Raw genomic sequence first — 67,588 nt, 5'->3', positions numbered from 1 at the left:
GGGGCATTATGGTCATTTTACCCCAAATTCTTGGTTTTGCTACTTAACGAGTTCCAATAGCTTTCAAACTTTACCACCCCATAAATCATCATAAAATAAGATCTTCTGTAGAGTTTCATAACATTTGGAGATCATCTAGGTCATGAACCGTAGGTAAATATCCTTAAGGGCATTATGGTAATTTTGCCCCATTTCTTGGTTTACGTACTTATCCTTATCTATTGACCACCAAATTTCACATATAACCTAAACATGCTATAATATGCTCATCATTAAAATTTCATAGCCATCCGGGCTCATTTAGTGAGTTATTTTAACATTCCTTAAATCTCGAGCAATTTGGTCGATTCAGGGCCTTATCTTACGGTTCTTTGAGTTTTTCTTTCATATATCCTTGTGTCATACTTGGTTTAGGGTTCATATGAAAATCCAATCGATTCCTACAAGTATTTCTTAAGAAAAGTCCAAGGTGGCTACTTACCTCATCATCGACGTTTGGGACCTCCGTTCTTGAGCTTCTAGTATCCAAACTACTTCACATTTCCTTCAATAGACTCCTTATTGTGTCTAGCTTTTGGAACCATAAGGCTTGTCATGAGAATCAGTCTAGAAGGGGGTTAAAATTTGTTGGGTTTTATGTCCTACAACTCATAGTTTGTAAACAAAAACATATTCTATTTTCAATAAAGTTATTATTGTTGTTTATTCAGTAAAGATTGTTATTGAATAAAGTGAACTTTACGATCATTAATCTAAATCCAATAAACTAAGAACACTCTGGCCATAGTATGATTACTTGAACTATATGTAGAGATATAAGAGTGGATCAAGTTCAAGTATATAGTCAAAATGATCTATAGTATAAGGATAAGGCTGAGTACCTTATTCTGGGGACACTATGGATGCGGCCCACTTTTGTATATGATATAAACAATGTGATCACTAAATTGTACATGTGAAGACATGTGAGTGGGGGCGTCCAATGCAATGAGTATTGCATAAGATCGGACCATGAAGAAAACCACTCTCACTTTATAGTGTCGTTTACTGTTGAGCCTGATTTTTTTTCAATCGATAACCTAGGTAACTCGGTTTTAATCCTGAGCTAACCATGAACTCCTGTTTATTCGAAATTATCCTTAAATTTGCATGGGTGAGAGTGGCTCTAGTTCGCCGACACAATAGGCCTCCCATTTCAGGGGTAAGACTGGGTGAATGGCTGGGGACATGGGGTGCAAGATGGAATTCACTCCTACCCACTTTTAGGGATAGAAGAGAGGTAGTTCCCTTAAGCACTGACTCCAGGTCTTGAACAAGGGGCCCCACCCTCTCATTGGCCTGAGAGGGATTCGGTTTACTGGTTGGACCACAAACCAATTGTTTATTAGAGGATCAGTGAGACATAAGAAACAAGAAGTAACTTCAGGGGTAAAACGGTAAATTGACCCAGCTCTAGTTACGAACAACCTGTGAAGGATCGACTTACTAATCATGGTTATATCAAATGGACAGAAATATATCTATAGTGAGGGGAGTGCAACTACTAGGCTATAGTGGAGTGTCCTAGTAGTTAACGAATGTTGGTTAACAAGGTTAATGAGTTTAAACGATTAATCTTGGATCGTTGGAGCCCATGATCTATAGGTCCATTAGGTCCCTCTGCTAGCTCATATCGGACTAAACCATAGAACAGTGTGACGAGTGAGTTCGAAGTGTTCGAATTCAAATTAGGGAATATGCGCTACATATATATGATATATTTAACCGCATTTTTGTTTTACTTACGAATTAAACAAAAGGAGAGAATCTAAGATATTTAAATAAGATTTAAATATCTTAATCAATTATGTGTCGGAATTGATTGGGATTGGCATTTGAATTAATATTAAATATTAATTAAATAGTTTAATTAATCATTTAATGTTACTCTAATTTGAAATTCATTATTCAAATTAATTGTTGAATTAAAATGAAGAAAGACAAAATGTTGACTTCATTTAATGGAAAAATCCATGTTAGTGAAATTTTGAGGTGTCAAAATTTGGTTTAACCAAACTTGCATACTCAAATAAACCCCACAAGTTTGAGTGAAATTTTGAGTGTCAAAATTTGGTTAACTCAAACATGCATGCTTGCCACATAATCCCAAACATTTGAGTGGAATTTTAAGTGTCAAAATTTGGTGATCTCAAATTTGCATGAACATGCAAACATGACTCTTTAAATAGAGTGATCATGGTACACGGAAGGTCTTCTTCTTCTTGGTGAAAAACCTTGAGAAAAACCTCTCACAAACACTCTCTTCACATATACAAAATCCCTCCTAAGTTTAGTCACTCACCGGATTCCACAATCCCGTTCTAAGGCCGGAGGATAGTGAGAAGACACTAGTGGTGGTTCGAAACCGGTTCGTGAGAAAAAAGGAGTTTGAACTACAAAAGGTTAGTATTTAAACTCAATAAGTTTTAATACTTATGAACATGCTAGTTATTTACTATAATCGATGTTCTAAAAGTGCCTAAGATCCAAATTGCTTCCGCATGTGTTATATTAACACTAACAAAATTGAGAAACACTGAGGGAAGGTCATATTTTGGGCTGACTTGGCCGGTTCAACTTAACCGGCCACGTCATCGTTGTCTTCCTCTGGACAGGAAGAAGACGCGCACGTCCTTTGCACTGCCATCTGAAAGTGGCCTTCCATAGCCCCGATATCTTCGTTTCTACCCTCGATTTCTTCATGAAACTTAAAGATGGTATTATAAGGAAGAGCTTGGGATTGATTTCTTACCTTTTCGTGTATCGTAGCCTACGATATTTCCCTCTAAATTTCGTCCAAAATCATTTTCCTCGCCAGAGCTAAAATAGGAGATCTTGTTGGGCAGCATTATAGGGGTTTTCAAGATTCTATTTTTTCATGTAACCTCTTTCATATCCTTACCCCAAGCTATAGGAATTGGTTTGGAGGAACGTCTTTGAGTGTGGGACCTTAATTTCCAGAAATCGTTTTCGGTATGTAACTCACTCGAAACGCCAAATTTTCGATCTCTTGGGTAGCTTATTCTACTTTGTTTCGGCTCTCAATTCCTTCATAGAACTTGTGGGTAATCTTGTTTAAAAACTATAGGAATAAGTTTGAGAGGAAATGGTGGAGAATGGCTCTCGAATTTGGAAAAAACCTAAGAGTAGGAGACCTAGAAACTAAACGCTCATAACTCTCGAATGGGTTCTCGACCTTGCTCGAGTCTTCTTCCATACTGTTGCCCCTACTTCAGACTTTATAGGTGGAGCTTAAACCGACATTGAAAGCTCCAGAATCGTTGTGAATTAGTGGTTGGATTTTCTTGATGATCCGTCGAAAATATCTACTCCGATCAGAGGCTCACCAACTATCGTTTTGCATAATAGCCGTTGGATGTGATGATCTATCCATCTTCTAGATCATATCCAATTTTGGAAAAGATCCAACGGCTGATATTTGAGTTTCATGAGATATTTCTTATATGGTCACTGATGCTTTGATTCTGATCAAAGGGGCATTTTCGTAACTTTACATTCTTCTAGGGGTATTTTGGTCATTTGCCACTTTCTAAATATTTTAATATTATTTTTCCTGAACAATCCATAATTTTTCTAGATATTCTTCATCCCTTCTTGGTCCTTTTTCTGTTCTTAACATCTTAAAATTCTTTGTAAATAAGGAACTAAAAATCCAAGAAAATCATTGATAATTGGAAAAATGACTTTTTCATCCTTTTCGCTTCCTTTTTCCTTTCCAATCCTTTTTCCAAAGGTCTAACTCCTTAAGATTACTTGTTAGGATATAGGAGTGACTTCTTAAGATCCAAGTCCTTGCTTAATCCTCTTAATGCGGCCCACTTTTGTACATGACATAAACAATGTGATCACTAAATTGTATATGAAGAGACATGTGAGTGGGGGTGTCCTATGTAATGAGTATTGCATAAGATCGGACCATGAAGAAAATCACTCTCACTTTATAATGTCTTTTACTGTTGAGCCTGATTTTTTTTCATTCGATGACCTAGGTACTCGATCTTAATCCTGAGCTAACCATGAATTGCTATTTATTCGGAATTATCCTTAGATTTACATGGGTGAGAGTGGCTCAAGTTCGCCGACTCAATAGGCCTCCCATTTCAGGAGTAAGACTGGGAGAATGGCTGGGGACGTGGGGTGCAAGATGGAACTCACTCCTATCAACTTTTAGGGATAGAAGAGAGGTAGTTCCCTTAAATACTGACTCCAGGTTTTGAACAAGCGGCCCCACCCTCTCATTGGCCTGAAGGGATTCGGTTTACTGGTTGAACCACAAGCCAATTGTTCATTAGAGGATCAGTGGGACATAAGGAACAAGAAGTAACTTCAGGGGTAAAACGATAAATTGACCCAGCTCTAGTTACGAACAACCTGTGAAGGATCGACTTACTAATCATGGTTATATCAAATGGACAGAAATATATCTATAGTGAGGGGAGTGCAACTACTAGGCTATAGTGGAGTGTCCTAGTAGTTAACGAATGTTGGTTAACAATGTTAATGAGTTTAGCCGGTTAATCTTGGATCGTTGGAGCCCATGATCTATAGGTCCATTAGGTCCCTCTGCTAGCTCATATCGGACTAAACCATAGAACAGTGTGACGAGTGAGTTCGAAGTGTTCGAATTCAAATTAGGGAATATGCGCTACATATATACGATATATTTAACCGCATTTTTGTTTTACTTACGAATTAAACAAAAGGAGAGAATCTAAGATATTTAAATAAGATTTAAATATCTTAATCAATTATGTGTCGGAATTGATTGGGATTGGCATTTGAATTAATATTAAATATTAATTAAATAGTTTAATTAATCATTTAATGTTACTTTAATTTGAAATTCATTATTCAAATTAATTGTTCAATTAAAATGAAGAAAGACAAAATGTTGACTTCATTTAATGGAAAAATTCATGTTAGTGAAATTTTGAGGTGTCAAAATTTGGTTTAACCAAACTTGCATGCTTGCCAAATAAACCCCACAAGTTTGAGTGGAATTTTGAGTGTCAAAATTTGGTTAACTCAAACATGCATGCTTGCCACATAATCCCAAACATTTGAGTGGAATTTTAAGTGTCAAAATTTGGTGATCTCAAATTTGCATGAACATGCAAACATGACTCTTTAAATAGAGTGATCATGGTACACGGAAGGTCTTCTTCTTCTTGGTGAAAAACCTTGAGAAAAACCTCTCACAAACACTCTTCACATATACAAAATCCCTCCCAAGTTTAGTCACTCACCGGATTCCACAATCCCGTTCTAAGGCCGGAGGATAGTGGAGAAGACACTAGTGATGGTTCGAAACCGGTTCGTGAGGAAAAAGGAGTTCGAACTACAGAAGGTTAATATTCAAACTCATTAAGTTTTAATACCTATGAACATGCTAGTTATTTACTATAATTGATGTTCTAAGAGTGCCTAAGATCCAAATTGCTTCCGTATGTGTTATATTAACACCGTCAGAAAGTTCATATTCTTCCATCATTGATAAACAATTTGTTGGACAATATTCAACATAGTTACCACAAAATATACAGATCTCGAAATCAATACTGTAATTAAGCAATCGTCTCTTTCGAATATCCGTTTCAAATTTCCAATCAACAACGGGGAGATCTATAGGACATACATGAACACATACTTCACAAGCAATGCATTTATCAAATTCAAAATGGATTCGACCGCGAAAACGCTCTGATGCGATTAATTTTTTGTAAAGATATTAAATAGTTACAAGCAAATGATTTGCACGGGATAAAGTAATCATGAAACTCTAACCAATGTACCTTGCAACTAGTACTGTATGTTGACCATAATTCATGAACCCAGTTACCATAGGGAACATATTGTAATAGAATTGAAGGGGAATATACCGTAGGGAACATATTGTAACAGAATTCTACCTCAGACCAAACCCACCCAAATCAATTCACGGTGGAGTACCTCGGACCAAAACCCACCCAAATCAATTCATAGTGGAGTACCTCAGACCAAAACCCACCAAATCAATTCATGGTGGAGTACCTCGGACCAAAACCCACCCTCGTCATCGAGCGAGCACCAAAACCAGTGAAATTTACAACATCACATACTGCAGATTGCAAAGAAGACCTCGTGCTGGTTGAAGGCAATGTAGGAAGTGATATGGCGTCCATCACTGAGAAAAAGACGTGGAGTCTGGAGGACATGCCGCCGGGACACCGAGCCCATAGGGCTCAAATGGGTGTTCAAACTGAAGCGTGACGAAGATGGAGAAGTTGTGAAGCACAAACACAAGGTCCGTCTAGTGGAGAAGGGCTACGTCTAGAAGCAAGGGGTGGAGTTCGATTTTTTTTTTTTTTTTTAATATGGATGAGGGAAGAACTTATTAAATAAGAATATTTTTTAATGTTAAATTTGTTTCAAAAAACCCTTCTCTCAACTCTATTCAAATATGACGAAAATGAGCTAAAAATAATAGTAGAATAATTGTACACGTGATCTAAAAAATAATTGACTTAATTTGTTGAAACCCCATCAAATACAAAATTGAAAACGAGGACACATTAGTCATTTTCAAAGTTTAGAGATCTATAAACAACAAATTTGGAAGTATATGAAGATACTATTTATTTTTTAAAGTTTTTACACACAAATCTTATCATTGTATGTGGTCTTGTGGTTTAGTGGTTGGGACATTGGACTCTGAATCTAGTAACTTGAGTTCAAATCTCTTCAACGACAACCTCTGAGCATGGCATGTACACGCACGGCCACAGCAAGCAACGATTGATCGTGGGAGTGTATGTTGGCGACCTCATAATCACGGGAGGCGACATGAAAGTTCTTGGAAGATTCAAAAGGGAGATGTCAAAGAACTTAACTTCAAGATGAGCGATCTCGGCGTGCTCAGCTACTACCTCGGCATCGAAGTGTAACAAAGTACTGCCGGCATCACCATCTGTCAAGGTTCGTACACGAATAAGCTACTGGACACAGTTGGGCTAGCGGATAGTAACCCTACAAGGATGCCAATGGAGGCTCAACTCCAACTAAGGAAGGTCGACACTACGACAGCAGTCGACGCCAGCATTGTCGAGAGTTTGTGCTATCTGGTAAACACACACACCCTAACCTCGCTTATTTCGTTGGATATGAGATACTGTGCAGGGAGAGGGCTTATTTCGTTGGATATGTGAGTAGGTTTATGGAAGCACCTAGGGAGGAGCATCTCGTGGCTATCAAAATCCCCTACGCTATGTGGCCAGAACCAGAGGCTGGGAGAAATCAAATTCCACTACATTTGGGAATGTGCAAATCGGGGGCTCATCAAGATTGATTTCATCCGAACAAAGGAACAACTTGGAGACATCGCTCGAAAATCAGAGTTCAAACAATAAGTATACCATAGGGCTTTATGAGGAGATTGTTAGAGGTGTTTTTAAGTTAAAGGCATCCCTATTTTTAGTTCCTCGATTCTTCAGCAAAATCTAAAATACGTCTATCTCTCTCTTGTGTTTTTCCTGTTTTTTTTTTTTCTTCCTCCAACAATCGGCTGTTTTTCCTGCAACAATTTCCACACGGCAAATTGCTCAGTCATCAAGATCAACTTCGAGTTCAAAGAACAAGAATGAAAAACTGGTATGAAAATACTATGGACCAGTTAAAGTTATCTACAAGGTTAAGAAGACATCATATAGGATCTAATTTCTCCTATGTATGTGGACTAACCCTATTTTCAATGTTAGTAACTTGAAACGTTACTATCCCAACCAAGAAGACATCAAGTAGAAGCAGGTGGTACAACATCATGCAAAGAAGAAAAAATTTCAAGCGAGGAAAGTAGGAAACACATCAACAAAGAAGACATGAAGAGTCAACAAACCGAGAAGTGGTTTTCAAAAGTTCCTAGTAGATTGGAGGAGACTCCTCAATATTCAGATCAACTAAAAGTGCGTCGAGAGACCTGAAGTCAACCTCATCCTACAACCCTGCGTTTGTGAAGAGTCGTTTGACAGAGATGTCAACCAAGTGGGGATAGATGTCACGGTCATGATTGCCCAAGACATGTTGTCTGTGGTTGCATGTCGGATGTCTAAGTCATGCTTGTCAATGGTTTGTTGTCCATAGCCGCATGCTCATTCGAAACCCCTTTTACTTGCTTTCATGTTAGGTAGGTTTTTACTATTATTGTTGTGTCAATACCGGGGTGTATGACCAGTCACCAAAATCATATCTACACCCATCATGACTAAAATATCTAAGTTATACTATAGGGGTGTAGCGCCCGAGTTTTTTTTTTTTTTTTAAAAAAAAGGGTCACAATAGGGGCAAACTAGTCATTTTGCCCTATTATTACATGAGGGGTCTGATTTGATTGGGTCATAATCTGAAAAGAGAAAGAAGAGGGGAAAGAAGGAGGAGGAAAAGAAAGAAGATGAGGGTTTTTAAAGTAGGAGGAAGAGATCAGATTAGAACCGACGCCGGAGATCTGATTCTCCAATCTAAACCATCAACAGTCCGAGGCAAGGTGCTCTCACGAATCGCACCTTCCTATCTCGTCAAAACGTCCAAGAACTTCAGGTTAGTCCACGAATGTCTAGATCGAGAAGTCATCAAGGTTTTTGTGTATTAGCAACGTTTTGTGTTGATCCTTGGATTTTTACCCTCAACAGCGTTATCTGGTTAAGTTTCAGAGTGAAGGCGGCCAAGATTGGCGTTCGAATCGGAGTTTCAAGAAAACGTGATTTTCGGTAAGAACTCGTATTTTTCTCCGAATTCAAACTCAAATATTAAGATCTGTGATTATCATAAAAATATAAGAAAATTGTTTCGAAGGAGTAGGATATGAGATCTACAAGGTTCGTGAAGAAAATTTGTTGCATCGGATTACAGATTGAAAGATAAAAAAATCGGAAGAAAATAGATCGAAACGTGAAAGAGGCCTGAAAATTTGAAAAAAAATGCAGGAGAGAGGGAGGAGACGCCGGCATGCGTCGGTCAGCGTGTGGAGGAGCGTGGCGAAGCCGGTGATCGACATGTGTCGATCACCAAAGGGTGAGGCGCGACCTCACCCGACAGCAGACACGTGTCAGGCACTCGAATCCGGCCGGCCCGACCCGGCACCGCACACAAACCGCCCCGACCCAGCACCTCTAACCCGCGTCTACCTGGGGAGCTGCGCGTGGGCACACGCGCATAGGATCTGTGCGTAGAAACCTCCAGGGTGTGTGTAGGCATGCGTAGGCGCGTGAATCACTATTTTTCTTTCCGTTCGGTCTCTGTTTGCTTGTTTTCTGACCCAATTTTGATACTGACCCTATTATTATGTGAATTAGAACCTGTCAAGGAAATTCCATAATGTTTGGAATTCTTTCCGACAAGAAAACTCGAACTCGAGAAGGCACGCGTCAACCAAGTAAGTAGCCATTTGGATTCCCACGAGCAGTACTTGTAGGAACCGCTAGGAACAAGCATGCATGCTACCACCCATTAACTTAGCTAGCTGGACCTAGTATATTAGTATGGAATGATTAAGGAAAGCTAGATATGAAATGTTTATTAAATCTGTTTGATTGAGATTCTGATAAAGTATGTATGCATGAGGAGGATGAGAAATTTGTGAAATCTGCGCTCCGGGTAAAGATGGATGTTATCTTCCCGTTGAGCATGTTTATTAATATTGCATGAACTGCTGCGTATGAACTCTTATGCATGATGATTGCTGCGAAATTATGAGCTTAGATTAGGGTGCTTGTGACTAAGTAGGCTAGATGAGACCTTAGATTGGGGGACCTCTAGAATACCGTGCAATTAGACCCGCGAAATGGTTACGGCGGATCCAGAGCCCAGAATTCCAAACCCGATAGGTTTATAAGACCAGGCACAAGAATCCTAGAGATACATGAATCCAAGTCTAAGCCACCAAGTTCCACCCTAGAAAGAATAATAGGTCACCACGGTAACTGTAGGTAGCCCGCTAGAGTTGAGCAGTGTAGATAGTGTCATCAAAACCTCCACTTCCCTCTCTCCTTCGATACCATACCGTCGAGACAGAGCTCCGGTACAGAGATCATTGAGCTTGACAGATCTGGATAGGGAAGTGTGACAGGTTCCCAGACCTAGTGGTGATAGCAAAGGGGTCTTCTGAACAGGACTCCTGGGTCGTAGAAACCCGTCCCTGAGCGAGGGACTTGGAGCCACACAGGATGACTCAATAGCTGACCGGCACACAGGGGGTCGCACCTCGAATTTAGTGGATGTATGGTCCCGTGTGAGGGTCGTTAGCTAACCTCCACGGATGATGTTCAGAGAGAGTCACGTATTCATATCCAGCCATACGATCCCCTCAGATTTACTTATGAGGTCGCGCCTCACCTCAGGACACTGATTATTTCAGTGCTTAAGATGGGCAAGCCTCCTAAGATACAGAAAAAAGAGTTGCAGCTTAGATCACTCTCTTTAGAAACCTGAGAAAAACCGTGGATACCTACCAAGATAAGGATGCGAAAAGAGCCTACAAGTAGGCTACTTACTGAGTACTTTTATACTCATTCCTTTCTACTCTTTTTTCCAGGTGAGTGATGCCATGGATCGAGGCGGGAATGCATGCTGAATCTTAGTGCCATAGAGGAGTGTCCCGGGGCATCTAGGAGTCTGTGCATATTTTTGTTTAGATCTATCATGCATTGTTTTGTAAACCGTTTACATACTTTTCATACTTGAACACCTTGTTTCGAATTTCAAACCTTCTACATAATTGCTAAAGTTTTTGTAATCTCGTCTTCTCTATTTGCTTTTACACGATTTCATTGCATAGTCTGTTGGTCCAGCTCTTGATTTTGAGATTCAAATTTTGGGCTGTGACAAGGGGAATGCGACTAGTGGTTAATTCTTCCTACCTGGGTTATATGCTATCAAAGTTGTTGTTGTTGCTTACTCGCTTTTAGCTTATAACACTGCTTTATTTGATATTGTTTTCAATATATTTTCTCACTCACGTTTTCTAAAAAATTTCTCTCAAACGTGACTCGAGCATACGTTGCAATTGTTCGAGCAATCCAAATTTTGCACGATTGACTTGTTTGCTGGGTTAGAACAAAGGTTGCACAATCGTTGTCCCACTGTTGCAAGAGTACGATTGTGACACTTGGCATGCGGCTGCAAGTGGGAGTGGCGTAGCTGGGAGTTCTAGGTCGAAGTTCACATCACGAATCAATGCACGGGTCATGGCTTCCATCAGGTTGTGGGCAACATCTTTTGGGTAAGCTGGGCTAGGAGCATGCGTGTAGGTTGAAAAAACACTGGCTGGATGCATACTGCGAATCTCAAATTTGAGTTCAAACATACCTAAAATTGAACCTACTCGTTCATTCTTCCTTACACGACTTATTGAAAATTTTAGTGTCCTTCTCACTCTTATTCTCCATTCCACTTCTTTTTCCTCTCTGACACTTCTTCGATGGCTATTCTTCATCGGTTACTTGGGCGCTTCTTCTCTAAAAGAATTGTGGCGACAAATGACCTATGTAAAACTACTATTGGGAGATCATAGCAATAGAGAATTAGTGTCCCCTTTCCTAAAACCTTCCGCAGACGACATAATAAAGAGTTCCTAGAAAGAATATCATAGAACAATTTTTGTAACGCCACAATTTTTTATGTTATGGAATAATTTGAAAGTGGAAGGTTCTTTGTTCGATGTTTTTCTAAAAAAAGAAACACATTTCAAATCCTATTATCTTGATTTCTTGCATTTGATATTTCATGGGGGCACTTCGAGAATCAAACTCGAGACCTCTCTCACCCGAAGCGAGAATCATATCACTAGACCAAATACCCTTACAGTGGATCTATTATTTTTTGTTGCTAGCCTATGTGTTTTTTCCTTCTCAAGATTTTAAATTTATCCACCTATTTTGTGCTTTAGAACCTACTATTATTGTCACATTAATTTCACATTGTCCATCACAGAGTAAAATTTGTTCTTCAAATCAATTGGATGTACTTTCATTAATAATAAAATATTGACATTAATAAAGCCCATATCCTATAATTCCTATTTTGTACGTGTGTAGAACCTTTAAGAATGACCAAACTCAGTGTGTAGAACCTTTAAGAATGACCAAACTCAAATTATTTTGGTTGAAGTTGCATGGTCAATAATGCATATCTTTGGGATAGATGAGTGGTTAGTCCCATTAATAACTATTTTTTGTTTTTTTGTTTAAAATCTTTCCATAAAATTGTTTTTTTTTTTTTTCAAAACATAGCTTATAGTATTTATAAGCTTAATTTTCAAATAAATTTAGAATCAAAGGATTATTAATGAGGTGTTAGCTATATTTTGATTCATTCTACTATTATGATAATTCTGAAGAAGTAGAAAGAGAATTAAATGTATAGAATTGAAGACATTAGGCACTCTTTTTGAAAAATAAGGTTTTGAGAATTGAATAGAGGACTTCGGCATTCAGAGCAGTAATCATATCACTACGTCAAATACTCAAGTCAGGTGTGTTATTTGAGTTCTAACATTCTTCGAGATGAATTTTCAATTTCTTTGTCTTTTAAGAATACTAATTAAGTGATCCCCTATTAGGGTTATGATACAAGAACATGTGAATGCATAGACGAAACCTATCAATATAGTCTGTTTTCTTACGATACTATTCTAACGGGCAGCTTGGATGTGTACTTTATACTCTACTCATGACACATACGTGTGAGTATGGACCCATCAGTCAGTTCGCGCATTGCTGGGTTCTTTTCTTTGTCGGGCGAGCATTCTCCTAGTAGCTCTCTATGCCAAACACCCGTTAGAAGTAGTAGTCTGAGAATATGTCGGACACCTGTTAGAAGTAGTAGCCTGGGAATGTAGTTCTCTATCACGGTCATACACTCCTTACCCGTGGTGGAACCATAGTTCCATTAACATAACCCAGCATGTCTTGACTCTCAACGAGAGAGAGAAGTTGGATTTTTCAAATAAGATAATTGGAGGAACAACGTTTGATGGTGATCATATGGATTAGAGTATTGAAAGGAAGAAGATGATTAGAGGATTCGGAAACCATAGACAAAAAGGATCAGCGTTGTTAGACCGAAGGAGCTCTAATACCATGGAAATATTTGCTAAATCCACCGCACCTAAATGGTGGTGAAAGTTTTCTATTTATAATCATTTACATAATACATCATTATCGTAAATTACAAATGATATGGGAAGAACAATAAAAGCATACAAGATATTTGCATATAATAAACGGTCAATTATAATACGGTAAATCGTAATTCAATGCTAAATATCCTTAATAGCCATCACGGCAGCATTATGTAAAACGTATTGGTTGTTCTCCTGCCTAGTGGTGTACGCATCCATACCCTCGTGATGAAATAGGAGTATCTTCCAATGCATGAGGTCCTAATATTTTTTCATTTTCAACATTATTAAATATAACCCCCACTATCATATTTTTAATATCATTCCATTTCTCATATCAAGCATCATATCGTTCATGCTTGTATCGCTTGTACCGGGGTTAAATTTCATGTTATTTATCGTTCTTCATATCATTTATACCATGCTATACATGCAATTCACATGACATAAAATGTTTTCATGCTTCCAACATAACAATTCATCACTTTCAAATCATATCGTACATATCATCACGATCATATAAATGCAATATGAGCGAAACATAATATGCATCATAATCATATCAATTCATCAAAGACTGCATAATGTTCACCTTGCATAACATTTACCTATTAAATCATAATGGTCTAAACATACAATTTATGACACGTGCGAAACCACGGACATGTGTCAACATGTCACATCATTCAAGACCTATAATGGTAGGGCCACCTACTTGGTTGGCCTTAGTGACGTTCTATCCTATTTTTTATTTTGACTTGACTTGTCCCTCAAAATTAGGTTAAAAGAGCTCTATCATATTTGCAGAAAAATGCTTCTCGGAAAGAAATGGGGAGTAGAGAGCATTGTTGTGCTGAATGCACTTCAAATTTCGAAAATGAAGTCCAACATTTAAAATCTTTCCAGTCCAGGCTTGAATTCTTTCAAACATATGGTGGGCAAAGGAGTGAAGGTCCAACTTGACAGATTGTTAGACGAACACGGCTCTCCACAATAGTATGATATTGTTCACTTTGAGCATAAGCTCTCATGGGTTTGCTTTGGGCTTCTCAAAAGGTCTCGTAACAATGGAGAGAATATTCTTTGTTTCGAGACTTTCATCATCCAACACACAAGTCCATTATCAAGCGATCTAACACATAAAACCACAATGTACGATCTGATAGCAGCAAATGGGTTATTAGAATGGATCTCACATCGGTACACTTTGAATTCAAAACGAATGCATGAGAGATGAATTGAGGGACGGCATACCAAATCTTAGCATATGCAACCTTTAATTGCCACCACTCATTCTCCAAGTTATCATGTATTTATTTTTTATTTTATTGAAAAAAATTATGCAGAGCTTTCAATCCTTCACCACTCCCGACCTCAGTCAATTCCCACGGACCACCGGAGACCCTCACTTCCATCCTCGAACCTTCATCCACGCCTCAGACGAAGACAAGCCACAGAGATCCAACGCCGAATCCACCCCATTCTGCCACGAAAACCACCCCGAAACCAATCCACCAACGTAAACCACGACCCAGACTCGAAAACCAATCCACCTCCAGCCTGAAAACCACCCACGGCCCAATCTGCCTCGGCCCAACGCTTCGGCCCAGTCCACCTGCACCCAAATTTCCTGAAGGCCAACGCGTCGGCCCAGCCCAGATCTGCTCTAGCCCAAAGAAACAGCCTGTACCAGACCCGTGACCGAACCAGCGACCCGCCTATTTACCCGGTTTTAGCCTGCAGACGTGACAGCCTCTGGTTGCGTCACGTGTCATTCTTTGACGCCCAAACCCCTCGACTCCGATGGTTTGAACGGCTTTTCGGCAGCTCAGTGTCGGCTTCTCGACTCAAGAATCCATTTTTGACTTGGCACAGTTTTGACCCTCCCATACCTGATTTCGATCTCATTTAAGGTAAATAGGTCATTTTAAGACCGTATTTCATAATTTCAAATTGGATTTATGATCATTTGGTGAAATACTAACAAAAGACGTTAACGATTCAATAGGAACCAACCACCGACGATAACGTAGGACGCTTACGAGAAGCAAGAAACTTACATTAAAGGTTAATTAGGAAGTACGTCGGCTAAGACCAACCAAGTAAGTGGTCCTACCATCGTAGGTTATAGCTATTGTATGTTGGCATGTGCCCAAGGTTTTGCACGTGCCATAAATTGTATGGTTAGACCGTTATGATTTAATACGTAAATGCTATGCATATAAACGTTATGTTGTCTTGGATGAATTGATATGCGATATAATCTGATGGGACATGTTATGTCGAAAAGCATGAAACGTTATCATATATCTATTAAATTGCATGTATACAACATGATATGAATTACATGAAAACACGATAAATAGCATGAAATATAATCCCCATTAGAAGTATGAATGATATGGTAACGGAAATGAGAAATGGTATGACATGAATAAAATGATAGCAGGGGCTATATTTAATAATGTCGAAAATGGAAAAATATTGTGACCTCATTCATTAATGTGTGTTCATGCATGGGGGGATACCCCTATTCCATCACGAGGGTACGGACGCGTACATTACCAGGCAGAAGAACGACCATTACATTTTACATAATGCTACCGTGACGGCTACTACTTCTAACGGGTGTCCTCATAGAGAGCTAATAAAGAATGCTCGCCCAACAAGAAAAGGGGCCCAATGGTGTGTAAACTGACTGGTGGGTCCACACTCGCACATATGGGCGTGTGTAGAGTATAAAGTACACATCCTAGCTGCCCGTTAGGAGAGTACCGTAGGAAAATAAACTGTTATGATAGGTCCCGTCAGTGCACTCGCATATTCTTGCATCATAACCTTGATAGGGGGTCGCTTACTAAGTATTCTTAAAATACTTGAGCCTCGTGTTACTACATTTTTCAGATAAAGGCAAGGTCCTCCTGTAAGGCTGACAGGGGCATCGCAACACCGAGACTGACACATGCATAGGATAGATTCGCATTTCAAATTTAATAGTATAAGTTAGTAGAGTTGTATTTGCATTTAATAATAGTATAGATTAATATGGGTTGAATTGTATTTGCATTTAACGAAATATAGGTTAGTATAGGTTGTGTTGTATTTATATTTAGTAGGTCATAGGTTAGTAGTATAGGACATTTAATTCAGTAATGTTTTTTCTTCTTTTCTTTGTATTTGTTATTACTAAAGTAATAAATGAGAGATGAAATTAATGTTGCATTTATGATAAGAGTTCATTAAAGTAATTTTGTATTAAATGTTAGGTTAAATGTATAGTAGTAGCCTTAGGTTAAATAGCAAAATTTAAAGTCGTTAAATACTCAAGTCACATGCTACTTTTATTTTTGAGGTAAAGTTAAACACCTCTGCACGGATGACGATGTTGCAGTGACGGTCATAGAATTGAAGCTAGTGTAGATTCATTCATGCTATTTGTAACCCTTAGGTTAGATTAGGGCATTGTTTTATTTTATTTAAACTTCATGTTATTTATTTTTCGTCATGTTGTTTTAAAGATTTTATTATGAACGTTCAAGTCCATAATATCATTTATGAAATATTTAAATGAAGGTTTCCACTCGCAATGGTCATGTCATGCATGTAGTAACGACCTTGCTTTTAATAGAAAAATAAGGTTGTTATAAAGTACTTCTAGGAATAATGTTTTAAGACTAAGATTAGTGTTGTGTTGTGAAGTTGAAGTGGATATTTAGATGGAATTCCACTCTCCTTAAACTCGTTAAAAAAAAACAAGGAATTATGCAAGTGTGCATGAAAAGTCAGGGTTAGACATTAGACTGATTAAGTTTTAAGGACTTAGAACCTCAATACCAAGGTCCTCGAAACAAAACTCATGCTAGGTTTAGAGTATAGTACCATAGCATCAACCATGGATATAATCAAAAGCCTACGAGTAGTCTATTTACTAAGTTTTATACTCACTCTAGTTTTTATATATTTTTCAAGTAATGAGTACATGTTGGTGGAGGATAGGAGCGACTCTTGGATAGGTGTCGTAGAGAACCAAAATAGAGTAAAGAGCCTCCACTGTTTTGAGTCATTATATTCCGATTTTGTTTAGTACTTTGTTCCCTTAATTTATTTTAAACTTCAACTCTATTTTGAATTTTGAATGTTATAAATATACCTATATATTTTGTACTTGTTTGGTGTGTTTTAAATTTTTCGAATATGTTGTTTTAAGAAAAGTAAAAGATTTTACGATATTTTTCTTTCCTCCAATCAAACCATGTCGCAGTCCGTTCAACCTATAATTTAGAAGTTTTAATTTAACGCTTATGTTTGTGATTTCTTCCCGTATACTTTTTTTTTCACTCACATAGTTTCTAAAAAAAACTCCCAATAGATCACCCAACATAAAATTACTCCAAGCAAAACACACTTTAACTTGAAGTTCGTATGATTGAACCATAAAAATAAGATATACCTTGTTGGTAAAGATAGTAACGTTCAATTATTTTAAATGTGGGCTCAGTTCATTTTCATTCATGTATCTCTTCTTTATTGCGTATTAATATTTTTTTAGGGGTGATTTTGTGGAAAGCTATAGAATTGTATATCAACAAAAAGATGAAGGAAAAAAAGAAAAAGAAATGATAGGTTCAACAAAAACGGATAAGGACGTCCCAACAGCAGCCAAGTCTTGAGCTACAAAATAAAGAGAATGGAGAATTGCAGCTTGCATTTCGTTTTCAGTAACCAACATTTTGCTTTCTCTTTTCTTTCCGTTGAAGCACAATATCTTCATTACTGTGCCCAAACCCTTTTGCTTTCTTCTTCCTTGTTTGTTGCACATTTTTGACAGATTGCCTTTTCAGTATCAATCAAATGATACAATATGGAGGCCTTTGAAGAGGAAGTGTGAAGAAGAGATCATGTTCATTGGGCATCAAAAATGATGCCTTTTACCTTGGTTTCTGCATGGAACAAGAGGCGTAGACGAAAAAAGTCATCACAATTAGAACACCAAACGGAGGACCCTTGTATGTTATATCAAATGTATCATCTTCAACTCTCCCTTTCTCGTCTCTTTTCTTCCCTCACCAACTTGTGTTCCTCAGGGATCTATAGACCAGCTGAGTTGTGGCAGCTTCAAGATCAAACCCTTCAAACACCCCCCAAAAGACACCATGCTTCCACAGTCTTCACCCTTAGGGAAATGGAAGAGGCCACCTGTTCCTTTAGCGACGCCAACTTGCTCGGTAAAGGTGGCTTTGGTCGCGTTTATCGAGCCACCTTGCGGTCGGGAGAGGTCTGTTTTGCTCCTTTAAACGTTGATCTATGCTCAAGTTGGCACGAAACTAACCTTGGTTTTGTGAAGGTGGTAGCGGTCAAGAAAATGGAGCTGCCACCATTTAAGGAAGCAGAAGGGGAGCGTGAGTTCCGAGTGGAAGTGGATATTCTGAGCAGATTGGACCATCCAAATCTTGTTTCGTTGATTGGGTATTGTGCGGATGGGAAGCATCGGTTTCTAGTTTATGAGTACATGCACAAAGGGAACCTTCAAGATCATTTAAATGGTCGTTGGTTTTTGTTTTAGTTTGAATCCAAATTCTTGGGTTTAGATAATAATGATTGAATTTTTGGCTAAGTGAATCTTTGATTTTGTGTTTTAGGGATCGGAGAATCAAAGATGGATTGGGGAGGGAGGCTGAAAGTGGCACTTGGGGCTGCCAAGGGATTGGCCTATCTCCATTCAAGCTCCGCTGCTGGGATGCCTATTGTCCATAGGGATTTCAAGTCCACAAATATTCTTCTTGACTCCAACTTGGATGCAAAGGTAAGCAAACCCCATTGTCATATTAGTTAAGAGTATCAACAATAACGATTAGATATAAAATCTTTGATATGGAGAGAGTGTGTCATTTCTTCTCGGTTATGTACCCATTTTCAAATATAAGGGAACGACGTACTATGTGAGATCCTACATTGGTTGGGAAGAAGAACGAAACACCCTTTGTAACGGTGTCGAAACCTCTCCTTAGCAGATGGTTTTAACTACCTTGAGAGGAAGTGGTGGACTTGGACGATTACAAATGGTATTAGAGCCAGATACCAGGTGATGTGTCAGCAAGGAGGCTGAGGGGTGGAGACGAGGCGGTGTGCTAGCAAAAACGCTGGTCCTCAAAAGGGGTGGATTAGGGGTCCCACATTGATTGGAGAAGAGAATGAGTGTCAATGAGAATGCTTGGTCTCAAAGGGGTAGATTGTGAGATCCCATATCGATTGGGGAGGAGAACAAAACACTGTTTATAAATGCGTGGAAACCTCTCCCCAGCAGACGTATTTCAAAAACCTTGAGGGGAAGTCCAAAGTCCACTCAACGAGGACAAAATATGTTACATACTAATTGTTGAGAATTGTTGGGAGTGAATCCCACGTTAGCTAATTAACGAGATGATCATGGGTATGAGACCTTTTGGAGAAACTGGACAATGAAAAAAAAAAATAGGGTCCAGTTGTGATTTTATGTAATCTTCTTGATCTTAATCTCGTATTATTTGCTTGATAGATATCAGACTTCGGACTTGCAAAGTTGATGCCAGAAGGACAAGAATCACATGTGACTGCAAGAGTCCTCGGCACGTTTGGATACTTCGACCCTGAGTATACTTCGGTATTGCCTTTAAACACAAATAACATCATTTCTCTTTTCACCTGGTTTCAAATTACAGATAAAATGTCTCAATCATTTCCAAAAAAAAATCGAAAGAAACAATTTTGAAGTTGTTGGTTTGATAATAGACAGGAAAACTGAGCGTGCAGAGTGATGTGTATGCCTTTGGAGTGGTTCTTCTTGAGCTCCTCACAGGCCGCCGAGCAGTGGACTTGAACCAGGGCCCCAATGATCAAAACCTTGTCGTACAGGTAAGGCATATATTGAATGATCGAAAAAAGTTACGTAAAGTGATAGATCCTGAGATGAGTCGAAGTTCATACACAATGGAATCCATAGCCATATTTGCAAACTTGGCTTCACGCTGCGTCCGGACAGAGAGCAGTGAAAGGCCAACAATGATAGAATGTGTAAGAGAGCTTCAAATGATTATCTACACAAAGTTGCAAGGCCGCAAGGGCTAGAGACGTTATATATGTATTAAGTATACTTCATCATTAATTGTTTTGTATCGGATGAACTGTTCTTATACCATGTGGGGATGATTTGTTATATCTTTAACTCACCCCTAATCATGAACTCGAATCAATTGAGGAAGGCGTGTACCAGTGTATGGGGTCACTCCCCTACGATTTATATGACGATGAGGGATAAGGGTCTGCAATCATACTCAATAGTAATCAAGAGTTGGTACACATAGGGTCGTGCCTTGATATCAGATTATGTGCCATTTCATGAAATCTTTATGGCACAGGACGAAATCTGTAGTTTAAAAACCCAAGTGCCAAAATTTCACCTCAAAATTAACCTATAATTAGAAACATAATTGTAATTACAACAGAACAACCCAACCAAAGTGGAAGTTCTTGCAAAATCATAATTCATAGTCTAGATAGTCTAGACGCTAGTATTTACTTCTCTTCAGTAACATATCAAACATCACTGCCCATTTCTACATGAGAAGAGTATCCACTAATCATTGGCTGTTGACACCCTCTTTGAGTATAGCATCATTATAAGGATGTCTGGAAGCAACTTTGGAAGCCCCAAAGTCTGTGGCGGATGAGGATGCTGAGGTTGAGCTTGTATTGATTCCATCATTCTGCAAAATGCTCTCAATTGCCTTAACCACATCACTCATTGTGGGACGCTCTGCAGCTGCCTCTTCAACACATTGCATGCCCAACTCTAAGAACCTTCCGAACCCAATAAGATTTGTTGTATTAACGATGATGGATTTATCCATTATATCCTTCAAACCATAATATTTTTCATCACTCTTATTCATCAACGTACGCACCTCACGAACTATGTGCTTTCCTTTCTCAATTGGCAGCTTAGCAGTTATCAATTCCAACATAACTATTCCAAAGCTGTATACATCACTTTTCTCAGTCAATTGTTCACTCATGTAATATTCAGGATCCAAATAACCCTGCACATGAATGTCATCAACATATCGTTACAACAGGACAATGGTATGAAAAACTCTAAACAAATGCAAGGGTTGTTATGATTTTCGCGATTCAAAATGTGAGATCCCACATCAGTTGGGGAGGAGAATGAAGCATTTTTTATAAGGGTGTCGAAACCTCTCCCTGGCCGACACGTTTTAAAAATCTTGAGGGGAAGCCCAAAAGGGAAAGCTCAAAAAGGACAATATCTGCTAGTGGTGGGCTTGGGCCGTTACAAATGGTAACAAAGCCAGACACCGAGCGATATGCCAGCAAAGAGGCTGAGCCCCCAAGGGGGCAGACATGAGGCGGTGTGCCAGCAAGGTTGCTGGACCCCGAAGGGGGTGGATTTGGGGGGTCCTACATCGATTGGAGAAAGGAACGAGTGCCAGCGAGAACACTAGGCCTTGAGGGGAAGCCTAAAAGGAAAAGCTCAAAGAAGACAATATCTGCTCGCATTGGGTTTGGGTTACTCTCCACAGCCTTGTTTTCCAATGTCCTTGGGAAGTGCATTTTCCTTTTATCAACTACAAACAATCCTTGTTTTTAATGGAAGAAACTAAATATTACAGTTTTCAAGAGGTTAATTACTTGCGTTTATGCTAAACCAACCTTGATATCTTAATTTTCTAAGTAAACTGTGATTTCCTCATTCCTATGCTACATTGTCAATCAAATATTATTTTTACTAGAAAACGCTTGATTGAAATGCTGACACAACAAAAATATGATGCATAAACTACTTACCATTGTACCTTTGACTTGAGTAGAAACATGTCCCTTTCCACTGTCTGAGACGAGCTTGGACAAGCCAAAATCTGCAACCTTTGCATTTAAACGTTCATCTAGTAAAATGTTGGTGGACTTAATATCTCTATGGATTATGGGAGGATTAGCAAGCTCATGTAAGTAAGTCAGGCCTCTGGCCGACCCAAGTGCGATACGAAGTCTTCTCTTCCAATCAAGATAAATACCCGATTTTCCTAAACACATGTTATTTGCAGTTAGATATTCAATGGGGCATTATAACACAAAAAAAGCACCAATATTTCCAACTTCAATTTCACACCACTTTTTTTTGACATAAATGAGATAGACAGCCCAAAAGAGTCGAGGAAACTTACCAGATAGGCTCTCTCTAAGTGTCCCATTAGGCATGAATTCATAAACAAGAATCTGTTCTCCTTGTTCGGAACAAAATCCCACTAGGCCTAGAAGATTCTTGTGATGAACTCGTGAAAGAAGCTCAATTTCTGTCTTGAACTCAAGGCCACCCTGCATTGATCCTTGTTGAGCTCTTTTGATTGCAACTACTTTTCCATCCTTCAGCGTTCCTCTGTATACCTGTACCAATGATGACGACCGTGCTAAAACAACTCTGTAGCAATTTGTACAAGAACAGGATAAAAAGGAAGGGACGTTCAGGAAAGCAATGACCAATCATTAGTACATTTACCATGCCAAATCCTCCGGATCCTATCACGTTACTCGTGGAGAAATTATTTGTGCATTGTTTAAGTTCATCATAAGAAAACCATCTGGCTCCCTTTAATTGTGGCGCATCTCCACTATCGTTTCCTTTTGGTACCCAGAAAGATGGATTAGATATAAGCTTAGAGCAATTTGGTTAGAATACAAGATCTCTCACCGACCAACAACCGTACAAACTCACGGCATGGTGATAAAAGCAATAATGATTAACATCATTTACCATGTGGCTGGGCCTTTTCTGCACGTCTCTTTTGTTGAATTGCATATGTTCCAACTCCAATGAGGCATAGAACAAGAAAGGCAGAGCCAACAGCTATTCCAATTACCATTCTGGTGTTCGTTGAATCTGATCCCCCATTGATGGCTTGAGGCATTCATGCTTTTAAAATCAGTTCATCATGGCTAATGCTAAGGCATAACTAAGGAATCTTTTTAGGTAAAATGATTATTAAGATTACCTGGAAAATGATAAGGAGATGCATTGAAAGTGTATGGCCCAAACATATCGGGAGGCTGGAAATTATGATGGTACAATTCAAACCCAATTTTCTGGATGTCTTCCCTACTGAAATACTTATCGTGGGATGGAAAAAGTGCAAGTTGTATCTGAAGATAATCATCAATATTAACGAAAGGGCTTTGAATAAAAGGCGTGCTGTTGAAAGTTTTAAAAAGGCTCGTTTCCAATGAGTGAAATAGAGTTATATTGGACAATTCCCGGAAAGAGGATCCTTTAAAGTATAAGGTCCCTTCATATGGATAGGCACATTCACAACTCTGAGGGTTCAGCTTCTCATCAGGAGAACATGACTTACTACCACAATTGACAAGGCTCGTAGAATATGGTTTTGTTTGTTGCTGTTGAAGGTGGCAATAGTTCGTATTTGAGAGGACACTAGTTTTACACACAGGATTTCCCGACAGCCTACAAATGATACTCATGAATGAATAAAGGTAAATGCAAAGAACAACATGGAATCTAACATTAAGAAAATGGTAAGCATTTTTCTCACATCAGTGTGTTAGTATATCCCGAAAGAGAGGTAACTGAGGAAATATCGTTATTTTGCAAATCAACTTGCTGCAACGATTGGCTGATGCTGTCACCCATAATTAATGTCCCACCAAATGCATTGTTCTTCAGTTTTCTGCGAAAATTTTAGATAACATTAACCGATAACACTAGTTTTACACACAGGATTTCCCGATAACTTGCTGCGAAAATTCCACCTTAATGTTTAAACAAAGCTTACATTTGCTGTATATGTGGTAAGATAAAGATTCCTTCTGGCAGAGTTCCTCGTATTGACCCATATTCAACAATACTGAAACCATGTTAGCATAGACATTTACCATTAAATGTCAAAAATTTCAAAAAACGGTGATGTAGAACTTACAGAGTGGTGAGAGATTGTAGAGTTGAGAACCATTCCGGAGCTACTGATGAGTTAAATGAGTTGTTACTAAGGTCCCTGCAAAGACAAACTTCACAAGTCAGTGAACTAATATAATGAAGATCAAAATGGAAATGTTAGCTCCTTGTCGTATGCTTACACGTGACTTAGTGAACTCATTTGAGTAAAGTTTGGTAGTGGACCTGTTAGCTTATTGTTGGCCAAATGCCTGAAAGAGGCACGCAGTAAAGGAGATCTAAAAGGAAGTTGATTAACTACCCAAAAAAGTAATTTTTATATGATAAGTACTCACAATGCATTGATATTAATTAGGTTGCTCAGAGTTGATGGGACATTGCCTGTTAAAGAATTTCGATCAAGTCGACTGTAACATATTTGAACAGCTTCAATAAGTCGTGGAGAGGAAATTATATAAGATAACAATATAGTACATTGAAGGCTAAGTAACTTATACTCACAGAACCTCAAGGGACTGAACAAGTCCTAATGTTGGTGGGATACTCCCAGAAAAATTATTCCCGTCAAATAATCTGAGGAAAGAATTGAGTAAGATTTGCAAGAGAATATGATTGAACAGAGCTGTTGAATTGATATCCACTTACATGTGTAATAATTCCATCTCAGAGCTAAAAAGTTCAGGTGGAATGGCTCCTGACAGCTTGTTTTTGCTGAAATGACTGCAATTCACGAAGTCAAGGTTTAATTTGATGTTGTTGGGGTGTAGATACATCTATTTCTACATATATTTCTTCGCACTTGATTGGGCTGCTTGGAGAAAATAATACTCACAAATGTTTAGCCCCAGAAAGTTGATCTAAACCCGGAGATTCGGAAGTGGAAACTGGAAGAGCACCAGTCAACTTATTATCTGCCAGGTCTAGCCAGTAGAGTTTGGAGAGTTTTCCTAGAGTAGCCGGTATGGTTCCAGAGAAATTGTTTGAATATAAAGACCTGAGATAGATAAAAGTTCTACTTGGAAAAGAGACAATATGAAGATCCTTTTTTTCTTATCAATAAATTATATCTCACAAGAAGGTTAGCTCAGTAAGATTGCCTAGTTCTTCCGGAATTGTACCACTAAATCCACACGCAGAAAGGCTCCTGAAAGTTGAAAATTGAAAATGAAAATAACTATCATAGCTCTAGAAAAACAAAAGCATAAAAGTTCAATGGCATCAAATTTGTTTGCTTATCAGCGCTCTTTACAAGGTATCCAATTTCAGCAAATTCCCAAGCGCCCGGGAGATTGAACCAATGAGGCCTCGATTCGCTGAAAGGTCCCTGCAATTACACAACATTTAGAAACTCAATGACCTCAATCAACAGTTTGGTACTGCTTGCTAAAATAGAAAACAGAAAAGTTTCTTGCAAGTATGGTCAGAATTCATATTATTTCATATTGCTCCTGTTAACTCAACCACTAAGAGATTGATGCGACTCACAATGATTTAAGTTCAGTAAGGCCTCCAATGTCACCACCAAGTTTACCTTTTAGGCCCATACTAGATAATCTCCTAAAGAGGTTAGCACACATACTGAGTGAATGGGTTTAACCAAAATATTAAAGAGAAACAAACAGAACCGAAACCTTGTTCAAGGATTGATAAGGAGTAAAACTAAAGGGAAGAGAAATGTTATAAATCATAAGGAATTGATATTTACAATGCAACGACTCTTGAATTGTTGCAAAGAACTCCTTCCCAGGGGGCTCCACAGGGATCATTTGATGCACCCCAGCTTGGTGGTGTATTTTGCCAATCATCTTTCAGAGCTCGAAGAACTGTAGCTGCACCAACAACATGAGCATGAAGCTTAGAAGGCTCCCATCCACCCTCTTCACATTGTCAAAGTTAACTGGTACTCAAAATCTGCTTCACTGTCACACTCAGTAGTTTCTAAACGATCATTCTAACAAATTGTATAGGAACTAAAAAACTCTAGAGTCAAATACGCTGCTCTTAAATCGTCAATCAATTTCAAAACATCCTTCCAAGACCATAAATGAATGGTTACAGACAACTTGGAAAATTGTAGGTGTAAGAAATAGAAATTAACACTAATTGGAAGAAAATAATATTCAAATACATGAGCTCTTGCACATAAACAATATAAAATCACTCATCAATCTTTATATCAATACTTCAACGGTTCTTAATGAACCTCATCATGTGGTGAGTTAATTGAAAGTAAGGCAAGTCGGGAAGAAAATTTGATAGCGTGGGCGAATAGAAGACATTTTAAGCGCCCCTTTTTTGTTCATCCATCAGGAAGAAATGATTTGATTGGAGAAGTAAAGCAAACGAAATCTTGGCTTTGTCTTCTTTGCAATGGAAGGCTTCATACTGAAAAATGGCAGATTAAGAAAATAAAGAAACAAGGTTAAGTAGAAGTTACCATCGCGGGAATCAGTATAGGAAGCGGCCAAATGGAAGAAAGCCAAAAATAGCAGCATCTGCGCGATTGAAACCGCCCAAATCGCCCCCATATTTTCGCTCCCACCACGCACACAACTTGGTCGCTTCCTTCTTCAATGAACCAGGGATTGGAACACAAAGCGGCCTCTGCCCATTTCCCTTTCTCATTTTTGGTTGCATCACTCTTGAATGCTGGTAGGTGGATGTAATAATCAGTTTCGCTTATTTTTCTTATCAATTCAATGCCGTTTATTAGATGCTCGCTGATATTTTGTTCAAGCAATTTAATGCTCACAGTTGAATTTTAAGTTTTAAGATATAATGTAAAGTAGTTGAGATATGATTCAAATATTCAAACTAACGAGGTTTTGATGAGATTGCTAGTAGATTTGAATTTATCTAGATTTGCATGATTTACTATTTCTGGTCACGTGTATAAGCTATCAATACTGGAATTGTGTAGCCCTCTAACCATTGAGTCATAAAACAATAATGAAGTACTGTAGTTTTCATCTATTTTGTCTATTCTTATCTCTCTGTCCTTTTCCAACAATTTTGGTATCAGAGTCAAGTTCTTCGACAGTGATTATTTTCTCTCACAAAGTGAATGATTATTTTCTTTCCCAACACAAAAATGTCAGTAGCTGGTTTTTCTTTCTCTGCACCGTTGTTACCAATCTTTAATGGTGAGAAATATGAGTGGTGGAGCATCAAGATGAAGATCTTGCTCAGATCGCAGGAGCTATGGGACTTGGTGGAGCATGGGTTTGTTGATGTATTAGAACTCACAATAGAAGAAAAGGAGAGACTAAGAGAAACCAAGAAAAACGATGCCAAGGCTCTATTCACTGTTCAGCGAGCAGTTCATGAGACTGAATTACAGCAGCAACCACATCAAAGCAGGCATGGTCAATCCTACAGAAGGCATGGTCAATCCTACAGAAGGAATGGTCAATCCTACCGAAGGAATGGTCAATCCTACCGAAGGAATTTCTAGGAGATTCAAAGGTCATAACAGTGAAATTGCAATCTCTAAGACGTGATTTTGAAACTCTACTCATGATAGGAAGGCATGGTCAATCCTACAGAAGGAATGGTCAATCCTACCGAAGGAATTTCTAGGAGATTCAAAGGTCATAACAGTGAAATTGCAATCTCTAAGACGTGATTTTGAAACTCTACTCATGACGAATGGCGAATCAATTGCTGATTTTTTTGTCAAGAGCAATGGCAATAGTCAGTCAGATGCGTACCTATGGAGAGAAATCTCAGACGAAACAATTGTTGCAAAGGTGTTGAGAAGCTTGACTCCAAAGTTTGACCATGTGGTGGCTGCCATAGAAGAAGCTAAGGATCTATTCATACTCTCCGTTGATGAATTGATAGGCTCGCTTCAGGCTCATGGGGCAAGAATCAATAGAGCATTAGAAAGGAACGAAGAAAAGGCACTACAAGTGAAGGAGACAACCAACAACGAAAACAACGAAAGAGAAAATATTCATTTAGCAGGTAGAAGTCGTGGAAGAGGAGGATTTCGCAGCTTCCATGGTGGTCGTGATAACAGGGGTAGATGAAGAAATGATGGACAGAGACAATTCAATGAACAAAGGAATGTCATACAATGTTACCATTGCAGAAGGTATGGGCACACAAAATCTGATTGTTGGTATAAAAATCAACGAATGAATTTTGCAGCAGAGAATAAAGAAGAAGAAGAAAAGTTGTTTATGGCATGCATGGATACTAATCTGAAAAAAGGTGATTATGGTTTGTTGATAGCGGATGCTCGAACCATATGACAGGCACCAAATCCTCATTCAAAAAATTAAGGTGCAACTTGGAAATACAAAAGTGATGCAAGTTGAAGGAAAAGGTACAGTGAAAGTCGAAACCAGTTATGGTAAGATAAAACAATTAGATAATGTTCAATTTGTACATGATTTAGGGTACAATTTATTGAGTGTGGAACAATTGATGACTAGAGGACATTCCGTTCAATTTGATGACAACACATGTGTCACTACACATAAGAAATCAGGCCATAAAGTTCAAATTTCCATGACTTCAAATAAGATGTTTCCACCGGATGTTTCTAATATGGAGGATTTTGCTCTTACTACTAGCACGAAAGATGACTCAACATTATGGCATCTCAGATATGGACATCTTCATATGAACGGCCTGAAAATACTTTGGGATAAAGGTATGGTTTTCGGATTACCAAGAATTGATTCAACTAATTTATGTGAAGGATGCATTTATGGCAAGCAGACTAGGAAATCCTTTCCGGTTGGAAAAGCTTAGAGCTTCACATTATCTAGAACTAATTCATGCTGATTTATGTGGGCCAATGCAAACGAAGTCCTTGGGTGGGAGTATATACTTTTTACTATTCAACTAATTCATGCTGATTTATGTGGGCCAATGCAAACGAAGTCCTTGGGTGGGAGTATATACTTTTTACTATTCATTGATGACTATAGTCGCATGAGCTGGGCTTACTTCCTACAACATAAGTCAGAAACTTTTCAGAAGTTCCAGATTTTTAAAGCTATGGTAGAGAACCAAAGTGGCTGTCACATTAAAGTTCTTCGCACAGACAGAGGTAGCGAGTTCATATCTAAAGAGTTCAATCTGTTTTGTGAAGAAGAGGGCATCCAAAGGGAATTAACAGCTCCCTACACTCCAGAACAAAATGGAATCGCTGAACGAAAAAATCGAACTATTGTGGAGATGGCAAGAAGTATGTTACAAGCAAGGAGACTTCCAAACCAATTTTGGGCAGAAGCCGTAGCAACATCTGTTTATCTATTAAACATCTCACCAACAAAGGCGGTTATGAATCGAACTCCTTATGAAGCATGGCATGGAAGAAAACCATCTGTAAGTCATTTACGAATCTTTGATTGTGTTGCTTATGCTTTGAAACATCCTCAAATTCGTCAAAAGCTTGATGAAAAATCTGAAAAATGCATTTTCATTGGCTATTGTACTCAATCAAAGGCATATGAATTATACAACCCCATCAATGAAAAGATTTTAGTAAGAAGGAATTTAATATTTAATGAAAACGTGAGTTGAGATTGAAGTGAAGAACAGGAGCAACAAAAAATTACAGTTGAAGTTTCCCCAAATGAAGAGACAAGGGTTAACTCCAGTGCATCTCCCAGTGCATCCACTACAACACAAAGTGTGTCCAATTCAACATCTTCAGCATCATTGAACAACAATTCTTCTCTTGAAGAACTTTCAGATGAGACACCTCCAAGGAAGTATAAATCTTTAGCTGACATATATGCATCATGTCAATTTACTCTTACTATTTCAGACCCTATGAATTATGAAGAAGCAACTGAAAAAGAAGACGGGAAGAAAGCCATGGCAGTAGAGATGCAATTCATTAAGAAAGATGGAACATGGAATATGGTTGACCTACCAAATGAAAAGTTTTATGCATATTTACAATAAGAGGTTTATGTAACACAGCCAGAGGGATTCATAAAGGAAGACAAAGAAACAAAGGTATACAAGCTGAGACAAACATTGTACGGGTTAAAGCAGACATACTTACTAAGGCCTTGTCAAAAGAAAAGCTTTGTCCTTGACATCTGCAACTTTGAATCAAGGGGGAGTATTAAGATATGATTCAAAGTATTCAAAATGAAGATATGATTTAAAGTAGTTGAGATATGGTTCAAATATTCAAACTCCCAAGATTTTAGGAGATTTTAGGAGATTGTTAGTAGATTTGAATTTATCTAGATTTCCATGATTTACTATTTCTGGTTCAGTGTATAAGCTATAAATACTAGAATTGTGTAACTCTCTAAGCATTAAGTCAGAAAACAATAATAAAGCACTGCAGCTTTGATCTATTTTGTCTATTCCTATCTCTTTCACTATCCTTTTTTCCAACAATTTTCGCTCCCAATACGCATCAGATACTAACATTTTCATGTGCTACCCCTAAGATCAGCGACGGTAATGGCAAGATAAAAACACTCCCAGCGCTCTAACAACTAAGAGTGGTATTGTCACGACCCGATTTTTTAGGCTTCGAAGAATCGAAATCGTGACTAAAAGGACGAAATCGAAAACAAACAAAAAGAAAATAACAGAAAAGAAAAGCAAAGTAAAAGGATAAAAATATCATTCAATTAAAACAAAAGAAAAAGAAGATTTGTTTCGAAAATGTTACAAAGGAAATTGCAAATGTAAAAATAAAATACAAAAGACTCTAAATATGAAAACGGACAAAGGACTCTAAAAGACCGATAAGGGACTGACGCTCCGGAACGACACCCCTCTGTGACTGCACAGCTCTCGAACACCTCCCCGTATCGACTCGTACCTGAAAAAAAAGGGGAGAAAGGGGTGAGTATAAAAATATACTCAGTAAGCAGCCTACTTGTAGGCTCTTTTCGCATCCTTATCTTGGTAGGTAACCACGGTCTTTCTCGGGTTTCTAAGGAGAGTGATCTAAACTACAACTCTCTTTTCTGTATCATAAAAGGCTTGCCCATCTTATGCAGTGAAATGATCAGTGTCCTGAGGTGAGGCGCGACCTCATAAGCAAATCTGAGGGGATCGTATGGCTGGATCTGAATACGTGACTCTATCTCTGAACATCATCCGTGGAGGTTAACTGACGACCCTCACACAGGACCATACATCCACAAAACGAGGTGCGACCCCCTGTGTGCCGGTCAGCTACTGAGTCATCCTAAGTGGCTCCACGTCCCCGCTCAGGGACGGGTTTCTACGGCCCAGAAGTCCTGTTCAGAAGACCCCTTAGCTATCACCACTAGGTCTGGGCACCTGTCACACTTCCCTATCCGGATCTGCAAAGCTCAACGATCACCGTACCGGAGCTCTGTCTCGACGGTATGGTATCGGAGGAGAGAGGGAAGTGGAGGTTCTGATGACACTATCTACACTGCTCAACTCTAGTGGGCTACCTACAGTTACCGTGGTGACCTATTATTCTTTCTAGGGTGGAACTTGATGGCTTAGACTTAGATTCGTATTTCTCTAGGATTCTCGTGCCTGGTGTCATAAACCTATTGGGTTTGGAATTCTGGGTTCTGGTTTCACCGGTAATCATTTCGCAGGTCTAATTGCACGGTATTCTAGAGGTCCCCCAATCTAGGGTCTCGTCTAGCTTATTTAGCCATAAGCATCCTAATCTAAGCTCATAATTTCTTCCTATTCATCAAGAAAGATAATACAAGCAATCATCATACAATAGAGTTTACACGCAGCAGTTCATGCAAAATTATCAAGCATGCTCAACGGGAAGATAACGTCCATCTTTTACCCGGAGCACAGATTTCACAAGTTTCCCAACCTCCTCATGCATACATACATTATCAGAGTCTCAACCAAAACAAATTTAATACACATTTTGTATCTAGCTTTTCATAATCATCTTATATTCGCAGTTTCTATAATAACACGCTAAGTCCGGCTAGCTAATTTCATAGGTGGTAGCATGCATGCTTGTTCCTAGTGGTTCCTACAAGTACTGCTCGTGGAAATCCAAATGGCTACTTACATCCTTCCCAAGCTCGAATTATTTGCCGGAAAAGGTTCCAAAAATTCTTGAATTTCCTTGATAGGTCCTAATTCACATAAAAATAGGATCAGAGTTGAAATCAGGGCGAAAAAACAAGCAAACGGAGGTCGAACGGAGGGAAAACAGTCACTCACGCGCCTACACGCACGACTGACGCGCTCTGGAGGGTGTACTACGTGCGCGTACCCATGCGCTTCTTTCTGTGCAGTCGCGGGTCGAGACGGGTCGGTTCGGACAGGTCGGAGCGGTTCGGTTCGCGTGCGGAGCGCCGGTTCGGACTCGGGCCGACCCGGTTGCGCACGCCTGATGCGTTTCTCCAGCCCGCAGTCGCCACGTGTTGGTCGTCGGTCCTACCACGCTCCTCCGTGCGGCGGTTGACGCGTGGCGGCGATGCCTTCTCTCTCCTGCATTTTTCCAAATTTTCCAAAAACCGTGAGTTTTGCGTTTTCGATCCATTTTCTTCCGATTTTCTTATCTTTCAATCCGTAATCCATATCAACAAAGTTTCTTCACAAAAGTTGTAGATCTCATATTCTACTTCTACAATATATTTTTCCTTTATTTTTTTTCTTGAACACAGGACGAGTTAAGGCCGTCCAAAGATACGGAACAACTCACATTTTTTGTTTTCGATCGGTTTACCCAAGTCCAACTAAACTCCAATTTTCGTCCAGGAACTTCAGGAAACCTATGTGAATCTTAATTTAGTCACATACCTCAAAAACTCCATATCTAATGCTCAAGAAACTCCTCAGATCTAGATAAAATCGAAACAAGAAGTTCGGAACCTTACTTTATCCGTTCTCGAATTTTCTTGCCGGAATGAGTGGATTCCACCACCCGAACTCCTTTTCTAGCACTGAGAGAAGTATTGCTTTGAAGTTTCTTGCCTTGGATTCGATCTCCAATGGCGATTTGTCATCTCTGTTCTTCCTCTCTCCCAAACCCTAACTTCTTCTCCTTTCTCCATTCTCTCTCTCTTTTTCTTTTCTTTTCTCTTTCTCCTTCTTCTTGGAGCCCAAACAACCAGACCCCTTGGGTAAGAGTAGGGGCAAAATGACCATTTTGTCCCTATGTTGTTATTTTTATTTTATTTATTTATTCATCTAAAAATTCGGGTATTACAGGTATTAAGAGGCTTCCAGTGTCTTGTTAAAGGCGTATGCCCATGGTTGCATGCCAAAACTCTTGACTTGTATCACTTTATTGTTTTCCTTTACTGCTTTCATGATGTACGTTTTCTTTATTGTATTTTCTAGATGTATGATCGTTAGGTAGAATCATGTCCACACGGGTAGACATGAAATGCCCCAAAAGGTACTATATGGCAATGCGACCCATTGACAACTCCTCCCACCTAGATTTTGTATGATCGTTCGGTAAGATCACGTCTAGGCCTGTCATACATGAATCGCCTCAAAATGTACTATAAGGCAATGCGACTAGTTGTCAAACTCTCCCTACCCGAAAAGTTACATGTTATTTAAGTCTTTTTTTTTTTTTTTTTTTTTTGCCTTTTGCTTGTAGTCATAAAACGTCACTTTAAATCTTTCTTTCTCAATCTTGCTTTCAAACTCTCTTTCAAAATATCTCTGCCTCCGTTTTCTAAAACCTTATTCTCAAAACGGGACCAGAGACTTGAGCATGTATTGCTCGTCCGTAGTCGACGCGATTCTAAGTTGGCTTGGCTCACTCAGTGTTGAGAGTGAGTGTTGCACAATTTTCAAATTCGCTATCAAGAAAAGTGTGATTGTGACCGTTGATATTAGAGTTGAGTTGGCTCCAAAGTGACTCGATAGACATGGCTATGACCAAATAGTTGTAGAAGTTTCATGTCAACCGACTAATCAACATAGAAGAACAGATGCAATACTTGCGGGAAGTCCCCGGCAGTATTTGGTACTGAGACAAGCGGGGTAAAAGAACTCGCCGACAAGACCCTTGCCGTAGATACAGTAGTGGGTTGGTTAGATGAATTGCCCATTCAAGAATTGATGTTTCGAATGGACAACATAGAAGCAAAAACCACAAAAACTAGTGGTTTCGAGCGGGGAGACGACTTGACGGCTCTGCTGGCTTGATTGAGGAGTGAGTCGATGCTTTAGACAGCTCCCAAAAAGCAATTGTATATATGGCACTGGGCGATCTGAAGATGTGAAGGATACCCTCGACATGGTCAGGTCAGAAATGGTGGATATAAGTGCTAGAGTGAACCTTGTCTAAGGGCAATGGAAAATCAAAACCCTACAAGGGAACAACTAAGCCCAACAAGGTCAAGGTTCTAGAACCCAAGCCCTTCTTTGAGGCTCAAGACGCCAAGGCCCTAGAGAATTTCATCTTTGATCTTGAGCAGTACTGTATTGCGATGGACACTGAGACAAAAGAAGCAAAGGTCATCTCGGCCACCATGCATCTAGCTGAAGATGCAAAATTATGGTGGTAGTCGAAGTACATAGATATCCAAGAGGGTGGATGCACAATAGATACTTGGGAAAAACTAAAACAGGAACTTCAATCCCAATTTTTCCCACATGATCTCAATTTTTCCCACTTGAAGTTCCTTCTACTCTACAAAAGGAGGTAGGGGATTCAAAATAGTCGATCGAAAGAGGCCTCATGTACGTAGAAGCATGGGTTAACCACAAATTAGCCGAGTACAATGGTCGATTCAAGAGCCACCCATAACTTTATGACTGAGACAAAGGCAAATAGGCTGAACATAAATTGGCATCGAGACTCGAGAAAGATGAAGGCCAACAACTCTATAGCCCTACCTATCCTTGGAATAGCAAGGATGACCACCTCAAATTGGGGATGTGGAGTGGGCAAGTAAACTTTGTGATCGTCAAGATGGACGATTTTGATGTTTATACTTGGAATGGAATTCTTATTGGAACATAAAGTCATCCTCATGCCCTTGGCCAAATGCTTGGTTATAACAAGATCTGCCCCCACCGTTGTCCAGGTGAGTATCAAGAAGTCTATTGGGATAAGGTTGATATCGGTGCTCCAATTGAATCGAGGGCTTGCACCCAACAAACCCACGTTCATGGCCATCCCTTTGGTCGAAGATGAGGGATCAACAAACTTCGTCCCCATAGAAATTCAGTAGGTATTAGATGAGTATCGTGGGGTAATGCTAGAGAGTCCCCGAAGAACATTACCTCCTCGTTGGGTATAGACCACAAGATTGAGTTGATGCGACCATGGACAACATGTCCTAGACAAGCATGACTGGGACACTCGACATATAGCTATAGACAACACACCTTGGACAAGCATGATTGAGACATCCCTCCTCAATCAATTGGTTGACATCTCTATCAATCGACTCTTCACAAACTCAGTGATGTAGGTTGAGGCTGACTTCAGGTCTCTCGACGCACTTCTAGCTGATCTTAGCTTTGAGGAGTCTCTTCCAATCTGCAAGGAACTGTTGAAAACCACTTCTTGGTTTGTTGACTCTTGGCATCTTCTCTGTCGGAGCTTCTCCTACTTTCTTTGCTTGGAAATTCTTTTTCTTTTCATGAGGTCATGTTGCCTCTTTGTATTTGACGTCTTCTTGATTGGGAGAGTAACGTTTCATGTTACTGACAAGGACAACAGGTGATATGAACCAAGAGACATCAATCATACAATATACTTCAATGAAGATGTGAAGAAAATGTTGTCAAAATTATCAAAAGAGGTTGCAATTCATGTCACATTGAAGAGGAATGAAGTTTGATGGTTATAAATTTTGGGTGGGTTACAATTTAGAGTTATTGTATTTCAATATTGTATTTTAAGACTTTTAATTTACTTTAGGTTACAATTACATAATGGTTAATTATGGCCATTAAGTATGAATGTTACCACTCTTGGAATGTCTTTAGTAGTTTCATTTTGAGGCTATATAAAGCCATGTATGTTGTATTTGTAAACAGACTTGGAAAATATAGTAAAAGAAGCATTTGTGCTTTTCTTTAGCCAATGACTAAGTTTCTTTGCAATTCTATGTAATTTAGGTTGCATGTAGAATCATTCAAGTAGTATTGATCAAACCTCTTGTGGAGTGATTCGAATCACGAGTTTAGAAATGAGTTTTCTTTACTCTTGATCTTGATCATCAAGGTAATCCGTTCCATACTTTCCCTTGGGTTGATTTCCATATCAACAGGGCTAAGTTCGCGCATCCATTGGAGCAATTGGATCCTATATGATGCCTTTCCAACCTTGTTGATAACTTCGACTTGTCGATAGTGTTTTCGCACCATCTTTGACTCTTATTGTTTTGATCTCAGAGTTGATCTGATCTCAACTTGATCAAAAACCTCCCTCTGTCTTGAAACTGTTGTGGTCGACGCTTCTGGCCGGCCCTTCTCTTCATCCGTCTGGATGATACTTCTGTGTGAACATGTGTTGATCATAGGTTTGTCTCTGTGTCCCTACTTCGATGGAGGTGTTGGCTTGGTGTTTTTCTCCAACCCTTTGGTGATCACTAACAACATGTTTTGTGGGTCTAATGGACCCGACTATTATTAAGTCATTTAGCTGCTTGTAGAATTCAGCTAGCTCGGGTTGAGCCATATGTCATTCCTTTGTGGCAGGCGATCTTGCCCCTGACGTAACATCAATCTCATTCCTGTCCAGGTGGAGATAAATACTTTGTCTGACTTCCTTGTCTCACGTCGTGGTGTTTCTGAATTGACTGTGAGGCTTGTGTTGGGGTTGACTCGCTTGGACTTCCCTCTTCAAATACGGTAATGGCAGCAAGCATAGGTTAATCATGGCTTAGATCCTTTCTCAACTGTAGTGCTGACATCATTTTCACCCCTCTTGGATGACGTGTGTTTGTCTTGATAATTGTCAGGTTGAACCTCGTTATTACTAAGATTTTTGCTAGGGGCATGGGAATGACTTTGTGTTCTAGTAGAAAATCCATCCCTAACACAATGTTGAAATCGTCCATCTTAATTGTCGTAAAGTTAGTTTGTCCAGTCCAAGTCCACAGGTTGATGTGAGTTCTCTTCACAACTCCTAAGCGGGTAAATATGTCAAATTGATGACCCTCGTCTTTCTTGCGTCTCGATCCCAAAAGATATTCAAGAATTTTACTTCGGTCTCTATCATGAAGTTGTGGATGGCTCCAAAGTCGACAATTGTGTTTTTGACCGCTCTATGATTAACCCAGACTTCAACATACATAGACTGTGTTCCACTGGCTCTTCTGTTTCTTCCACTCTCTTTTGGAGAGCAGACAAGTACTTTAGTGCCCCCACATGGAGGTGTCCAAAATTCTTAGCTAATGGTATTATATTTCTAATAGTTCATACTCAACTTCTGAATTCACTGAGTTTTTTTTAGAAGGCACATAGTGCCGCCTTATATGAGCATTTAGATACATGATAAGCCCCCTTGCATATGAAGCAAGACAGAGGTTCATGGTTTTGATTTTGACTATTCTGGCTATGAGGTCTCTATCATGGAATCCTACCCTTCTATTGGGAGGATTTGTATTCCTCCTCTTTGCCTTCGAGTCTATTATTTCTGAAAATATTTGCTAAAACCACCATAGCTAAATGGTGGTGAAGTTTCTCTATTTATAATCATTTACAAAATAGAGAACTATGGTAAATTACAAATGATATAGAAAGAACAATAAATAGATACAAGATATTTGACTACAATAAGAGGACAAATATGATATCTATGCTAAGCCATAATGGAGGACAAATATCTAGATATTTTCCTATAATAAACGGTCAAATATGATGCATATGGTAAACCATAATTCAAGGCTAAATATCCTTAACACCCCCTCCCTCGCAAGCTGAGCGTCAGATTTGACCGGACATGAAACTTGGATCTGAAAAATTCAAAGCGAGGTCGTGAAGATGTTAGTAACTTGGAGATTGGAAGGTACATACTATGTGTGAAGTTTGCCATCGATGACAAGTTCCTGAAGAAAATGATAATCTAGTTCAACATGTTTGGTCTGCTTGTGAGAAAAGATTAGAGCTAAAAGAAATAGTAATCTTATTGTTACATAAGAGTAAGGGTTGTTGTGAAATAGGGACCTTGAGGTCATGCAAAAGATGCGTAATCCAAAGAAGTTCAGTAGCAGTCGAGGCAAGAGCACGATGCTCAAATTCACAATTGGAGAGTGAGGTAGTAGGTTGCTTTTTGGCACTTTAAGAAACGAGATTGTTACCAAGATAAATAGAATAGCCGGATGTAGAACGACGAGTATCGGGACAACCAGCCCAGTCAGCATCCAAATAAGCCACTAGCGCACTAGAAATAGAGGATGGATGAAAGGTAAGACCAAAGTGGAGTGTTCCATTGACATACCGAAGAATACGTTTCACAGCAAGAAAGTGATCTGCAGTAGGGATATGCAAAAATTGACTGACAAAATTGACAGCATGGGTAATATCTAAATGTGTAATGGTCATGTACTGAAGGACGCCAACAAGAGATCTGATATGAACCAAGAGACATCAATCATACAATATGCTTCAATGAAGATGTGGAGAAAAGGTTATCAAAATAATCAAAAGATGTTTCAATTCATGCTACATTGAAGAAGAATAAAGTTTGATTGTTGTAAATTTTGGGTGGGTTATAATTTAGAGTTATTGTGTTTTAAGACTTTTTATTTAATTTCGGTTACATTTACATAATGGCTAATTATGGCCATAAAGTGTGAATGTTACAACTTTTGGAATGCCTTTAATAGTTTCATTTTGAGGCTATATAAAGCCATCTATGTTGTATTTGTAATCAGACTTAGAAGATATATCAAAAGAAGCATTTGTGCTTTTCTTTAGCCAATGGCTAAGTTTCTTTGCAACTCTATGTAGTTTAGGTTGCATGTAGAATCATTCAAGCTCGACATGATCAATCTTGCTTGTGGAGTGATTCGAATCTCAATCAAGTGTCCTTGTCTTGAGATATTTGATCAACAAGAATCATTAAAGCTAGACATGATCGATCTTGCTTCTGGAGTGATTCGAATCTCAAACAAAGTGTTCTTTGCTTGAGATATTCGATCAACAAGGTAATCCGAATCTTATTCCCCTTGTATTGATTCCTTATCTTATCAAGATCAATACAAAGTAGGATCAAAGAAAGGAGAACCATCAGCAGTCTAGTGTTGAGAAACAACCATGGGGTGTGGACTAGTTTGTTATCGATCAATTGAGCACGAGAAGAAATCTCGAGCATATTTTAACTGACTAATAAAGAGACCATCAAGAGTGAGTGAAGCTTCAAGACCAAGAAAGTAATTGAGAGAATCCAAACCCTTGGTAGCAAATTCAGAATGAAGCTTGCGAGGAAAGCTGTTGTTGCTGGAAACAATAATGTCATCAACATAAAGAAGCAGATAGATAAGGTTAGATTGCTAATGAAAGACAAAAAGAGACGTGTCAGCGCCACTGCAAGAAAAATCAAGTGTGAGAAGAAGTGAGCTAAAATGTTGAAACTAGGCATGAGGAGCTTGCTTTAAGCCATAGTGGAATTTCTTTAAGAGACAAACGTGAATGGGAAATCGAGAATCAATATACCCTGGAGGTTGTTCCATATGAACATGTTCAATAAGAGTGTCATTGAGGAAAACATTTTTGATATCAAGTTGCCAAAGAGGCCATTTATTTGTGACCGTATTAGAAAGCACAACACGGACAGTGGTAGCTTTGACAACTGGACTGAAAGTGTCAGTGTTGTTGAAACCAGGAACCTAAGTATAATCTTTGGCAATAAGACGAGCCTTGAAACGCTTGATGGATCCTCAGGTAAATATTTAATGCAAAACACCCATTTAGAGACAACGATGTTGGTGTTGGCAGGGCGAGGAACCAAAGTTCAAGTGTCATTATGTTGTAAAACTCGAATTTCTTCATCCATGACAGTAACCCAAGTAGGATTCTTAGCCACAGATTTGAATCTTTTTGGCTCAGTGGATGCAAGAAGAGTAGAAAGAAGTCCAGATGAGCCCAAAATACCAAGATTTGTTGGATGACGAGTCTTGAAGATACCAGCCTTGACTCGTGTGATCATAGGATAAGAGATCAAAGAAGAAGAGGAATCAGCAGTAGGTTCAATAGAGGTTGAATCCAAAGTTGGAGGGTGGAAAAGAGGAACCTGTAAGAGAAGCATCAACCTGCACAGACTCATCCACAAGATCAAAACAAATATCATACGGGAATGAACTGATAGAGGAATGTGCGGTGAAGAAGTTGTATGGAGATGAATCAATATGGTAAAGATGCAGTTCCAAGAAATTTGAAATATGAAGAGAGGAAAGAGGTTAGGCCTGGGAGCTAGGGATAGCAAGAAAGTGAGTTTCATCAAATTGAGCATGGCGGGTGATGTATAACTTAGTGGTGGTGGGATCAAGACAATGAAACCCTTTATGAGCAAGACTATAACCCAAAAAAATGCAAGGAATGCTGCAGGGAGAAAGCTTGTTGGGCATATAATCACGCAAGCAAGGATAAACACAACAACCAAAGGGATCAAAATTGTCATAATGCGAGAGTAGCCGTAGAGGAGTTCAAAGGGTGACTTGTGGAGTAGGCAACCGGTTGATAATATAAGCTGCAGTGCTGAAGGTGTCAACCCAAAAACGAGGAGAAAGTTGGTAGTGAGAGAGAAGGGTCAAACTAATCTTAGTCACATGACGATGTTTTCTCTCAGCCTGACCATTTTGAATAGGTGTATATGGACAAGAGAGTTGAATGACCTCAAATATTATCGTATATATATATATATACCCTAAATATTAATCTCAAAATATTGTTCTAATTATTATATAGATTTTTAGGTAAAATTTTAAAAAAATTTGATTATATAGAGTTTAAAATATAAAGGTGAGATTTGAGAATGATGAGTTTTTCTTTTTTTAGATATTTTTATTTAGCTTAATGTTAGACCATTCATGGATCGTTCTTTTTTGTTTTTTATAGCAACTTTACATAAGTCATACTTTCAAAATACAATATTAAATATTAAAAAGTAGCATTTTTTATGTAAAATATTATGGATTTATTTGCCATTTGTGTAACTTCACCAAAAGAATAAAAAAGAAGTAAAAAAATTTGCAAGACTTATGCTTTTCTACCTAAAAATATGATTAAGAATTTGAACTTTTCTAGGTATTTCAATTGAAAAACACATTTTCGATAAAAAAAAAAATGTTGGTCTTTGCATCGGTAGAACTTTGTGAGAGAAGACGTCGTATGCCTAGACAAGAATCGACACATTTGTTAGCAACATGCTGGAAGCATTGTCGTATGTAGCTTTTGCCAATGTCTTATACCTTGTTTCGACGAAGGTCTCTATTGACGCATCTATGAGAACGCTTCGATAGAAAGTGACCTCATATGTTATCATGATTTTTACTTATTAATATAATGATTTTTACTTAATAATAATAAAAAAAAAAATACAACTTATCAATATTAAGTCGAAGAATAGAAATTTTGATGAAGTGGGAGTTCTTGGTAAATTGTGGTGCATTTTAGGTTAGTTTCACGGTTATGTTTTTTATTTCAATAAACATGATAGGAATCTTTGACCTTAAAATAAATATTGAGTATTTTTGTTCATAGCTTGGGATTGACGAGATAATGTAAATGAAGAATGGATTACATCATTTCCAAGGATACATTAATTTGTTGGGGTTGGTAGGACTATAGTGCAAGGAAAGGCCTTGGTCTCCGACGGTCCAAATGTAGTTATGATCCACATATTGATCACGAAGCCAACTTCATTACTCTGGCCATAAAATATTACCAAAACAATATGATTAAACATAATAGGCTAAGACACTTCATTTTATTTTTCTTTGGAGATTTCTCACTTTTTATTGAGTACTTAGACAATTACTTCTATGCACCAATTGAAAAGTTGTGAAATTTTATTTTATTTAAAGGCCTTTATTTCTGCCCATCATCTATTTATTGACTCCAATTTCAAAATTATAAATGAGTTTTTATCTATGAATAGAATAATATGAATCCACTGGTTTATCTCAATTTGTATCTAAGAAATGATATGTTAAATGAGTTTTTATCTATGAATAGAATAATATGAATTCACTGGTTTATCTCAATTTGATTAGAATAGAACCTTTAATCTCACAAAAGTGCATTTTTATTCATAAAATTATTATTGGAATTGAATGAAAGTCATATTTACATCATTTCCAATGATACATTGTAACCACCCGAAAATTTTGAAGGTCTCAAGCCACGGATCGTTACTCAAGAATGTCAAAATAAGAAAAATGCGTAAAATTTAAAACATTTAAACACGTGCATGTAATTTGAAATTTAATTAAAGTAGTAATGAAAATTTTGTTTTTTATAAAGAAAAGAGAAAAGACCACTAAGATACAACGTCGTTCGGACAACTAATTAAAATACATGAAAGGCCGGATTTAAAGGTAGGTACAAAGAAACTCAACTCAAATGTGATGGAACTCTCTATAGCCAACAGCCCCCTGTGCCTCCGCCCCCTGTGCCTCCGCCTCGATCGCTACATCAATTTCCACCTGAAAAGAAAGTTGGAGTAGCAGGGTTGAGTATATAAAATATACTCAGTAAGCAGCTTGCTGGTAGTTCATATTTCGTTATTAAGTCTTATTAATCTTGTTCTCACGTTCGGTATCTTATTCTCCCATCGGGATTCATTTTCCTGTATAGGCTTCTTCCTAGGTTACACCCTAAGATTTCTCATTCCACTCTCTTGGTTCACGGTCTTATCTGGACCTCCAACCCTCGGAATATTCTTAGGTTCTCTAGGTCACCTGGTTAGTCGCTTCTGCTAGCCTCTCATCATTGTCATCATATCTCAAGCACTTGAGGCGTGACCTCGATGCTCAGGGTTCATGCATTCTAAGACTCGACCAACTCTCAAGTGTACCACTGTAGACCCCTGCCACTCGTGACAGGTTCACTTAAAGGAAACTAACTAGCAAACTCCCTATAAGTCCCTACAAGGTACCATCAACAATAAAATGGCCAGTTCTATAGTTACGCGGACCCCTGACGATCGAGTCAGGTTTACGATTAGAGGTTAGTTGGTGAACCCCTAATCATCCCCAGATCACCGCTAATATCATATGCATGAACAGTAATCCTCGACCAACTCTAATGTACCAACATGGACCCCTGTCTCTTGTGACAGGTTCACTTAAAGGAAACTAACTGGCAAACTTCCTATAAGTCCCCACAAGGTACCATCAACAGTAAAATGGCCAGTTCTATAGTTACTCGGACCCCTGACAATCGAGTCAGGTTTACGATTAGAGGTTAGTTGGTGAACCCCTAATTGTCCCTGGAGAACCGCTAATATCACATGCATGAACAGTAATCCTCGACCAACTCTAATGTACCAACGTGGACTCCCTATCACTTGTGACAGGTTCACTTAAAGGAAATTAACTGACAAACCTCCTATAAGTCCCCACAAGGTACCATCAACAATCAAATGACCAGTTCTATAGTTACGCGGACGCCTAACAATCGGGTCAGGTTCACGGTTAGGGGTTAGTTGGCGAACCCCTAAACGTCCCCGGATAACCGCTAACTCACAGGCATGAGCAATATCACCTCGACCAACTCTAATGTACCAATGTGGACCCTGTCACTCGTGACAGGTTCACTAATAGGAAATTAACTGGCAAACTTCCCACAAGGTACCCTCAATAATAAAATGGTCAGTTATATAGTTACGCGGACCCCTGACAATCGAGTCAGGTTTACGGTTAGGGGTTAGTTGGCGAACCCCTAATCGTCCCCAGGTAACCGCTAATACTGTAACATGCGTGACAGAGGCATAACTTAATCACCTACTCATGGAAAGCTAGTCATGAATCTCCGTTCATAAGGTGGTTGCATACGCGTTTCAGTAAAGTTTCAGCGAACATGCATAATCACATTCAACATGTATCATCTCAACTCATTCTATGCTTAAACTTCTAAAACATACTTCTTATACCATAATTTCATGCATACTAAGAGCATAGCTAAATCCAAGGTTCCAAGGTGCCACTTACCTGAAAAGCGTGACACTTTTTGTTCCGATTTACGTCTTTAGTCCAAAACTTGCCAAACTCCTCAGATAATTCCTCTGCATTGGTGCAAAAATGGAGAATACAATGAAAACGATGCCAAGATCGGAATTAAAGCGGGTGAGTTAAATCAAAAGGGCCGAACCGACCCAATTGAGTCGGGTCGGGTCGACTGGACCCCGGTTCACGCGCCCGTGGTAGGCAAGGCGGGACGCACGCGCCTGCATTGGCCGAACGCAGGCCCGTGCTGGGCCACGCGAGGCAGACGCCCCCGCAAGACGTGGAACCATCGTTTTCCCTTGACCCTCCTTTCTCTTTCACTCACCTCTGCATGCTTGTCGTCGCCTCATCCTCTGATTCGTTTCCGACACCCACGATCCTCCTCAAATCTCATAGATCGTCCTCCCGCATATACATAACAACTGAAATCGGGTCAATCCCATGAAGCTTAGGGGATGAATCTAACGGTAGAAGCTCTCAAAAACCCATGAACGTACCTTGGCATTCTTCCTTCGTTCGACTTCCCTCCTCGGTTTGTATCCATCCGAAGTCGACCGCCGAACACCCGTGGATCTAAAGCTCAAGTTTCTCCGGCGAGCGTGGGTTGGGTTTCAATCTCCTACCTCCGGTGCCTTCTCCTTTCGACAAACGGCAAGCCCCCTTAAACCTACTCTCACCCCTTCTATTCCGTCTCAGATGAAGGATGGGACTTTCGGAGTGACTGATTGACTGCGCCTGTCATATCCTTCTTTTCTCTCTCTCTTTTTTTTTTTTTCCTAATATTTTGTTTTGTTTTATTTTATTTATTTATTTAGTTATACCTCCTTTGGACTGCTGGGTATTACATACATTAATTTGAAGACCTTAAGAATTTTTAGTGTTACATCAATAAATTTTGATGGTATTGAGAGAATACCTTGGTCTCCACCTGCCCAAGTGCACTTACGATGAATGCATTGATCACTAAACTAGTTCCCTTTATCTGGCCGAAAAAAATCACTGGTAACTTGTCTATATTTACTGCTAAAATGACACAAAAACAATGTAGATCGCCAAAAATTTTCTTTAAAACTCCAGTTGTAATTATCTCCAGTGCGGAGTACATGCTCACCCTAATCATCATCCTTTCACTTGCAATGTAGATCGCCAAATATTTTAAAGTGAAGTTGTTGACGTTGAATATTGTCATCACAAATATAATTATATAGTATATATATATCCTAAATATTGACCTCAAAATATTATTCTAATCCTATATAGATTTGTAGGTAAAATTATAAATTTTTTGATTATATAGAATTTAAACTAAGAAGGTGAGATTTGAGAATGATGATTTTTTTTAGATATTTTTATTTAGCTTAAAGTTTAAGGACCATTCATGCATTAATTTCATGGGTCGTTTTTTTTAGGTCAACTTTATATAAGCCACACTTTCAAAATACAATATTAAAAAGTAACATTTTTGATGTAAAATATTATGGATTTATTTGTCATTTGTGTAACTTACCAAAAAGAGAAAAAAAAAATTAAAATTTTATTTTTATGATTGTTATGATTTTCTACCTAAAAAAAATATGATTTGAACTTTTCTAGATATTTATGTCGAAAAACACATTTTCGAAAAAAAAAAAATGTTGGCCTTTGCATCGATAGAACCTTGTGAGAGAAGAGGTTGTATGCCTAAACAAGAAAAGATCACATATGTTAACGACATGCCGGAAGCATTGTCGTATGTAGCTTTTGTCGACGTCTTATACCTTGCTTCAATGAAGGTCTTTATTGACGCATCTATGAGAACGCTTCGATAGAAAGTGACCTCATATGTTATCATGATTATTACTTAATAATGGATAGAAAGTACTAACTTATTGTTATTAAGTCAAACATGAGAAGTTTTGATGAATGAGAACTCTTTGTAAATTGTGGTGCATTATACGTCAGTATCACTATTACCCTTTTTATTTCAATAAATATTGAAGAGATGAATCTTGAACCATAAATAAATAACAAGTATTTTTATTTACAGCTTAGGATTGACGAGATAATGTAATTGAAGAATGGATTACATCATTTCCGAGGATACATTAAGTTGTTGGTGTTGGTAGGATTATAATGCAAGGAAATGCCTTGGTCTTCCGCTGTCCAAATGCAGTTATGATCAACACATTGATCACTAAGCCAACTTTGTTGCTCTTGCTAGATAACATCACCAGTAGCTTGGCCATGTTTGTTGCTAAAATTGCACCAAAACAATGTTGTTTGAAAAAGATTTTCTTTAAAGCTCTAGTTGTAATTGCCTCCGACATTGATGACATGCTCGCCCAGATCGTTATCTTTCAACTTGCAGTGAACGACCAGAGCTGAATCCGCCATCGAATTCAAAATGGTCACTTGCCAATGGGAAAGTACATGTTGTATCTTGGATGCTGACAGCCTAGTTTGCATCTTGGATGCTGCTAAACATGACTTAATCATATTGTTTGGTTCCAAAGCAATCAATAGGATTAAACAAAATATGCTTAGAGACTTCATTTTCTTCTACAAGATTGCTCACCCTTTTTTAAAAATGTATTTGGATTCTATCTCTTATATATACGTACATATAGCCCAATGGAGGGGGTAGGTAGTTATTTTTTAACCACAATTAGTTTAAAGTGGGTTGTAAATTTTGGTTATTACAGCATATCTTCCATAAGAGAGTGTATAAGTTACTGTCACCTAAACTTTCTTAATTTGGCACCTCCATAACCTTCAAAAACCTTGAAACAATCCGAATATTAATTTTTCACAAAATTTTGAAATTGAAGAAAAATATCAAAGAAATCATATTTAAATTGTAAAGGGTAAAAAGTGAATTGAGAATAATCGTCAATATAAATAACATAGTAAAGAAAACCTGAATTGGGTTTGATGGGGAAGAACCCCAAATATCACAATAAATAAGATCTAACACGTTAGATGACCTACATTCATTGCGGGAATAAAGCAATCAATGACTTTTCTCAAGCTACCAAATAATACAAAATTCTCACCTTGCGGAAGCCTTCGCAAGCTGCCAAGTACTACAAAAGGCTTCAGCAAGGCCGAACGTACCGTTGGTTGCAGCGGTCAGCATAATGGCCCTCCATTCGACATATTTCACAACGAGGTGGTCGACGACCATGACCTGAGTTGGTTTGTCCTCGGTTGGAATAGTTATTTTTGTGGGAATAAGAATGACCTCGCTAGTTGCTAAAGGAAGCATGATGACTTCAATGGGTGCGACCATGATTAATGGCTGTGAATGTCGTAGGAGTGGAGTCAGAAAACTCAAGAGAGCACTGGAACAACTCAAAACTTTAAGCTTTTGAGACTAAATCTGTAAAATAGGGGAGAGGGGTGAGAACCATTTGAGATGTAGAAAAAGTTGAAAAATTGGTCACAAATTCTTTTGAAGGTACGAGCATACTTAGTAACATGTTTTGTGTCACGTTTCATCAGCTGCAAGTCATCGTTGAGTCTCAGTTCACAAGCTTCCAAATGATGGCTGAACATAGTTACCAATGCGAGCCAAACGTCACGTGCAATAGAGAGACCAACGACGATAAAAATGGCTTCCTCGGTGAGAGAAGAGAGTAGGAGACAAAGAATTCGTTGATCGAGTGCTTTTCATGCCAAATATTTTGTGTTAAGTGTTGAGGAGGTTTCTGGTTCAAAGCGAGGTGGTGGAAGCATAGTTCCATCAACATAGCCCAACATGTCTTGACTATCAGGAAAGAGATAAGTTGGCTTTTCGAAAGAAGATAATTGGAGGAAGAAAGTTTGATGGTGATCATATGAATTAGAGTATTGAAAGAAAGAAGATATAAGAGAATTCGGAAGCCAATGAGAAGAAAGGATCAAGGTTGCTAAACCGAAGGGGCTCTGATACCATGAGAATATTTGTTAAAACCACCACACCTAAATGGTGATGAAAGTTTTCTATTTATAATCATTTTCAAAATAGAGAACTACTGTAAATTACAAATGATATGGAATGAACAATAAATGGATACAATATATTTGCCTATAATAAAAGAACAAATATGATACCTACGGTAAGCCGTAATGGAACGCATATATCTAGATATTTACCTAAAATAAACGGCGGATCGAATCGATATGATTTCTTCGGCAAAGTTCTATAGAAAAACAATATCCCTCATGTTTTCATTAATAATTTGTTATAAAAGTATGCAAAAGGAAAAAGAATAATTTTTTTTTTTAAATATTTATCATGCTTTCATCAAAATTTGGAAACAAACGTACATAAAACTAAAAAGACACGTTGAAGCATTCATGCTTAAAATCTAGAAAACTACATTCCGTGTAGCCCTTCCTGCTAAACAACCAAAACATACTAACAATAAGTGCAACTCAACAACCATTGGATAAAGCTTTACAACAAATAAATTGTAAACCAACACTCATTGATATGGTGCAACCATCATTTATACATTGATATTGATCTGATTCTCATAAAGCCTTTGGCCAACAAAAAAACTTATTTACTTGTCTTTTCTTTACCATTGCTAATAGCTAAATAATAGTGGAATCAAATAATTTATACATTGATAAGTTTGTATGGTGTGAATAAACAATTGATTGATAAGTCTGTATGGTGTGAATAAATAATTGCTATCACTAAAGAATTAAGGTCATTCCATGAAAAGATTAGATAATTCCACAAGGGTTTGAAGCTACCATAGTTGGCCTACTTTTCAAGGAAGATATAAAAGTTATAGAGTCACCATATTTGTTAAATGAAATGTGTATATACATACAAACTCTACAATGGCAAATCAGCAAACCAATTCTACATTCAAACACATAAATTTAGTATATTATAACACCGATATTTTAGGAGATGGCGAACTTCTCTTGCTCCCTCTTTGTTCTTGTCCTAGTTCTCTCAAGTACGTATGGTTGTTTAGATGTCTTTAAGTTTTGTGTTGTAAGCCTGGATGGGTATTAAAGCATTTATAACTTTGAAAATTTGTGCAGCTGGTTGGATGGTGCCTCTAGCAACCCACACAAAACAATGTGATGTGAAGATGTTCGAATATGCATGCGACATCACTGGATGTCACCAAAAGTGCCTAGAGGTTTACCCAAATTCAACGTCTCAATGTGTTGAAACTTCTGAATTTCCCACCAACTTCGCTTGCCATTGTTTCTACCGTTGTGAAGAAAAATGAGTTTTGATGTGATGCTCTTCTTTTCCTGGTACTAATCCACGTATTGTAATGCCCTAAATCCACACGTTTCCTAAATAAAATGGTCAGGTGACTTTGCTATTATTCAATTTGTCATTATGGTTGCAAGTGAAAATTGTGTATAAAATAAGATGAAAAGCAACTACCCTAACACCAACTCCACGGTCTTCATGCATCACCTCTGTCATCCCTATAAGGATGTCTTGCTTGTACCTGAAACGTAAAAATAACACATGACTTGAGTACTTTAAGAAATATTCCTTTAGTGACTCTACTATTAGAGTCTAAAATATAAATGTATGCAACATATTTATTATTTTAAAAAGTTATTATATTATTAATAGATATTTTAAATTATTAAATTACTTTTTTTTGTTAAACGAATGCATGTAGTTATCCATATACTATAATAAAAAAAATTAAAAAAAAATATATATATATATTCTTACTCATGGAGATTTGACCCTATAGTAATATATTAAGGTGGAAAACGGGTAGATGGTTCTCCAACTATTAAATCTATGTTACATAATAAGAGGGGCTTCAAAGGGACAATTCTTACCTATCTATTTTGCCGTTAAATTTGTATTAAATTTCTATTTTTTCCTTCACTATGTGTTGATTTGACATAATTCTTTGAGTTGAGGTGTCATTTGAGAGAAGTTATACAATGAAGTTGGTTCTTCTAAATTTTGCATTCAATGACCTCAATATTTGGTGCAATATAGTTACATTAGTTGGAGAGGGAAACTAAGCATTCCTTATAGGCATGTGAAAACTTCTCCCTCTCCGTAGTAGACACATTTTCAAACTGTGAGGTTGACTACGATAGATAACGAGCCAACTGGACAATATCGGCTAGTTGTGGGCTTGGACTATTACAAATGGTATCAGACCCAAACACTGAACCGTGTGTCAGCCAAGATGTGGAAAACCTTGAGGGGAAGCCGAAAGCACCAAATATCTATTTTATATTTGTGATTAGAATATTAGCTTTGAAAAGCACAAAATATTTAAGATTGAATTATGAAATATTTAATCTCTTCTTCTAAATGTGTTGATTGAGAATATTAGTATTTTATGGGATGATAATATGTGACGCGATTTTAATCTTGAGGGAGTTATGAACTATTCCTTACGGGAAACTTGTATTTGATTTGTATAGGTGAGAATGACTTTCACAACCGATTCAATATGTCTACCATTTTGTAAACTTAAACAATGAGAGCACACCCTCTCATTGGTATGACTTAGTTTATAGTTAATCGTAAAAAATTTGTTAATTAGAAATTCAATAGTTCTTATAGTGAAAAATATATTTACAAGGGTAAAACAAACTTTTAATCTAACGATAGTTACAAATAATTCGTTTAAAATTGATAATCAACTTGATTGTAGTGATTACATACATGAACACAACTTATTATAGGGTACTAGAATTCAATTATAGGTCTATAGTATATTGATCAATAATTAATGAATAAAAAAGAATTAATTAATTTTATATTATTAGAGTTTATAACACCGATCAAACGAACCTAAATTATAATAAAAGTTTAAAAGATTCAAATTAATATTTAATAATTTTATATATTAAATATAAAGGAAAAAATATTTTTGATTTGTAATCTTCATATTAAGAGAGAAATATTCACGGTGAATTAGTGAAACGAAGGAAATGCCTGACCGGCCCTTATTGTTAGGTCATCCTATATAAATTATATATATCTATATCTATATATAGATATAGATATATATAATTTATAATTTATATTGTATATGTATTGAAATGTTTTATTAAATATGACCTAATTAAAAAAATATTTTTTATTATATTATATAATAAAAATTGTTATTTTAAATATGACCAATAAATCTTTTTCATAGACGATGAGTAGGTTAGTACTCACCATGATGTCTCCCACCTTGGTACAGAGTTCTATGAGGTAGCATCTCATCCTCAAATGCTGAATACCGTTACGAAAGTTAAGTTTCTTCTACCCCAAGCTATAAACTGAGAGTACTAAGACTCTAGGATCAAGAGAATAATTTGTGGTTTTCTCTTAAGACTTGGTTGCGATAAGAGCCTACAATTAGGTTTGTATATTTATACTCACCCCTTTCTAATCTTTTCTTTTCAGGTTCGTGAAGTTACAAGGGGTGGTGTTGGGGTGTTTGGGAGCTCGAAAAATCACAGGCGAAATGTTGACTTGGGGCATTTATCTAATTCACTTATGCATAGTTTGAAAGGAATGAACTCTTCATCCACGTGGCGTAAGCATTGGTTACCGTTTTAATTTTATTAATAATTAAAACAAAAGCAATAAGTAGGAGAGCAAAAACTCTACTTTTGAAGAGACCATAACTTTCAAGACACTTTGAAGTATTCCAACCATGCAAAAGCTCTTCAACGTTCCACAAATTCTTCTTTGCTATGACTCAAACAAGGTCAAGACTTGTAAGAGCCTCTTGAAATAAAATTGCAAAGGGATTGGAGAGAAAGAGTTTCGAGAATTGTCTGTAGATGTAATTTCATTCTTCAGAGAAAGTGGGAGAGATTCGTATGTGTTTCGCTCATCACGAAGTCCTATTTATAGAGACTCTTTGAGAATTTTTGCCAAATAATATATTTGCATATCTAATATATTAGAATATAATATCTTATACAAATCATATTTAAATATTATAAGATATTCTAATATATTTAATTAATTTGAATCTCATTCAAATTTTAAATATATTTTTATTTAATGTATCAAAATATATTGATTAATTTAATATTTAATTGTATTAAATACAATAAATATATTTCCTCGAAGTATTCAATCTATTAAATATTAATTTGAACATTTCAAATTAATATATTTTTTTATTTATATTTAACATATTAAATATTATTTTGAACCCTTCAAATTAAATATATTTTATTTATTTATTTAATATATCTAATATATTAAATATTTATTTGACATTTCAAATTTTTTTCCAAATAAATTGAACCTTTTAGCGTTACTATGAGCTAGTAAGAGGACCTTATGGACCTACCGATTATAAGATCCAATGATACAAAATTAATTAATTAATCAATTTTTATTCATTAAGTATAAGTCACTCCACTATAGACCTAGAGTTACACTCTTATGCACGGTAGAACAAGTTATGTCTATTGATATAATCATTACAAGCAAGTCGATCCTTCATGAGTTGTTCATAATTACAACTGGGTCAAAAATCCGTTTTACCCCTGTGATTACATCTTTCGCCTTAAGTACCACTGATTCTGTCATGACTCAAAAAAAGTTTAACCTCAAGTCGTGACTAACAATAACTATGACATGTAGTGTGTATGCAAAAAAATTCAAAAGAAAACATTATTTCAAAAGTGTTTCATTTATTTCATAAGAAAAGCGTTTCAATATAAAGAGGTCATATGTGACTAGATATAGACAAGGAAAGAAAACATAAAGGACAAAGTGTACTAATCAGTAAGACCGAACTGACGCCCCGGGACACGCTCTCTCTGTGACAATCCACCTCGTTCAACGCGCCCTCTCTTGACCCATCGCCTCACGTACCTGAAAAAGAAAGGTATAACAAGAATGAGTATAAAATTATACTCAGTAAACCACCTACTTGTAGACTCTCATCGCACCTAAACTTAACAAACATCCATAGACTTTCCTTTGGCTTTAGAACATCTGGTTCTGATCTTAACTCATTAGGGCTTGCCCCTTGGGGCTTCTTTGGTTCTTAGTCCTTTCATTTATACCCCTAGAGTTCCTCTTATGCTAACTTGTGTTGGACTGGTACCCTACGAATGGCTACCTCGGCATGGCTATGAGATTACCTGGTAATCCCCCTGTATTTTGGAGGGTTGTCTCTCCTATCCCATCTAGCTAAATGGTCAGTTACGACGTGGGTATCTCGTTTCCCATGCTAAAACGACAATCGAGCAGTCAAGTCCTGATCAGGAACCCACTGGTCCCCCACGAAGCTATAACACCATCCACACACAAGTAGCCTAAGGGTACTCTAGAGGTGGTTCGTATGCCATGGTAGTTTCTTAGGCTCCTAGGGAAAGGTTATGTCTACACTTACTGACTTGTCACTTTAACCACATATCCCTAGACTTTATCAAACCTGTGGATCATGAAAATTCAACTGAGTGTACACAACTATCATCCATCATCATTATACAAAATTCATGCAAAGTAAACAAACATGCTCAACGGGGCGATAACATCCATCAACTCCCAGAGCACAGAATTCACAAGTTCCCATCCTCCTTTCACATGAATTAAACATATATATATAAAGTGGAAGCTTAAAGCATAACAGCAATACTCAGATAATTCTCATAATATTTCACACAATACATCTTACTTTTAACAATCAAATACCTACATTCAATCACGGAAGGCTACCACCTAAGATAATTAAACTAGCATGCATGCATTCCAAGCGACTCCTTCAAGTATTTCTTCCTAAAGTTCCGTGTGGTGACTTACCTGGATGATGCGTGCCCTTACACAACGTTTCCACACAATTAACATATCGAAAAGTAGTGATTTTTCCTCAATTAGGTCCTATTTCATACAAAATAGAGTTAGGATTGGATTCGGGAGGAAAATAGGAAAAACAGGAGTCGAACGGGATGAAAATGCGCTTCCACGCGCCGGGATGAAGTCACTCGCAAGTTCCATGCGCAAGTGTCACACGCCCCCGATTTTCTACAGTCGCAGGTCATCGGTTCGGTTTAGGTGCAATGGTTCGGGTGGACAACGAGTCACCGCGGTTTGTTTCGTCGCACGGGTACCGGGTCAGCCGAGGGACGCAGGTCGGGTTGCATGGCTGGGGACGCGTGTCGCTAGAAGGCTGGGGCCACGTCTTCCCAAGCGACATTCGACCCGTGTCCGGTGATTGTTGGCGCACGCGGTCCTCTTGCCGGTTGACACATGGCGCGCCGTCATCTTCTCTCTCCTCCTAGCAGAAAAACGAGGTTTTCGATTAGTATTCTGATGTTCTTCTCATTTTTATATCTCTCGATTCTTAATCCAAACCGTAATGACTTCTTCAACAAAGTTTTAGATCATACTACAACCTACGTGCCAATATTTTTTTTCTTGATTTTTACTTAATCATACGACGAGTTATGAAGTCAACAAGAGGTATGATAACATCCTTACCATTCTTGGAAAGATTCTCAGATCTCGACGTTTCGTCCGATTTCCTCACAAAATCAGTGGCGGATCTTCCCTAGATGAAGATAGTAAACTTTAACGCTCTATTCCCAAACGAAGATCTCAGATCTTGAGAGTAACGTTCGAGATCTTACCTTGCGGATTTCTCTCGGATCTTGACGGAAGAAGGAACCTCAATAACACGAGTCTTTCTTCTCTCCAAGAAGAAGCTCCAAAGTGTAAGTAACTTAAAATATCGTAATATTATAATTTAGTCGTCCATTATGAAATTAGGCAAAAACTAAAAAATAATTTGTTTGCACTCAATTCTCCTTTTTATCATATAAAATAAATATTTAATTCACAAAAATTAAACTATATGGCATATTATACCATCACGTGTTTCATCCAAAACTTGCTTTAATTAAGAATATAATTTATTTATTTTTTTTAGAAAGTATTAAAATTCAAACCAACGACCTTAGAAAATTATTCATAATTTTAGTTAGCATGAACGAAGTTGAACGAACAACAACACTCTGTGGTATGTCAACTCAAGGGCAAGCAACCATATGTGCGGTCACGAGTACCTATCCAAAGAGATGCAAAAGATTGAAGATGGTCATGTGTCATTTGGAGATGCGTCAAAGATAGAGGTCAAAGGCCGAGGTACGATACATTTCTTGCAAAAGGATGGTGTAATGGGGTCAATCCAAGATGTTGATTACGTACTAGACCTCAAGACCAACATATTGAGTATGGGGCAACTCACAGAGAAAGGTTACTCGATATTCTTAAAGGATCACCTGCTACACCTGAAGGATAAGAAAGGGCATCTGGTTGCTTGAGTCGAGATAGGAAGAAATTGTTGGGTTTTATGTTGTAAAACTCATAGTTTGTAAACAAAAACATATTCTATTGTCAATAAAGTTATTATTGATGTTTATTCAGTAAAGATCGTTATTGAATCAAATGAATTTTACTATCATTAATCTAAATCCAATAAACTAAGAATTCTCCAGCTATAGTATGATTACTTGAACTATATGTAGAGACATAAGAGTGGATCAAGTTCAAGTATATAGTCAAAATGATCTATAGTATAGGGATAAGGCTGAGTACCTTATCTTGGGGACACTATGGATGCGGCCCTTTTGTATATGATATAAACAATGTGATCACTAAATTGTATATGTGGAGATATGTGAGTGGGAGCATCCTATGCAATGAGTATTGCATATGATCGGACCATGAAAAAAATCACTCTCACTTTATAATGTCGTTTACTGTTGAGACTGATTTTTCACTCGATGACCTAGGTAACTCGACGACCTAGGTAACTCGACCTTAACCCTGAGCTAACTATGAACTCTTGTTTATTCAAAATTATACTTAGATTTGCATGGGTGAGAGTGGTCCGAGTTCGCCGACTCAATAAGCCTCCCATTTCAAGGGTAAGACTGGGTGAATAGTTGGGGACATAGGGAGCAAGATAGAATTCACTCCTACCCGCTTTTAGGGATGGAAGAGAGGTTTTCCCTTAAGTACTGACTTTAGGTCTTGAACAAGGGGCCCTACCTTCTCATTGGCCTAAGAGAGATTCGGTTTGGCAGTTGGACCACAAACCAATTGTTAATTAGAGGATCAGTGGGACTTAAGGAACAAGAAGTAACTTTAGAGGTAAAAATGGTAAATTGACCCAGCTCTAGTTACGAACAACCTATGAAGGATCGACTTACTAATCATGGTTATATCAAATAGACAGAAATATATCTATAGTGAGGGAGTACAACTACTAGGCTAAAGTGGAGTGTCCTAGTAGTTAACGAATGTTGGTTAAAAGGTTAATGAGTTTAGCCGGTTAATCTCAAATCGTTGGAGCCCATGATTTGTAGGTCCATTAGGTCACCTTGCTAGCTCATATCTTACTAAACCTTAGAATAGTGTGACAAATGAGTTTGAAGTGTTCCAACTCAAATTAGGAAATATGCGCTAAATATATACGATATATTTAACTGCATTTTGATTTAATTACGAATTAAACAAAACGAGAGAATTAGAGATATTTAAATAGGATTTAAATATTTTAATTATGAATAGGGCTTCATCATCAATATATGCCGGAATTGATTGGGATCGGCATTTGATTTAATGTTAAATATCAATTAAATTGTTTAATTAATCATTTAATATTATTTTGATTTTAAATTAATTATTCAAATTAATTATTGAATTAAAATAGAGAAAGTCAAAATGATAACTTCAATTAATGTAAAATTCCATGTTTGAGTTTGTGGAATATTGAGTGTCAATATTTGGTTTAACAAACTTGCATGTTTGCCATAATTCCACAAATTTGAGTGGAATTTTGAGTGTCAAAATTTGGTTAATTCAAACTTGCATGCTTATCAAGTAATCCCACAATTTTGAGTGTCAAAATTTGGTAATCTCAAATTTGGATGAATATGCAAATATCACTCTATAAATATAGTGATCAAGGTTCTTCCTGAAAAACTTTAAGAAAATCTCTCAAAACTCTCCCTTTACATATACTAAATTTCTATTAAGTTTAGTCACTCATCGGATTCCACAATTCCGTTCGAAGGCCAGAGAATAATAGGGAAGACACTAGTGGTGGTTCGAAACCGGTTTGTGAGGAAAAAGGAATTTAAACTTATAAAGGTTAGTATTCAAACTCATTAAGTTTTAATGCTTTTGAACGTGCTAGCTAATTTATTATAATTGATGTACTTAGAGTGCCTAAGATCAAATTGCGCATGTGTTATATTAACACCGTCAATTGGTATTAAAGCAAGTTTTAGGCACTTTACTTATATTAATTTGAGCATGGTGGGTATCATTTCATGAATGAAAATTGTGGTTGCTAAAGTGGATGTTTATGGTTTTTGGCATTTTTTATGCTTCCATTTGATACAATTATTGTAATTGGCCTAATGGGCTTTAATGAGTGCAGAAAGATCCGTAATTTTTATGGAGTCATTAGAGTCTATTTTAGGTTGTAATTGATCGATAATAGAAACAAAAGCAAGCTGAACCAAAGAAGAAGATGGAGGAGGCGGTTTGGGTGTTTTTCTACTGGTTGGGGTCGGGTTCAACATTTTTAGGGGTTGGTTCGATCGGTTCGTGATCCTCGGGAGCGGTTCAAGTTATTTTTAATTATTAATGTAATAGTTTTTTTTAATTGTTTGCTTTAAAATGCTTAAACCAATCCACATTAGTGTGTTTAATTAATTATAAATTATGAATGTATGTTATAATTAAATAGAAAACGTATATGCATGAAGTATGTCATATAGATTTAAAATCCCACCATAGGATAAGCATGTTTTATGCATTACAAATATGTTATAATTGTTATACTATATAGTATGCATGTTTTGGGTTCCATGAGTGATAGATATAAATTGTTATATTATTGCATGGAATGGATGATTATATAATAGTTATATAAAATATGTTAGATGCATGTTATAGGTTATTTTCAACGTCATAAAACGAGATAGACGTTAAAATATATAACAAAGATAAATGCATGCTCACTTTTGGTTAACAACCAAGCGCTATCAATTTTAATAATTAAAATAGGTCGATATCTTGTAAAACTGCGGTTACAAGAAAGCTCATTTGACATGATCTTATCTAAGGCTGGAGGTACTTAAGTTGACGGTTTACGGAACATCTGCTATCTGGCGATCGGGCCAATACTTGAGCTTAGTTAGGCCAGTTTCATGAGCATGCATGAATTATGTAAGGAAAAATCACCTAGACATCATAGGTAAAAAATCCAGTATAAATGTTATACTTGGAAAAATCACCTAGACTTAGATTATATTTAATTAGCCGGAATATACCTAACCGTCTAAAATACTTAGTGGGAGAAAAAATGTATATGAGATACATCGTTTTCTTTTTACACTCTCTGAAAAATTCACCCCATGTGATTCATGCTCGACCTCGTGTCGCCCTGAAAGCGGCCTCGATTCGGAGGTATTTGCATGAGTCAATAACAAGGTAAATAGAGAAAGTATTTATATTTAGAGGGAGAAGGAAGTATATCATCACGTCCTATGGTCTCCACCACTAGGTTGCACCGTGAGATTCCCATTTTCCACCTGCATGTTGCCCTAGAGCAACTACCCATTCGGAGGGTCGTAATATGAAACTCCAGAAATGGATAGGATTTCTTAGGTCCATTCCCAATTTTGGTTTTTTCATTCGATGGCATTGTTGGGGCCGATCTCTGAGGGATGAAAATGGCGGGTCACACTTATGAAGAATTACTAAGAGTTAGTATATTCTTGACCAAAGTGGCGATAACTAAAAGACTATAGGAATAAGAGTTATTCTGGGATTAATGTTCAAGTCAAGAATGTCTTGGTTTAGTGAAGGAGTAATGGACTGCCCCTCGGTAGCTGTTGCTCTAACTCACTAAAGTACCGTTGCAAATTAATAATCTTTGGGTACATTATTACATTTGCTCAATCTGATTCGATTAAAAAAAAAGGATTAAGTCAATTCAATAATAGAATTTGTTTTAAATCTTAGCATGTCAAGCTCAATAGTACAATTACTCGCTTTTGAGAAATTAAACGGCGAAAATTATGCAACAAGGAAATCAAACCTACACATAATACTTGCAAATGATGATTTGAGGTTTGTTTTAACTGAGGAATGTCCCCTAAACCCTGGTTCAAATGCAAATCGAACAGTTTGGGAGGTATATGACAAAAGGGGTAAGGGGAAAGATAAAGATTCCTATTGACCGCAAACGCAAGGTTCAAAATATAGATAATGGAAAATGTTTCCATTGCAATGAAAACGAGCACGGGAAAAGTCACTGCCCAAAATACCTTGCAGAGAAGAAAGTCGAAAAGGCACAACAAGGTAAATATGATTTATTAGTTGTAGAATTATGTTTAGTAGAGTATGATCACTCAACTTGGATACTAGATTCAGGGGCCACTAATCATATTTGTTCTTTTTTTCAAGAAACTAGTTCCTGGAGAATACTTGCAGAAGGCGAGATAACACTCAGGGTTGGAACAGGAGAAGTTGTCTCAGTAAGATCAGTAGAAAATTTAAAGTTGCTTTTCGGAGATAGATTCATTATACTAGATAATATACTTTTTGTTCCTGTAACGAAAAGAAATCTAATATCTATCTCTTGTTTATTAGAACAATTGTATAAAGTATCTTTCGAAATCAATGAGGTATTCATTTTCAAAAGAGGTATTCATATTTGTTCTACAAAATTGAAAAACAACTTATATATGTTAAAACCGAGCGAAACAAAAGCTATTTTAAATACCGAGATGTTTAAAAGAACAGAAACTCAAAATAAATGACAAAAGATTTCTTCTAATACCTATCTTTAGCACTTAAGACTAGGCAACATTAATCTCAATAAGATTGATATATTGGTTAAAAGAGGACTTCTAAATGAGTTAGAAGACAACTTTTTACCTCCATGTGAGTCCTGTCTTGAGGGTAAAATGACTAAACGACTTTTTTTCGAAAAAGGTTATAGAGCCAAAGAAACCTTAGAACTCATGCATACAGATCTCTGTGGTCCAATGAATGTCAAAACACGAGGAGGGTATGAATATTTCATTAGTTTTATTGATGACTATTCAAGGTATGACTATCTTTACCTAATGCATCACAAGTCCAAAGCTCTTGAAAATTTCAAAGAGTATAAGACTTAGGTTGAGAATCTATTAGGAAAAACTATTAAAATACTTCGATCAGATTGAGGTGGAGAGTATATGGAATTAAGATTCCAGGACTATATGATAGAACATGGAATAATGTCTCAACTCTCAGCCCCTGATATACCCCAACGGAACGGTGTATCAGATAGGAGAAATAGAACTCTGTTACACATTCTTCGGTCTATGATGAGTTTCGCTTAATTACCTGATTCGTTTTGGGGATATGTAGTGCAGATTGTTGCATACACTTTGAACATGGTTTCTTCTAAGAGTGTTTCATAAACACCTTATGAGTTATGGAGAGGGAGTAAAGGTAGTTTATGTCACTTCAGGATTTGGGGAAGCCCAGCACATGTGTTGGTGCAAAACCCCAAGAAATTAAATGTCGTTTAAAATTATGTCTATTCGTAGGATACCCCAAATAGACGAAATGTGGTCTGTTTAATGACCCTCAAGAAAATAGAGTGTTTGTATCAACAAACGCTACATTCTTAGAGGAAGACCACGTAAGAAATCATCAACCTCACAGCAAACTAATATTGATTGAGATTTCTAAAGAAGCTACTAATAAAACGAAAAGAGTTGTTGATCAGGCTGGTCCTTCAACAAGAGTTATTGATGGAGCTAGCACTTCTGGTCAATCACATCCTTCTCAAGAGTTGAGAAGGCCTCGACGTAGTGGGAGAGTTATAACTCAATCCGATCGTTACTTGGGTTTGGCAGAAACATAGATCATCTTACCTGATGATTGCGTTGAGGATCCATTGACCTATAAACCGGCAATGAATGATGAAGATAGAGATCAGTGGATGAAAGCCATGACTCTTGAAATGAAGTCAATGTACTTCAATTCAGTCTTGGAACTTGTAGATCAACCAAATGAGGTAAAACCTATTGGTCGCAAATGGATCTACAAGAGGAAACGAGACCAATCTGGTAAGGTACAGACCTTTGAAGCTCGACTTGTAGCAAAGAGTTATACCCAAAGAGAGGGGGTGGACTTTGAAGAAACTTTCTCTTCTATTGCTATGCTCAAATCGATTAGAATACTCTTGTCCATTGCCACATTTTATGATTATGAAATTTGGCAAATGGATGTCAAGACTACCTTTCTAAATGGCAATCTTGAGGAGAGTATCTATATGGCTCAACTAGAGGGGTTCATTGAACAGGATCATGAGCAAAATGTTTGCAAGCTTAAAAGATCCATGTATGGGTTGAAACAAGCATTTCGATCTTGAAATATAAGGTTTAATACTGCGATCAAATCTTATGGCTTTAAACAGAATGTTGATGATCCTTGTGTTTACAGGAAGATAATAAACTCTACAGTAGTTTTCTTGGTGTTGTACGTTGAAGATATCCTACTCATTGAGAATGATGTGGGATTTCTAACTGACATTAAGCATTGGCTAGCGACACAATTCCAAACGAAAGATTTGGGAGAGACTCAGTTTGTTCTTAGAATCCAAATTGTTCGGAATCACAAGAACAAAACACTAGCATTGTCTCAGGCATCGTACATCGACAAAATGTTGGTTCGATATAAGATGTAGGACTCCAAGAAGGGATTATTACCTTTCAGGTACAGAGTTCATTTGTCGAAGGAACAAAGTCCTAAGATACCTCAAGAAGTTGAGGATATGAGACATATTCCTTATGCATCAGCAGTCGGTAGTCTATGTATGGCATGTTGTGTACTCGACCCGACATATGTTATGCTGTGGGAATTGTCAGCAGATATCAGTCCAATCTGGGACATGCTCATTGGACTACCGTTAAAAATATCCTCAAGTATCTTAGGAGAACGAGGGACTATATGCTAATGTACGGCGCTAAGGATCTGATCCTTACAGGGTACACTAACTTAGATTTTCAAACCGAATCGATTCGAGAAAATCGACATTGAAATTTCATTTCCTTTATCGATGATTACTCACGAAAAACTTGGACTTACTTTCTGAAAGGAAAATCTGAGGCATTCGAGATGTTTAAAAAGTTTAAAGTAATGGTGGAGAAGGAAACTGGTAGACACATCAAAGCTGTACGATCCGATAGAGGTGGTGAGTATAATTCGACGGCTTTCATGGAGTACTGCGAGGAGCAAGGCATAAGACAATTTCTAACCGCACTGTACACCCCTCAACAAAATGGTATGGTCGAGAGAAAGAACCAGACCATTCTCGACATGGTTCGCTCAATGCTCAAGAGTAAAAGGATGCCATAGGAATTTTGGGCAGAAGCCGTGCAATGTACCATCTACGTACAGAATCGATGTCCACATGCGAAGTTAGATGATCAAACACCACAAGAGGCTTGGAGCGGACAAAAGCCTACAATCTCTCATCTCAAAGTTTTCGGTAATGTGGCTTATGCTCACGTACCGGATCAACGAAGAAAGAAGCTCGAGGACGAAAGCAAAAGGTATATCTTTATTGGATATGATGAGAAGACAAAAGGATACAAACTACTTGACCCGATTAGCAAGATGGTGATAGTGAGCCGCGATGTTGGAGTAAATGAAGCAAGCGAATGAGACTGGAACAATTCAACGGAAGTCAATATCGAAGTTGGAGAATCATCAGTCGCTGCACCAACAAGTGCACCAACAAACTCAGAAATTTTCGATGATGAAGATGAACCATGATAACCCAAAATGCGAAGTTTGCGAGATTTGTATGACTCAACAAATGAGATACACCTTGTATGTCTTCTGGTAGATGCTGAAAATATCAGATTTGAAGAGGCAGTGCGATACACAAAGTGGTAAACTGCCATGGATGAGGAGATTAAAGCGATTTATTGCAACAACACATGGAAAGTGACAGAATTACCGGAAGGAAATCAGCCCATAGGTGTGAAGTAGGTATTCAAGAAAAAGATGAATACTCAAGGCAAGATTGAGCGGTACAAGATGCGACTTGTTGCGAAGGAATACAAGCAAAAGGCGGGAATCGACTATGACGAAGTGTTTGCTCCCGTCGCTAAAATGGAGATAATCCGATTGCTCATTTTCCAAACTACTCAATTCAAATGACCGATTTTTCAAATGGATGTCAAGTCACCATTCTTGAATGGTGTGCTTGAAGAAGAAGTATACCTCAAACAACCTCCCGGATACATGAAAATTGGAGAAGAGAAGAAGGTACTAAAATTGAAGAAGACACTTTACAGGTTGAAACAAGCACCGCGAGCATGGAATACTCGTATCAATACATACTTCAAGGGGAACGGGTACAAACAATGTCCCACATTCACTTTACCCAAAGAAGAATGGAGATAATATGATACTTGTCGCTCTTTATGTCGATGACCTCATCTTCTCAGGCAACAATGATAAAATGATAGAAGAGTTCAAAAGTACAATGACACGAGAATTTGAGATGAAAGACTTGGGCTTGTTGAAGTTTTTCCTCGGTTTGGAGGTTAAAAAAGGAGAGACAGACATTTTAATATCACAGGAGAAATATGCAAAGGAGATTTTGAAGAAGTACAAATGGAAAATTGCAACCCGGTATCAACACCAATGGAACCAGGTGCAAAACTCTCAAAGTACGATGAAGGAGAACGAGTAGATGCAAATAGGTACCGGAACCTGGTGGGAAGCCTTCGTTATCTTACATGCACAAGGCCAGATCTTTCATTAAGTGTTGGCATAATAAGCCAGTTCATGGAGAAGCCAATTTATTCACATTGGAAGGCGTTGAAGTGAGTCCTATGATACATCCAAGGAATGGTGACACTTGGGTTACTCTAATAAAAGACTTGATTACAAGTTAGTCGGTTACTCTGAAAGTGATTGGTGCGGAGACATAGACGATCGAAAAAGTATATCGGGTTATGTATTATTCATGGGCAACACAGCATTTACTTGGCTTTCAAAGAAATAGCCGATCGTGACACTCTCGACGTGTGAAGCTGAGTACGTCGCAACATCTTGGTATGTGTGTCATGAAATATGGCTTAGAAATTTGTTGAGTAAGATGGAGCTAAAGCAATGAGGTGCAACCGTAATACAAGTTGACAACAAATAAGCAATTGAGTTTGCCAAGAACCTAGTGAACCATGAAAGAAGCAAACACATTGACGCTCGATTTCATTTTATCCGAAATCATGTGAAGGAAGGAAACGTGGAATTGCTGCATGTGGCAAGTTAGGATCAAGTTGCAGACATCTTTACAAAATTGGTACTGAAGGTACTTTTTGACAAATACAAGAAGATGATTGGCATGACAGATGTCAGGAGCATTTAAGTTTATGGGTGAGTTTTGTTGGAATAAACTTAAATGAAAAGGGTAATTTAATTTTTGTTAATTTTAGTAAGCTTTGAAACTAAGTTGAAGGAAAATGCCAAAAGAAAAATTGAAAAGTCCAATAACTATTTAAGGAATAGTGGGAATTATTTTAGAAGAGTGGGTTAGAAAGTGATGGATAATGATAGTCATTTTTTACCTTTATAAAACCTATAAATTAGTTTGTTTTCCATTGTAAAAAGCAGTGCAAGAAGAGCAGACAAATCAAGTAGAGCAAGTAGAGAGAGAAATTGTCTCATTTAAGTACAGTGTAATAGACGAGGGGTTTTCAGAATTCCTTGTCTCCTTGTCTCTCCCCTCTCGACATCTTCTTCACAGTTTCGTGAGTGTTATTTTAACAAATTAGTATCAGAGCGAGCTTTTATTTCAACAAATTGGTATTAGAGTCGATGATAAATATAATGGGACAAATGCCGCTACCACGATTAACAAAGACGAACTATGAGAATTGGATTATCCAAATGAAATCTCTTCTCGATTCTCAAGATGCATGGGAGGTGGTCGAAGAAGGTTTCGAAGATCCAAAAGATACCACGAGTTATACGGCAGCGCAAAACAAAACGTTAAAAGAATTGCGTTCAAAGGATAAGGTAGCATTATACATGTTGTTCCAGGCTATTGACGAGTCGGGCTTTAAGAAGATTGCAAGGGCAACTACTTCAAAAAAAGCGTGAGATACTTTGTAGTTGAGAAATTTTTTGAGTGAAGTGACTAGAAGTAAACTAAAGTCAGTAACTCTCTACGTCACAACAAATCTGCGATTGCACTCATGAAGAATCTTGTATTTCAGGGACGCAGCAAACACATTGACACTCGCTTCCACTTCATCCATGAGGGTGTTGAGAAGAGACAAATCGTTTTGGAGTTCGTATGCACTAGAGAGCAACGTGCGGATATTCTAACCAAGGCCCTAACAAGGTTAAGTTTGCAGAGATGCAGGAATTGCTGGGAGTGAAGAATCTCGAACAAAGTTAAGTTAACGGAGGAGATTGTGAGCTTATAAACTTGACTTAGTAGAATAAGTCACTAACTTATGGTGTAACTTCAAGAGAATTGTTAGTAGATTTATTAGAATATGTTACTAACTTATGGAACAACTATACGAGAATTGGAGTAGTTGACAAATTGTGGACCAAATTTTGTGCTTGTGGACTAAGTTTTATACTTTAGTGAGGAAGATCTTAGTCGTTATTAACTTTTGGAGAAAGCTTAAGAAGCTAATTAGTGTTTTCTCCACTATAAATACTCATGAGATGTATGTTTTTTCACAACAACAACGAAGAGAATTGAAAAGCAAATTGCTTAAGGTTTCTTTCCTTCAAATGATCTCTCCCCTCACGTTGTTCCATTGCTTCCTTTACTTGTTTCGACATATTTCGATCGTGGATCATATCCAACATTATAGGGAACTGAATAAGAGAAAAGTGAAGAATAAGTGTCTTCTCCCTCGTATAGGGAAGCAACAGTGTTTTTCAAGATAGGCCTATGGTTAGGTTATCATCAAATCAAGATCAGAGACGGGGATGTACCCAAGCAAACGTTTAGATACGGTTATGATGAATCCCTGGTCATGTATTTTGGACTCATCAATGCCCATGTCATGTTCATGGAGTTGATGAATTGAGTGTTCAAGGGGTGTCTGAAACGTTTGTTATCATGTTCATAGATGACATCCTTGTGTATTCTAAAACGATCCGAGAAGTCCTCCAGAAAGTCCTGAAAATTTTGAGGGAGAACAAGTTGTATGCCAAATGCTCCAAGTGCGAATTTTGGTTACGAAAAATCTCATTTTTAGGACATTGATCACTCGTGAAGATATATAATAGAATGGTGTAAAGTTCACAAGAATAAGTGCAAGTATACAATTTCACAAGTAGAAAGTAATAAGTAAATTATAGATTTCACATAAAACCTATTTTCTAGTAACCTTTATGGTTTAAAATTAAGTGAGTTTTAACCGTCATTCAAATGTGTGTTCATGAGTTTAAACTCTCTCAAAAATATATATGCATAGTAATAACTGCGGTAAAAAAGCATAGAGCAATGAGAAAATTAATAATAATGAGGAAGGTTCGGCTAGAAGAACGTAAATAGATAAGTTGTAGAAACTTGTGGTGGACTTTAACTCCTTTTAATAGATTCCAAGTCCTCTCTGAGGTCATGTGTGGTGATTACTTTCCTGACCATTTTGTAACTTCTATTAACAAGGCTCTAGAAGAGAAAATATTTCTAACCTTCAATTACCTTTTAAATATCATGGCAACAGAACTAAGAGTATTAAAGAGATATCCTTGCTCTCTCTTCTTTCAAATAACAAAACAATTGTGTAGGTAAAGTAGCCTACTAAACAAACATGTAAATCACTAATAAAAACTTTTTAATAAACTAAAATCACATTCTCAACATGCTTTAACTATATAAAACTCTCCTGCCTCTGCTATAAGGTTTAACTCTCCATAAAAACTGATTTAAGCAAAGAAATCAACATCTTAATCATGAAAAATTAATAGAATAAGAAAAGAGAGTTATCAAGCTTTGGTGTTGTTCTTCAATGGAAGTTCAACTCCTTTGAGCTCTCTCGTCCACCTCTTTGCTTTAATCTATCTTTTCTTAATCTTCCTTCTCTTTCTGCTATCATCAGCGGCTGAATTAGGGTTCTTCTGCCTCCTTCTCTTTGGTTATCACAACAGCAACATCCTCTATTCTTGTCTTTCCATTTTTCCTCTTTGGTGGCTACCCTCTTTTGAGAAAATATTTACTGTGTTTCTTTCTTCCCATTTAGGGTTGAGGAGGGATAATTCGTCCGCCTAGGAAACATCTAATTGGTAGTCATTGATCCATGTGACTTTTTGATTTAGATTAAAATTTTTAC

At 37.6% G+C, this 67,588-nt stretch overlaps 2 protein-coding genes and 2 long non-coding RNA genes across 6 annotated transcripts; 1 reads left to right on the top strand and 3 right to left on the bottom strand.

The window, feature by feature from the left end:
• Positions 1-17,932: 17,932 nt before the first annotated feature.
• LOC111439899 (probable serine/threonine-protein kinase PBL28) lies at positions 17,933-20,488 on the top strand. The gene is made up of 6 exons (XM_023077361.1): positions 17,933-18,213; positions 18,292-18,482; positions 18,552-18,750; positions 18,847-19,010; positions 19,743-19,847; positions 19,976-20,488. Exons 1-6 carry the CDS (start codon positions 18,126-18,128, stop codon positions 20,309-20,311), a joined length of 1,083 nt encoding a protein of 360 aa, XP_022933129.1. The 5' UTR covers positions 17,933-18,125; the 3' UTR covers positions 20,312-20,488.
• A 105-nt stretch (positions 20,489-20,593) lies between these two features.
• Positions 20,594-26,908, bottom strand: LOC111439898 (probable leucine-rich repeat receptor-like protein kinase At5g49770). 2 transcript variants are annotated; one of them, XM_023077359.1, is made up of 19 exons: positions 26,602-26,908; positions 25,870-25,993; positions 25,650-25,721; positions 25,414-25,488; positions 25,237-25,308; positions 24,997-25,158; positions 24,810-24,884; positions 24,666-24,737; positions 24,500-24,571; positions 24,347-24,415; positions 24,190-24,264; positions 24,046-24,117; positions 23,806-23,940; positions 23,251-23,717; positions 23,013-23,156; positions 22,758-22,879; positions 22,426-22,645; positions 22,049-22,284; positions 20,594-21,282 (listed from the first exon to the last, which is right to left on the bottom strand). In XM_023077359.1, exons 1-19 carry the CDS (start codon positions 26,690-26,692, stop codon positions 20,824-20,826), a joined length of 2,814 nt encoding a protein of 937 aa, XP_022933127.1. In that variant the 5' UTR covers positions 26,693-26,908; the 3' UTR covers positions 20,594-20,823. The 2 variants fall into 2 exon arrangements, with proteins under 2 accessions (XP_022933127.1, XP_022933128.1); XM_023077360.1 differs by lacking the exon at positions 24,666-24,737.
• Positions 26,909-32,160: 5,252 nt separating this feature from the next.
• LOC111439900 lies at positions 32,161-33,215 on the bottom strand. 2 transcript variants are annotated; one of them, XR_002709878.1, is made up of 4 exons: positions 32,990-33,215; positions 32,815-32,884; positions 32,331-32,600; positions 32,161-32,242 (listed from the first exon to the last, which is right to left on the bottom strand). It is a non-coding gene; the product is annotated as an uncharacterized LOC111439900 (long non-coding RNA). The 2 variants fall into 2 exon arrangements; XR_002709877.1 differs by having other exon boundaries at positions 32,209-32,600; positions 32,990-33,213.
• A 9,359-nt stretch (positions 33,216-42,574) lies between these two features.
• Positions 42,575-44,909, bottom strand: LOC111439902. The gene is made up of 4 exons (XR_002709880.1): positions 44,755-44,909; positions 44,583-44,679; positions 44,243-44,314; positions 42,575-42,736 (listed from the first exon to the last, which is right to left on the bottom strand). It is a non-coding gene; the product is annotated as an uncharacterized LOC111439902 (long non-coding RNA).
• Positions 44,910-67,588: the final 22,679 nt, after the last annotated feature.

Source organism: Cucurbita moschata, unplaced genomic scaffold, assembly GCF_002738365.1.
Source record: "Cucurbita moschata cultivar Rifu unplaced genomic scaffold, Cmos_1.0 Cmo_Scf00115, whole genome shotgun sequence".
In the NCBI taxonomy this organism is placed as follows: Eukaryota; Viridiplantae; Streptophyta; class Magnoliopsida; order Cucurbitales; family Cucurbitaceae; genus Cucurbita; species Cucurbita moschata.
The sequence above is the reverse complement of the archived record's forward strand: the minus strand, read 5'-3'. Positions and strand labels throughout refer to the sequence as shown.

Bases quoted from the DNA above. Each gene is read 5' to 3' on its own strand.
- LOC111439899 (XM_023077361.1), top strand. From the start codon at position 18,126: ATGATGCCTTTTACCTTGGTTTCTGCATGGAACAAGAGGCGTAGACGA. The intron at 18,214-18,291 runs GTATGTTATATC...TGTGTTCCTCAG, and splicing joins ACACCAAACGGAGGACCCTT to GGATCTATAGACCAGCTGAG. The intron at 18,751-18,846 runs GTCGTTGGTTTT...TTTGTGTTTTAG, and splicing joins CCTTCAAGATCATTTAAATG to GGATCGGAGAATCAAAGATG.
- LOC111439898 (XM_023077359.1), bottom strand. From the start codon at position 26,692: ATGGGGGCGATTTGGGCGGTTTCAATCGCGCAGATGCTGCTATTTTTG. The intron at 24,572-24,665 runs GTGAGTATAAGT...AATATGTTACAG, and splicing joins GTTCAGTCCCTTGAGGTTCT to TCGACTTGATCGAAATTCTT. The intron at 22,646-22,757 runs GTAAATGTACTA...TCATTGGTACAG, and splicing joins GATCCGGAGGATTTGGCATG to GTATACAGAGGAACGCTGAA.